The sequence below is a fragment of the Urtica dioica genome, chromosome 6 (genome assembly GCF_054948205.1).
Source record: "Urtica dioica subsp. dioica isolate 48M chromosome 6, U.dioica_male_clone48M_v1_H2, whole genome shotgun sequence".
NCBI lineage: Eukaryota > Viridiplantae > Streptophyta > Magnoliopsida > Rosales > Urticaceae > Urtica > Urtica dioica.
Genome location: NC_142761.1, coordinates 35,702,655 through 35,774,743, shown reverse-complemented (window position 1 = coordinate 35,774,743; position 72,089 = coordinate 35,702,655). Strand labels below are relative to the sequence as shown.

Below are 72,089 nucleotides of genomic sequence, written 5' to 3'. Positions count from 1 at the left end.
GAAATTAATTTAAGAAATAAGTTCTCAAGAATGAGAATTAATTCCGAGAAACCTTAAATATATTTTAATTAATCGAGAACGAATGAGAAAATTCTCGGTTCGAATCATATAATTATAAACCGTTCGGTTATGGATTTAATTGAATAATTATATGAAATGACGTGGTTGTAACAATTTTCAAGGGACCCAATTGAAAGAAAACAAGGAGAAGAGGTTGGATTGTAATTTATAGGATAAGGTTGAACTTGCCAACTCATCACTTATCCACCTTAGTTACTTTGCCATTAAGTCTTCATGGCCGAATAGAACTAAGTACACCAACTCAAAAGAAAAACAAACCCACGCGAGAAAAAAAAAAAAGAAAGGAAAAGAAGAGAAAAGAGAAAGAAAGGAAGAGGGTGATTTTGGTTTGTGCCCTTAAAAATTGCAACATTTTGTTTCATGCACTTAAAAGTTTCAACTTTAGGTGAGTACCTCTCTTAAATAAATAATACCTCATCAATATACCCTTCTCTTTTTTTTTTTTTTTTTTTTTTTTTTAAAAAAAACAAAACAACTACTCTTGAACGCATATTGAAAAAAAAAAAACAGTGTACGTGCTTGGCACAAGGTTCTCGCTTGCACACCACACCAATCATCGAGTGAAGCTTCATTCGGGCGGAAGACATCCGGTGACGAAGTCGAGTTCCGACAACGGCGACGATATTGACGAGCAAAAACTCAAGCCCTAAACAAATTAGGGCTTTGTGTTTAGGTAGTTTCATCAATGAATTTTTTTTTATTTCGAGTTTGATACTTATTTTGTTGTGTTAGATTGAAAACTTTGTTAGTTTTGAACCAGAAAAATATGTATCCAACTCAATGAAACTTTGATTGGAAAATATTTTCGAATGTTGAAGATGATCGTCGAACTCTACTGATACTAGTAATTTCCAGTAGATCAGTAGAGCAGTAGAGTTTCAGAGGTAGAGCAGTAGATCAGTAGATCAGTAGAGCAGTGGAGTTTGATTTAAGCAGTAGGGTTCCAGAGGTAGATCGGTAGAGCAGTAGAGTTTGATTTAAGCATTAGAGTTCGAGAGTTAGATCAGTAGAGCAGTAGAGTGATAGTTATATCAGTAGAACAAAGTAGATTTATATAGTAAATTTATTATTAGTGTTCTAATTTTTAATTTTCATATTGTATATTAAATTTATCATAAGTATTCTAATTTTTAATTATCATTTTTGTAGATAATGACGGAGACTACGATAACGGTTTATTACAATGGGAAGTGGAATAAGACAAAGAGAATTCCTTCAGTGGGAGAGAAGATGCGGAAGTATAGATGCTCAAAATGCAATCAATTTGGACATAACATATCAAGATGCCCTTTGAATGGAGGAGAAGCTAGGTCGACACCAAAAAAAAAATGCAAGAACTGATAAAAAAAAAAAGATGGTTATATGTATTTTTTGAATTGACTTATTTATCGTATGTCCATGGATGTTTGTTATCATGCATTATTGCTTTCATTATACAACTTTGTTATTATACATGAAACTAATTAATATTAATAACTTTGTTATAGATGAAGCTCATTAATTTTAAATTATTCATATAACTTTGTTATTATACATGAAACTAATTAATATTAATAAATTTGTCACTAATGTTATAGATGAATTTAATTCTAATTAATTGTTCACTAATTTTAATCAAATATACCATATGACACATATTATAGATGAAGCTCATTAATTTTAAATTATTCATATAACTTTGTTATTATACATGAAACTATCTAATATTAATAAATTTTGTCACTAATGTTATAGATGAATCTAGTTCTAATTAATTGTTCACTAATTTTAATCAAATATATCATAGGACACATATTATAGATGAAGCTCGTTAATTTTAAATTATTCATATAACTTTGTTATTATACATGAAACTAATTAATATTAATAAATTTGTCACTAATATTATAGATGAATCTAATTTTAATTAATTGATCTACTGACCAGTAGAGTAGCTCTAATGCTCGGTAGAGTCACTAGTAATATTGATCTACTGACCAGTAGAGTAGCTCTAATGTTCAGTAGAACCACTAGTAATATCGATCTACTGACCAGTAGAGTAGCTGTAATGCTCAGTAGAACCACTAAAACTACTGATCAGTAGAGTAGCTCTACCGCTCGATAGAACCTTGCATTTCTATATAAACGTTAATGCCTTCAAAATACCTTCTCAAGGACTTGTTCATCATATTAATTTCTAAAAACAATAAGTATCAAGACATGTAATATACTTAACTAGTACATATATTGAATATAAGTCAAGGTTCCCAATTGCCTTCAAAAATATCAACGGCCATCTTCTTCTTAAAGAGTGGAACGTTAGCATCGTTTATATCTTCAAAGCCTACTCCGGCGGAATCAAACTCGATATATTTTATTGCATATATTCCACAATCCGTTCCCCTGTTTACAAAAAAAAAAAAAAAAAAAAAAAGTTAAAAAATAACACAAAGTTGATTACCTAACAAATAGACATTGTAAATAGCATCTACACACTTACTTCTAATTTTGTGGCAAATTTTCACCCGCTTACACGGCCATGGACTTCTTAATTTTTTTCCAAGCTCATCAAACATACCACTTTGCTTAAGCATGATTGGCATCATTGTGCAAAGCGGTTCCATAAAAGCTCCAACATTAAATTCATCACACAATTTCATGTTGCAATAAAAAACAAATATCTCACACATTTGTAAATCTACTTTAACCCCCACCCAATGATTACCATTTACAAGATGAATAGTGTATAATGCTTTCATGTGTTTCCAAGATTTACCTAATTTAGGTGTTTGACCTACCCAATAAGATTGCAAACCTTCATCACATTTGTAATTCACATCTTGAGCTTTGTCCGTCATTGCAGGTACCATCTCATATATCCATATCTACAAAAAAAAAAGTGTATTTTAATACAACATTCAAAATAATTGATATTACTCTACTGACCAGTAGATCAGCTCTAATGGTCAGTAGAGCCACGATTAATTGATCTACTGACCAGTAGATCAGCTCTAATGGTCAGTAGAACAATTAATTATGGCCATTAGAGCTGAGCTACTGGTAAGTAGATCAATTGAATGTGGCTGTACTGGCCACGATTAATTGATCTACCGACTAGTAGATTATCTATAAAAGTTAAAACGCTTATTGGTAACAAATCCATCATATTCCAAAACCAACCAACCACTCAAATCACTTTGACGATCACACATGAGAAGAAGGAAAAAAAAATCATGCATGCTTTAACTTTAGTTTCTAAAGCTTAATCATTAGCGTGCTCTATTTCTCCTTCTCTCAATGCATTATCTGTAACACTTTATGCTTTCCTAGATATTAAGGGTAGGAAATAAAAGAGGCCCCAATCTTTAAGTAGAATCTTGCCACAGAATGCCTATACCACTATTTTATTCAGATAAATTTTAACAACTGAAATCAAAAGTCAGGGTTAGCATCGATCTTGCTGAAAAAGTCTCCACTAATGGGATATAGCGAACCAAGCAATTTGTTCAAGACGATGTCCGTATCCACATTGAAATATTCTGTGTATGATGAAATAATGAACAATTTCCGTCCAGACAGAGCATAAACAATTTCCGCTCAAGATAAGTTTACCTCGTCCTCCGCGCGCCGCCCTCGTCCTCCGCGCACCGCCAGTGTCTCACCTCGTCCTCCGCGCGCCGCCTTCGTCCTCCCGCGCAACCTTCATCCTCCGCGCGCGCCGGTGTCTCACCTCGTCCTCCGTGCGCCGCCAGTGTCTTCCGTCTCCCTTTAAATCTTCTCAACATCCTATCTCCCTCCGCTCACTCACCCCAAGCCTCTCTCTCTAACTTGGCCGGATTTTTTTTTTCTTGTGGTCGGGTACTCTCTGTGGTTTCTCCTCTTTCTCAAGTGAGAAACCTGCTCAAGTTCGCTAGGGTCACAGGTCTGAGCGGAAGGAGAGTTGGAATTTTCAAGTTTTCTATTTTATTTTTAATAAAAAAAATATGGACATATAAGTAATTTTGATGTTTTGGACTGAAAAAATAAATAGAAAAGAAAATAAAAATGAGATGAGGGTATAGAATTAAAACCAACTTTTTATAAATGCATTCAGTTAATTTTCTCAAAGGAAGAGAAAGAAAGAAAGAAAAGAGAAAAGAAGAAGAAGAGAACCGAGAGGGAGAGAAAGAGAGATCGAGCGAGAGAGAGGGGAAGAGAGCGAGAGAGCGAGAGAGTGAGACTGAGAAGCAAGAAAGAAGAGGGAGCTCGGCGGGAGAGCGAGGCGGAGAAACCGGGACCGAGCACCACATCGCGCGCGCGGCCGAGAAGGAGCGAGCGCCGCCGCGAGCACGCCGAGGGCACCGGCCGAGAGGAGATCGCCGGGAAAAGTGGGAGAGAAGGCCGGAGAAGACGTGAACCTCACCAAGGTAAGAGAAATTTTTACCTCTAGGGTTCGATTTCTAGGGTTTGAACTTTGGAAATTTGGGGGTTTCTGTTGGGTTGTCCTAGCTTGAGTCAGTGATGATTTCTCAAGCTTGAGCTGAACTCTGCTTCGGTGATTGCCTCTCATTCGTGTGGTTGTCCTGACTGTTATGGGTTGATTGTTTATGATGATGTTGTTGCCCGGCCGTGTGTTTGAGCTTGGCGTGGGTTTGCTATTGATTTTTGTGACGTGATTCTGAGGTTGTTTACTTGCCATTGAGTCTGGGTTTTGAGTAGATTGTGGTACCTTGTTTGGTTTTGGTGAAATTTGGATTAGCCGTGTGAGTGCTAGCCGTGTAACTTGTTGGCTGGAGGTTTTTTTTTTTATTTGGATTGATTTGGCCGTGAATATAAAACCCGGAATCTGAGAATTGTTAGTTTTGAGTTGTGATGTTAAAATTATAGATTTGGCTTTGTTCGGATTTGTAAATGGTCGTTAAGTTTGGTCTTGTTGTGAGTTGGTTGTCGAGAGTCTCAGCTTAGTTAGGAGGGCTGAACAGGGCGTGGGCCAGCGGCTCGGGACGGCGAGGAGGCTGTCCGAAGATTGGTGGAGGTGCTGCGCGAGCGACAACGACTCGGGGGCAACGAGACGGGCTGAATGCTAGAGTTAACGGCACGACGTGGTTGAGCGTTTGATACGTAAGGGGCAGCGATGCGAGCAGCCCTCGAGGGATGTTGTGAGGACCAAATAGAGTCCGTTAGAAGTTAGCGAGTCGAGAATTTTCCCGAGTCTCGACTCGAGCTAGGCGCGAGCCGTTAATTAAATTTTATAAGTCATTTGATATATTGTGAATTATAGTATTATTATGTTTTTATGGTTCACTAAGTACACTATTTTCCGAGATAAGTTTCGTTATAACTCGTTGAAAATTAATATGTGATATTATTAAACTCGTTGATTATTCAATTAATTATATAGTATCCTTATCTTAATTACGTATTAAAAATCGAGTTCGACTATAAGCTCGACTCCTTAGAAAAAAAAAAGAATATCAACGAGAAATATTTTATTTACGTAAGAAAATAGAAATAAAAGAAAGGTTCGACTACGAACCAAGGGTTCGATTATTTCGTAAATGTTTTATTAAATCGAACCCAAAATTATTTACGATATGGTTAGACATTTAAAATAAACGATTTAGTTTATTTTAAATGAAAAGGTTTTACGTATTTATTTAATATATGTTCTCAAATGTTATAACTTGTCAATAAAAAGAGACAAGTCAAAAATATTTTCTAAAATACACTTGAGAAATGTTGTTTTGAGTTATTTTCGTATAACTTACATACGCTATAGATTTTTAGTAGGAGTTTCTTTATACGTTCTTTTCTCTTGGGGTTCGACCATCGGGAACCTATTCTAAGCAGTGGGCTTTGCCCAGTCAGAAGAATAGGTGGTCGAATAATGTAGAACGTTCCTTAGCTTAGATTAGAAAAGCGATGTCAAGGCCTTATTTTTAGGCGTCGATTCTTTTCTGTATCTCTGTTTTATCTTCGTATATTCTTTGTTTCTTGTGTTTGAGACACTCTGAGTAGCGTGACTAGGAGTTCATTTTGGATACGTTCCTTGTGAGCTTTCTTTCCAGTAGAAGTATGTACGTTAATGTATCGAGGGATGAGATACTAAGTACGCTCGACGTTCGATCTTTCTCTTCCATACATAAGTCCAGATTGCTATAAGGATTAGCAACGAGCAGGAAGAGCTTACGTGGACTGGGTTATACGTGATGTTAAGAAGAACCCTTTTGTTTGGAAGAGAAGATTTCAGGATTCGAGAGAATCATATCCAGGTAAGTGGATTTTAGGCACCTACAATATCAAGAAATATTATACACACACATATATATATATATATATATATATATATATATATATATATATATATTATATACATATGTTGTACGTGCATTTTTTATATGCTTTCTAGTAAGCAAGAGTAAGATAAGCCAAAAGATAAGTCACTATCAAGATTAAGGGCTTTAAGCCACTAACGAAATGGAAAACGGAATTAGTCCGGCTAACAAAAATGGCTAGAGGTACTAGGAACCCGAGCCTTTTTTACGTGTTTAGTTAGTTCCCCCAAGAGATCTAGTCCTAGTAAACTGGGTTATGAGAGACTGTTATTAAGACTCGTATTCAAAAGCGATGATATTATGATAAGATCTTTAACTGTCACATTATGAGATCTTATAAGTCACGAATTAATAAGCGAAAAGAATATATGTAAGATCGGGATTGAACCCGAACTAAACAGTCTCTCATGTTAGGTTAATTAAAGAGAAAACATGGAATGGTACTGCCTCCGACATATACCCCATGTTAGCAGGTACCTGTTATCCTTCGTGGTGGTACCAAATGGGGATTAGGCAGGAGACTGTGCACCCTCCTGTCTGGCGCCAATAAGACATGTGTCATGCGGATATCATTAAGGGATCCCGAGCAGGAAATGTATTGTATGATAGGAATTGTCGGGACCTAAGCTGGCATATTCTCAAGTAGGTAGGAGTTACTGGGACCTAAGCTGGTAGTTTCTTAGATTATGATAAAAGTAAGTATGTTATGATGTGAATCGCCGGGACCTAAGCTGGTGAATTCTTAAGTAAGAGGAATCTCTCGGGACCTAAGCTGAGTGATTCCTAAGTAAGATGAATCTATCGGGACTTAAGCTGATTGATTCTTAGTTGTTTTTCTCGCAGTCTTGTTAGAGCCAAATTCAGATGTTGTGCGTGTTCTTCTTCGGTTTTCGAGGAAATCAGGATGTCGTCAATAAACACGATGACGAACTTGTCCAAGAAATCCTCGAACACTCGATTCATCAAGTTCATGAACGCTGCTTGTGCGTTAGTCAATTCAAACGACATCACTAAGAACTCGTAATGACCATAATGAGTCCGAAAAGCTGTTTTCGGGATGTCTTCGTCTCGAACTTTTAGCTGATGGTACCCAGAACGCAAGTCGATCTTAGAGAATACAGTTGCTCCAGCGAGCTGATCGAAGAGGTCATCAATGCGCGACAATGGATATCTGTTCTTGATCGTCACTTGGTTCAAACCACGGTAATCAATACAGAGCCGTAGTGAGCCATCTGCCTTCCTGACGAACAATACCGGCACTCCCCAGGGCGAATGACTCGGTCGAATGAATCATTTATCAAGCAAATCCTGAAGCTGTGTCTTGAGTTCTTTTAATTCTGCTGGAGCCATATGGTATGAGGTTTTAGATATTGGCGCTGTGTCTGGGATGAGTTCAATATTGAACTCCACCTCGCGATCCAGAGGTAGGTCGGGAAGATCTTCGGGAAAAACGTCAAGAAAATCTCTAACGATTGGAATGTCTTGTGGCTGTGACTTAACAGTCTTTGTGACATCTATCACACTTGCAAGATATCCCATGCATCCTTGATGCATCATCTTCACAGCCTTTAGCGCTAATATAACCGGGAAACTTGATTTTCTAGAAGAACCTTGGAATTGGAACGGTTCAAGTCCGGGGTTTTTGAACAAAACCGACTTTTTCCTGCAATCGATGAGTGCATGGAAGTTACTCAGCCAATCCATCCCAAGGATCACATCATAATCTACCGTTTCCAGTTCGATCAAGTTTGGCTTTAGTATCTGATCCTTGACATGAATCGGCACATTCTCATACCAGTACATCGACTGATATCTATCTCCGGAAGGCGTAACCGTTAAGAATGGATACAAAAACTTCTTCCTATTTCCACCTAGTTGATCAGACTTCCTAGATGCAACAAATGAATGTGTAGCTCCTGAGATAGAGTTGATATGAATCTGACCTGTGACGGCGGTGGACGATCCGGCTTGGACCTCATTCTCGCGGATAGAGAAGACTCGTGCATTGATCTTCGGTTGTTCTTTTGCTGCTGGAGGCTTCTCAACAGGACTACGACAGACTTTTGACAAATGACCCTCCCTACCACAACGGTAACATACCAAAGTGCGAGCATAACAGTCGCCCTCATGAACTCCGTCACACCTTCGACATTGGGCTGACTGATTGTTTCCAGAGGTTCTAGGCTTCTTATTGGATTGCCCAGATGGTTGGTTGTCTCCACGATACTTGTTCTGGTTTACCGTCTGTGCTCGGTTTCCAAAACTAGCCTGGGGGCGGTTACTCGATCCATGTTGGGACCTATTCCCACCTCCTTGCAACGACATGTTCCACCTCGATTGGAAGTTCGTTCTTTTTCGTGAATCGCCTTGACTCACTTCATTGGTATCAGAAGGTACTGCAGTCATCGGTTTCGGAGCAAGAGCTTGTTCACTGGCATGCCAACTAGCAACGCTCAAAGCTCTTTGTACGACATTAGCATAACTACCGGGTCCAGTATCACCGCTATCAACGTGACTCACAATATTCACGTTAAGTCCATGCATATATTTCATCTTGCGAGCCTGATCTGTGGGTACCAAGGAAGGAGTGAACCTTGCCAACGAATCAAACTTCGCAGTGTATTCTGAGACCGACATCGTACCTTGCTGAAGAGTCATGAACTCACGTACCTTGTTCGATAAGTTGGCTTCGCTTAGGTACTTCCCATGAAATAGATTAAGGAAGTGTACCCACGTCATTGCATGAACATCCTCGTATGACGCCACTATCTCCCACCAACTCCTGGCCTCATCCTCCAGCTGATTTACGACACACGCAATTTTCTTTGTGTCCGTCAGCTGCATGTAGCTACAGATCTGTTGGATCTTCTTCAGCCACTTCTCAGCTGCAGCCGGATCGACGTTGCCATCAAAGGTCGGAGGCTTCTGCTTTCGAAACCTCTCGTACACCGGCTCACCAATCGGAGGGACGACGTCTGGCAACTCAAAATCCAATTCTTCAGGAGGATTCACGGGCGCTGGCGGTGGATTCTCACGTCGTCCTTCTTGAGCTGGAGGTGCAGGGTTTGGCTAGGGTGGCGCGTTTAATCTTGTTAACAGCTCTGCAATCGTATGACTCTGTGCTTCTAGCTGCTGTGCAATCCCTTGATCGCGTCGAGTCTGCTCTTCCAGCTGTTGCGTGAGTCTTGCATTTTGGTTGTTTTGCGCTTCTAACTGTTGCGCAAACCTTTCCTCTCGAAGGGCCGCTTCTGTAGCCCGTCTCTCGAAAGTTCATCGAATCTCCTCGAGATTCGATGCAGGTGCATTTTCGAAACTAGACAGCCTTCGTTTAGGAGGCATTCTTTCTCAATCCTACAAATGAGAAAGAACAAAGGTTAACACACAATCCATCACGAAAATGCAAGAGACATATATAACCACCACACGATCAAGCATAAACGAGTTTTTATGTACATACATCCATATATACAACCAAAATGTTTCATACAGCATCATAGTTCCACTACATACACATACACACGGCATCTACATGGTCAAAAAGGTATAGACAATGACTAACTTTCCTAAAGCTTCGTCAAGCGGCCAAAAGTAGTACTCATCCCGCTTTACTCGTCTAACTCCAAACGATCTGCTCCAAAAGACAAGCACAAGACAGTTGAACAGCTGCTAACTAAGGTGACGATACTCACAAAGCTGGGATGATCGGAGACCACTGCTCGAAGAGCGCTTCGATCGGGTCCTCCTCTACCCCATCGGCGGCCCCGACCGGCTCCTCATCGTCATCGTCAGAAATGTCGATAACTAGTGGAGCTGGCGGCGGAACATCCGGAGGCGGACCTGCAGGTGGTGGATGAGGAACATGCGGAGCTGGAGGTCGACAACCAGCCACCGTCTGAATCAGGCACAACAGTCGCTCCCTCAACACCATCATCGAGGAACAATCTCCCACCAGTCGAGGGTCGGCGTACTCGGGGAGTAGACCACGAAAGAAGATCCGATGTTGCTCTCTATCCTCCAGAGCGAAAGGACAGGTGTCCACAACCTCTGTTCGAAAATGAGCATCATACTGCGGTATTGACTCAAATTCGAACTGGTGAAAGCGTCGTGCTCCCTCCTCCCAACTATCCACCGACCCTTCACACCCGAAAGATATGCCCATCACGTGCTGGAACACCCCCAAGATCGGTGGGCATTCCTAGCCACCATATAATCGGTCCATCGAGTAAGGGCAGGGCCCCAAAGCAAGGTGGCAGCGACGTTGGGGCGGTAGTGGTACGACATCCCGACCGCGTCCATCCAATCAATCGTGAGCCCGAGCCAGGTGACCCACGGAATCGTGCTCCGATGACCACTAAAGGTCGGAGCGCCCGGTGGAACGGCTGTCATCGCGTGGTGGCGACTGTAGATCCCTCCATGCGCCATCCCGTGTACCTATCAAACGATAGGCCAACGGTCAGCACATCATCGATCAATAACCCGTACCTGAACGCATATCTTAGGTACGGGTTATTGATCGATGATGTGCTGACCGTTTGGTATATCGTTTGATAGGTACCCGGGATGGCGCATGGAGGGATCTACAGTCGCCACCACGCGATGGCAGCCGTTCCACCGGGCGCTCCGACCTTTAGTGGTCATCGGAGCACGATTCCGTGGGTCACCTGGCTCGGGCTCACGATTGATTGGATGGACGCGGTCGAAATGTTGTACCACTACCGCCCCAACGTCGCTGCCACCTTGCTCCGGGGCCCTGCCCTTACTCGATGGACCGATTATATGGTGGCTGGGAATGCCCACCGATCTTGGGGGTGTTCCAACACGTGATGGGGCGTGTCTTTCGGGTATGAGGGGTCGGTGGATAGTTGGGTGGAGGGAGCACGACGATTTCACCAGTTCGAATTTGAGTCAATACCGCAGTATGATGTTCGTTTTCTAACAGAGGTTGTGGACACCTGTCCCTTCGCTCTGGAGGATAGAGAGCAACAGCGGATCTTCTTTCGTGGTCTACTCCTCGAGTACGCCGAGCCTCGACTGGTGGGAGATTGTTCCTCGATGATGGTGTTGAGGGAGCGACTGTTGTGCCTGATTCAGACGGTGGCTGGTTGTCGACCTCCAGCTCCGCCTATTCCTCATCCACCACCTGCAGGTCCGCCTCCGGATGTTCCGCCGCCAGCTCCACTAGTTATCGACATTTCTGACGATGAGGAGCCGGTCGGGGCCGCCGATGGGGTAGAGGAGGACCCGATTGAAGCGCTCTTCGAGCAGTGGTCTCCGATCATCCCAGCGTTGTGAGTATCGTCACCTTAGTTAGCAGCTGTTCAATTGTCTTTTGGAGTTAGACGAGTAAAGCAGGATGATAACTACTTTTGGCCGCTCGACGAAGCTTTAGGAAAGTTAGTCATTGTCTATACCTTTTTGACCATGTAGATGCCGTGTGTATGTAGTGGAACTATGATGCTGTATGAAACATTTTGGTTGTATATATGGATGTATGTACATAAAAACTCGTTTATACTTGATCGTGTGGTGGTTATATATGTCTCTTGCATTTTCGTGATGGGTTGTGTGTTAACCTTTGTTCTTTCTCATTTGTAGGATTGAGAAAGAAATGCCTCCTAAACGAAGGCTGTCTAGTTTCGAAAATGCACCTGCAGCGAATCTCGAGGAGATTCGATGAACTTTCGAGAGACAGGCTACAGAAGCGGCCTTCGAGAGGAAAGGTTTGCGCAACAGTTAGAAGCGCAAAACAACCAAAATGCAAGACTCACGCAACAGCTGGAAGAGCAGACTCGACGCGATCAAGGGATTGCACAGCAGCTAGAAGCACAGAGTCACACGATTGCAGAGCTGTTAACGAGATTAAACGCGCCACCCTAGCCAAACCCTGCACCTCCAGCTCAAGGACGACGTGAGAATCCACCGCCAGCGCCCGTGAATCCTCCTGAAGAATTGGATTTTGAGTTGCCAGACGTCGTCCCTCCGATTGGTGAGCCGGTGTACGAGAGGTTTCGAAAGCAGAAGCCTCCGACCTTTGATGGCAACGTCGATCCGACTACAGCTGAGAAGTGGCTGAAGAAGATCCAACAGATCTGTAGCTACATGCAGCTGACGGACACAGAGAAAGTGACGTGTGCCGTAAATCAGCTGGAGGATGAGGCCAGGAGATAGTGGCGTCATACGAGGATGTTCATGCAATGACGTGGGTACACTTCCTTAATCTGTTTCATGGGAAGTACCTAAGCGAAGCCAACTTATCGAACAAGGTACGTGAGTTCATGACTCTTCAGCAAGGTACGATATCGGTCTCAGAATACACTGCGAAGTTTTATTCTGGAAACAATCAGTCAGCCCAATGTCGAAGGTGTGGCAGAGTTCATGATGGCGATTGTTATGCTCGCACTTTGGTATGTTATCGTTGTGGTAGCAACTATGTTTTTGGACACTTTTACTAGTAATTGATGTCTATGGTTACTAGTAAAATTGTCCAAAAACATAGTTGTACTATTTTTTTCCAAATTATCAAAATTTCTACTACTTGAGGTCATTTCCCAAAAATATTTGACAACGTAACTTTGGCTACTTTGCTGAAGATTTGAGGCGATTTTACTATTAAATTAATTTTAAATGACTATTTTGTACAAATTTTCTATTTCAAAATAACTTTTTCTAATGTGTTTTTCTTAATTCAAGCTTAATAACGCCAGATTTAACCATACTTAATGTTTTCCTAATCTAATTAAAGAACCCATAACTCAATCTCTCCGAATCCGAAACCAAATATTCGATAATACGTGTCCAATATATTCTAAACTGAAAAACATGAAGTTTTCAGTCTTAGTTCACGCTAGAGAACAACGTAGAACAAGTGCAACATTGTTCATTGGCGGTTATAGTGCAACATTGTTTGCTATAATTAATAGTGTGACCATACTCATCGGTAGCGGTGGAGGGGCGTAGATCTTCACCGTTGGAGGTCAGGCACATGTTGTCCACGACGGATTGTGTTAAGATTGGCGGTGTGGGGGATCGGGACTCGTGGTGCGAGTTTTCTGTGTCTTCTTCGTCGGTGGCTACCTCAAGTCTGTGGGTCCATTAGGGCGTGCCTATACATGTGGCTCACGTAGAACCTTAGAGGACCTTGAATTTCGTGGTCATCGCACTCTCGTGGTCTCTATGTTCAATTACATTATTGTCTAGAATGCTCCTTTAACAAGATTTGATTTTGATTTTGTTTCTTTCATCGGTTTGGGTTGGATTGGAGACGGACTAGCCGTCATCCACTATCCTGGTGTGGATTTCTTTTTAGGTTTGTTTATCTATACAAGCTGAAGAATCATCTTCATCATGGTCATCAGATTACGATTGAGTGGATCTTTTCATCAATTATTTTGGGGTGTTTTAAAAGAGCCTTATGTGTGCTCGATTTTAATGTGCTCCTTTTTTTTGTCGGAAGTATACACAAGACGAACGATCACTCGTACTTAATGTTAGATTCACTTCAACCTAGGTATGTAGTGTGTTTCGTATTAAGGTATAATTCTCTTTTATTGATTTATATCCTAGCTAAAATAAAAGATCCGTGCACTTTAAAAACAAAAACCAAATTAAACAATTTATTATATTTTTTTTTCTTTCCAATTTATTACAACCACCATTTCTCATAATAAGAAACTGACCCAAATCACATAGAACTAGCCCCACCAGAATTGGTGGGTCCCACTTAGATTTGAGCGAAATAAACTACAACCTGCCCCTATAAAATGCCACGAACACCAAACACAAAAGACACGTAGTTCCCTTTAATTTCTTCTTTGTTGTTCTCGCACCCAAAAAAATGCTTCGCCATTTCTTACTCCTTGTCATTCTTACTGTACGCTAGTACAACAAGCGATGGAAAAGCAACAATATTTAGGAAAACAAGGGTCCAAGTCACAAACGACATGAACCCAGAAACCCACCTCACAATTCACTGCAAGTCCAAAGACAATACAATATCGACGTTCAGACCCTCACGTGGAAGGGAGAATCGTTCTCGTTCAAGTTCCGAACGAACTGGCCGGAGACCACGCTGTTCTTCTGCTCCTTCGAACGAAATTGCCCAAACGGAACGGCTGTGACTCATTACTTCAACATCTACGACATCGAGAATCACTACACGAGCGACTGTACGCAGTGTCTTTGGTTGGTCCACTGGGACGAAGTGTGTCGTACTCCGCCATTGAAAGGAATTTCTTGCTTCCCTTATGACCCAGACTGGAACACTTTAGGTCGTTTAGGGGATTAATTACAGTGTGTGTGTGTGTGTGTGGCGCACGCGTGCGTGTGCGTGCGTGCGTGTCTGTGTCTGTGTCTGTGTGTGTGTGTGTGCGTGTGTGTGTCTGTGTCTGTGTCTGTCGCTTTAATTTGTTTTGTAATGAAAGAATAAATTATAATGACGCTCTACTGGACTAATTGTTGGAATAAAGTTAATAAATTTTATTTATTAACATGTGGATGGCTGATTTTGTTTGCCAAAATCGGACCTAAGTTGAATGAGAAATTGACGAGCTAGGTCGAGCTGGACGAAGTGACGAAGTCATTCAGGTCGAGCTGGACGAAGTGACGAAGTCACTTCAGCTCGACCGGGCGAGGTCGAACTGAATCAACTCGACTGGACGAGGTCGAACTGGATCAGCTCGACTAGGCGAGGTCGAACTGGATCAGCTCGACTATGAGAGGTCGAACTGAACCAGCTCGACTGGACGAGGTCGAACTAGATCAGCTCGACTAGGCGAGGTCGATCTGGACGAATTGACGAAGTCATTCCAGTTCGACAGAGGGCGAGGCCAACGTACTTGAAGTAACGAAGTCATTCCAGCTCGACTGGCGAGCTCAACTTGGCGAGCTCGACCTGACGACCTAGACGGGACGAACTGGACATGACGAGCTCGACTTGATGAGCTCGACCAGACGAGCTCGACTTGATGAGCTCGACCAGACGAGCTCGACTTGACGAGCTCAACCACACGAGCTGGACTAGACGAGCTCGACTTGACGAGCTCGACCAGACGAAGTGGCGAGCTGTATGGTTGAGAATTAAAACCTATGGTTTTTAGCTTTAAATGCGTTTGCATTTTAATGCCATTAAGGCTGAACGTCTGGATGGTTGAGCTGGGTATATGGCCGAATGATAACAGCCTCATGATGAGGGTTAAATGCCTTTAATTCTGAGCGGTTTTGACTGGGTCAAATCCATAACCTCTAAGCCTTGGTCGCCTATATAAGTGAAGTTTAAGCTCTCATTCAGGATACCGAAATTTAGAGGAAAAATCCATTGATTCCCCACTGTTCCCGAATACTCTCTTTCCCCAGAAATTTCTTCTTGTCTTGGTGATAGTTTCTCACAGGTTCTAGTTCGCTGAGAGAGTCAAGGTTTTGGTGCTAAGCTTGTCTCTGCAAGTCGTTGTATCCTGGGAGGCTTTCGCTCACGTGTTCCAGCATCCGTGGGAGGGCGATAAAAAGCTTCAAGGAGACCGTCAAACGGGCCTCGGCTTTTTCCAAGTTTTTGTTTTCTCCGGTTCTAAGTTCAAAGGTGTAACCAGGTTTTTGTAATCTTTTTACGTATAACTTTTCTATGCAACTTGTCTTTTATTTATTTATTTACGTCAATATTATCTGTAATATTGCTAATTACGACATTAGCATTTTGAACAAGAGCTAATTACGACATAAATACTCAATGTTTATGTTTAATGTCACTTAAGTATTCAATTTTTTCGGCAAAAATACTCAGTGTTCGTTTTGAGTATCACCGTTTATACTTTGGGAGTTTATAGTGACAGAAGTCCCTAATTCCATGGAATCGGGGCTTTTTAAATTCAATTGTATTTAGTTTTATTTTTATTTTTATATTAATTAGCCTTTAAGTTTAAAACGTCCTATATTTTATGTTTCCTCGATTCGACAATGCCACGTGGGCCTTATGTTCGTATAAACTCTTAAGGTAATAACGGTGACACTAAACACGAACATTAAATACTTGCTGTGAAAAAAAAATTGAGCATTTAAGTGACACAAAACACAAATATAGAACATTTATGCCTTCATTAACTCTTTAAACAAAGAGGCAATAAATATTACCTTCTATAATACATTAAAATTTATAATTAGCTGCGAGAAGTCCCATATAAATGCTTTTTTTTTCATAAAACAAATGCAACTTCTCGCACCTATATTGAAATAAAATAGCACTTGAAAAAGATATGAAATTATACGTGATTTCTCGCGTGTGATTTTTTTAAATACCCGCGTTTATTGCGTCTATATGAATCAAAATTAAAGAACACGAAAAAATAACATCGCTCAACCATTTGAGAAATTTTGAAAAGGACGCGACTTCGCACGTTTGGATCGTGAAATATCGCGTTTAAGTAGAGCGACTTCTCGCGTTTATTTTGTTCTTATTCAAAGGTACATATTATAGCAGTGCCGGAAGTTATTGGATATGGCAAAAATTTCAGATTTGTCAAGGATGATAGCTTTGCCCGACGCTATTCTAGAATTTGAGAGGCATCTCACCGTTGTGCTGCTTCGCCTATAAGAAAGTGAAGCCATCGTCAGAGGCTTTTTTGTAAATACGGCATAAAACGCATTACAAATATTAAGACAGGAAAAGACGTGTCCGACTGGTTGAACAACGCAGTTGAAATTTTGTGGAGGGATCCGAAACTAAATTGCATGTAAAATTGCCGGGAATTTTTTTTTTTTTTTTTCGTTTTTGTTTTTTTAAGTGCTTATCCGGAAAAAGGTATTACAAAGTCAAGGTCTCCTATATAATTAATGCCATTTAGTACACACTAATTTGCAAAAGAACAAAAACGTTAACTCTAGACCCAAGATAACCATGCCACTGACTTCATTGAGAACGCAAACAAATAAAAACAATAAATAAATGTTTTTAAGTAACTAGTCGGTTTAGACGTTTGAGGTTGTTATATAATCAACGTTTGATAAATATTTGATAAATAGTTACAAACATGATGTGATATTTTTGGTTTGTTTTTTTTATTGAAATAAAATGGTGGAGTATTTACGTTAATTTAAGTATATAAATACGTGAATATGACTATTTAACAAATATTTACCAAATGTTGGCTAAATAGCAATATCAAAGTGTAAATATGACTACGACAACAACATAATGACCCTAAGTAAAACAAACATGTAGTGCTGCTTACTTTAACACAAAAATAAACCATTCTTCATAGCAATAATATTGAGACTTAGTTTCCAAAAAATTAGATACAGACGATTGAGACCAAAGATACAATCATATATCTATTAGTGTTAGCAATATTACATATAATATTGACGTAAATAAATAAATAAAAGACAAGTTGCATAGAAAAGTTATACGTAAAAAGATTACAAAAACCCGGTTACACCTTTGAACTTAGAACCGGAGAAAACAAAAACTTGGAAAAAGCCGAGGCCCGTTTGACGGTCTCCTTGAAGCTTTTTATCGCCCTCCCACGGATGCTGGAACACGTGAGCGAAAGCCTCCCAGGATACAACGACTTGCAGAGACAAGCTTAGCACCAAAACCTTGACTCTCTCAGCGAACTAGAACCTGTGAGAAACTATCACCAAGACAAGAGGAAATTTCTGGGGAAAGAGAGTATTCGGGAACAGTGGGGAATCAATGGATTTTTCCTCTAAATTTCAGTATCCTGAATGAGAGCTTAAACTTCACTTATATGAGCTAATTATCTGTAACTTGTCTTTTACTTACATTAGCATTTTGAACAAGAGTATTTATGTCGTAATTAACTCTTGTTCAAAATATCTGTGACTTTGGGACAAGGCTCGATGGCGGCTACGGCCGGGAACGGACCCGCGGGTCTCGTTCAACCTATGGCTGGTTTGGGCCTAGATGGTCCAAACATGGGTGTGGCTCGAGGGCCTCCCACGGTGATGCCGGCCGAGAGGTCTGGGAAGTTTGACGGGCTCAACTTCAAACGTTGGCAACAAAAGATGGTTTTCTTTTTGACCACCATCGGACTTGCACGGTTTTTGACCGAAGATCCTCCGGCCACTCCTCAAGAGGGTGAAGCCGACCCACAAGTGCTTCGGGCCTATGTAGGGTGGAACGAATCCGACTATCTTTGTCGAAACCACGTGTTAAATTGTCTCGCCGACTCTTTATACAACGTGTATAGCTCTAAAGTCTCTTCTAAAGAGCTATGGGATTCGTTGGATCGCAAGTACAAAACCGAGGATGCGGGCTCTAAGAAGTATATTGTGGGTCGCTTCCTTGAGTACAAGATGGTGGACACAAAGACCGTTGTGAGTCAAGTCCAAGAGCTTCAACTCATTTTTCATGAGGTTCAAGCCGAGGGAATGACCATTAGCGAGTCTTTCCAAGTTGCCTCCGTGATAGAGAAGTTACCACCGGGGTGGAAGGAGTTCAAGAACTACCTCAAGCACAAGCGAAAGGAGATGAGTCTTGAGGACTTGGTTGTTCGCCTCCGAATCGAGGAAGACAACCGAGGATCCGATAGAAGACTAAGAACTGTCTCCGAGCGAGCTAACGTCGTCGAACATGGCGAGAACTCGAAGGAGAAGAAGCACGCCCACAAGCTTGGAGTCAAGAGTGAGACGTTCAAGAAGAAGGGCCAACAAAAGATTGTTGGTAAATGCTATAATTGCAACAAGGTCGGTCACCGAGCTATCGATTGTAGAAAGCCGAAGAAGAACAAGGAGACCAATGTTGTGGAGGATGATAATGACCTCCTCGTTGCTGTGGTCTCCGAGGTTAACATGGTTGACTCTAACCCGAAGGAGTGGTGGCTGGATACTGGAGCAACCCGCCACATCTGCGCTGACAAGAACTCATTCTCCACCCTTGGGCTGCTAGGAGATGGAGAGAAGTTGTTCATGGGCAACTCTGCCACCTCTGAAGTCAAGGGGGAAGGTGAAGTCTTCTTGAAGATGACCTCTGGGAAGGAATTGAAGCTCACCAAAGTGCTCTACGTGCCTGATATGCGGAAGAATCTTATTTTTGGGACTGTACTGGATAACCATGGGTTTAGGATGGTTTTAGAGTCTCAAAAGCTTGTATTGTCTAAGAATGGCATGTATGTGGGCAAGGGCTATGTCAAGAATGGCATGGTCAAAATGAATGTAATGGCCATCAAGGCAAAAGATATTAATAAAGCTTCTTCTTCCGCGTATATGATTGAGTCGTCTAATTTATGGCATGGTAGACTAGGTCATGTAAATTATGACACACTGAGAAAGTTGATTAATTTGGAATGTATTCCAAAGTTTAATATTGACTCAAATCATAAATGTGAAATTTGTGTTGAAGAAAAACTCACGAGAACATCATTTCATAGTGTTGAAAGAAGTAATGAATCTCTCGACTTAATCCATACCGATTTATGTGATTTAAAGTTCATGCCCACGAGAGGTGGTAATAAATATTTTGTGACTTTTATTGATGATTGTACAAAATATTGTTACGTATATTTGCTTAAAAGCAAAGATGAAGCAATTGAGAAATTTGTTATATACAAATTGGAAGTTGAGAATCAACTTAATAAGAAGATTAAGAAAGTGCGAAGTGATAGAGGAGGTGAATATGTTTAACCTTTTGGTGCCTTTTGTGCACAACATGGTATTATTCACGAAGTCACTCCACCTTATTCTCCTCAATCGAACGGCGTGGCCGAACGTAAGAATCGCACTCTCAAGGAGATGATGAATGCGATGTTATTAAGTTCTGGGTTACCCCAAGAAATGTGGGGGGAAGCGATCTTGTCTACAAATTATCTTCTGAATAAGATACCCCTAAAGAAGGAGGATAAGTCTCCATCTGAGCTATTTATAGGAAAGAAACCTTCCTATAAATACTTGCGAATGTGGGGGTGCTTGGCCAAAGTAATGGCTCCCGGCCCTAAGAAAATGAAGATATGACCAAAAACTGTAGATTGTATCTTCATTGGGTATGCACACCATAGTAATGCATATAGATTCCTTGTGTATGACTTGAAAAACCCCGATATACACAACGATTCGATTATGGAATCGAAAAATGCTTCGTTCTTTGAACATGTATTTCCTTATAAGTCTAAGGAAGATTAACCGAGTTCATCAAACCATTCTCTTGAGGATATTGAGGAAATAACTCAAGATAATGATGAAGAGTTCGACGAAGAGATAGAGTCTGAGGGACTTAGACGAAGCAAGCGAGCGAGGGTAGAAAAATCATTTGGTTCTGATTTTTTCACCTATATGCTGGAGGCTCCACCTCTAAATTATAAAGAGGCCGTGAACTCTGTTGAGGGTCACTTATGGAAAGAAGCCATAAGAAGTGAAATAGACTCTATCATGCAAAACCACACTTGGGAGTTGGTTGATCTTCCTCCTGGAAGTAAAACGCTTGGATCTAGGTGGATCTTTACGAGGAAGATGAAAGTCGATGGCTCAATTGATAAGTATAAAGCTCGACTGGTAATCAAAGGGTATAAACAACAAGAGGGTGTTGATTACTTTGATACGTATTCTCCCGTGACGAGAATAACTTCTATTAGATTGATAATTGCCGTTGCTGCATTACGCAATCTTGAAATTCATCAAATGGATGTAAAAACAGCCTTTCTTAATGGAGATCTCGAAGAAGAGATCTATATGAATCAACCTGAGGGTTGTATCGCACCTGGACAAGAAAAGAAAGTCTGTAAACTAGTCAAGTCGCTTTATGGCCTTAAACAAGCCCCAAAGCAATGTCATGAGAAATTTGACAACGTCATGATGTCAAATGGATTTAAGATCAACGAGTGTGACAAATGTGTGTACATTAAAACCACTGAACATGGATATGTGATTCTGTGTTTATATGTAGATGACATGCTCATAGTGGGGAGTAATGATCGTATGGTCCAACCCACAAAAGATATATTGAACTCAAGGTTTGATATGAAAGATCTGGGAATTGCTGATGTAATTCTGGGGATCAAGATTACCCGAACACCCAATGGGATTGTACTGGATCAAACACACTACGTTGATAAAATTCTAGACAAGTTTGGAAAGGGCGATTCTGGAGTCTCGAGAACTCCTATAGACATTAGTCAACACTTGTCTAAGAATAAAGGTGAAAGCATCTCTCAAATTGAATATGCTAGACTGATAGGCAGCCTCATGTACTTGATGAGTTGCACGAGACCGGATTCAGCCTACACCGTGAGTAGACTAGCTCGATATACGAGTAATCTAAGTGCTGAACACTGGAAAGCAATCGTAAGAGTATTGAGATATCTACGATTCACTCGTGACTATGGTCTACACTACACGAGATATCCTGAAGTAATTGAAGGTTACATTGATGCAAGTTAGATATTTGATATTCAAGATTCAAAAGCCACGAGTGGTTATGTATTCACTCTGGGAGGTGCAGCCATATCTTGGAAATCCTCCAAACAAACTGTGATAACGAGATCCACGATGGAATCTGAGTTTGTTGCATTGGATAAATGTGGGGAAGAAGCCGAATGGCTAAGGAACTTTGTGGAGGATATTCCTAATTGGACAAAACCGATGCCTGCAATATGTGTATATTGTGATAACCAATCTGCTATTGGTAGGGCACATAATACCATTAGACAACTTCTCTCATCTGGAGTCATTAGTATTGACTATGTTAGGTCCAAAGAGAATATTGCGGATCCGCTAACCAAAGGGTTAAATAGGGACCAAGTAGAGAAGACAACCAAAGGAATGGGGCTAAAGCCCATGGAAAATAAAGCCAAGGCAAAGGAACCCAACCATGATGACTGGAGATCCCAAGATCTTGGTTCAAAGGGACAACCTAATTGTCAATGGCTTTGTGAGGTCACTGTGGGGGAAAACCCCTAGTCCTATTCCTATATATTAAACAGTGACTCCTGTACGAGGTTTAGCTTAGAGCTTTTAATGATTCTAGTAATGCGGGATTACTCTTGACAAAAGAATCACCTATGTGAGAGAGAAGTGGGTCCGCTTCGAAGGAGAATTAATTGGGCTTAATTATTTAGAAACTCTTGCAGAACCAGGCTGATGTTCAGGGCCAAAATGAACATAACCATAAGAACAGAACTTGTGTCAGGGAGATCAGTGGGGGATATGTTTATCGTTTATACAAAAACGGCTAACAGTTCAAGGACAACGTGTCTACTAAGTAGTCAGTAAAGATGGCATATCTTTCCGAGGGAAGGTTCAAAGGCTTTGCCTACCTATCCTATACTGGTATTGACCGTAGAATCTATCACCACATCGAGTCGTGTCTTTATAATTGTCGTCTCAATTTCATTCATGTGGGGGATTGTTGGAATAAAGTTAATAAAATTTTATTTATTAACATGTGGATGGCTGATTTTGTTTGCCAAAATCGGACCTAAGTTGAATGAGAAATTGACGAGCTAGGTCGAGCTGGACGAAGTGACGAAGTCATTTAGCTCGATTAGATAGGTCGAGCTGGACGAAGTGACGAAGTCACTTCAGCTCGACCGGGCGAGCTCGACTAGGCGAGGTCGAACTGAACCAGCTCGACTGGACGAGGTCAAACTGGATCAGCTCGACTAGGCGAGGTCGAACTGGATCAGCTCGACTAGGAGAGGTCGAACTGAACCAGCTCGACTGGAGGAGGTCGAACTGGATCAGCTCGACTAGGCGAGGTCGAACTGGATCAGCTCGACTAGGCGAGGTCGATCTGGACGAATTGATGAAGTCATTCCAGTTCGACAGAGGGCGAGGCCAACGTACTTGAAGTAACGAAGTCATTCCAGCTCGACTGGCGAGCTCAACTTGGCGAGCTCGACCTGACGACCTGGACGGGACGAACTGGACAGGACGAGCTCGACTTGATGAGCTCGACCAGACGAGCTCGATCAGACGAGCTCGACCAGACGAGCTGGACTGGACAAGCTCGACTTGACGAGCTCGACTAGACGAAGTGGCGAGCTGTATGGTTGAGAATTAAAACCTACGGTTTTTAGCTTTAAATGCGTTTGCATTTTAATGCCATTAAGGCTGAACGTCTGGACGGTTGAGCTGGGTATATGGCCGAATGATAGCAGCCTCATGATGAGGATTAAATGCGTTTAATTCTGAGCGGTTTTGACTGGTTCAAATCCATAACCTCTAAGTCTTGGTCGCCTATATAAGTGAAGTTTAAGCTCTCATTCAGGATACCGAAATTTAGAGGAAAAATCCATTGATTCCCCACTGTTCCCGAATACTCTCTTTCCCCAGAAATTTCCTCTTGTCTTGGTGATAGTTTCTCACAGGTTCTAGTTCGCTGAGAGAGTCAAGGTTTTGGTGCTAAGCTTGTCTCTGCAAGTCGTTGTATCCTGGGAGGCTTTCGCTCACGTGTTCCAGCATCCGTGGGAGGGCGATAAAAAGCTTCAAGGAGACCGTCAAACGGGCCTCGGCTTTTTCCAAGTTTTTGTTTTCTCCGGTTCTAAGTTCAAAGGTGTAACCGGGTTTTTGTAATCTTTTTACGTATAACTTTTCTATGCAACTTGTCTTTTATTTATTTATTTACGTCAATATTATATGTAATATTGCTAACACTAATAGATATATGATTGTATCTTTGGTCTCAATCGTCTGTATCTAATTTTTTGGAAACTAAGTCTCAATATTATTGCTATGAAGAATGGTTTATTTTTGTGTTAAAGTAAGCAGCACTACATGTTTGTTTTACTTAGGGTCATTATGTTGTTGTCGTAGTCATATTTACACTTTGATATTGCTATTTAGCCAACATTTGGTAAATATTTGTTAAATAGTCATATTCACGTATTTATATACTTAAATTAACGTAAATACTCCACCATTTTATTTCAATAAAAAAAACAAACCAAAAATATCACATCATGTTTGTAACTATTTATCAAATATTTATCAAACGTTGATTATATAACAACCTCAAACGTCTAAACCGACTAGTTACTTAAAAACATTTATTTATTGTTTTTATTTGTTTGCGTTCTCAATGAAGTCAGTGGCATGGTTATCTTGGGTCTAGAGTTAACGTTTTTGTTCTTTTGCAAATTAGTGTGTACTAAATGGCATTAATTATATAGGAGACCTTGACTTTGTAATACCTTTTTCCGGATAAGCACTTAAAAAAACAAAAACGAAAAAAAAAAAAAAAATTCCCGGCAATTTTACATGCAATTTAGTTTCGGATCCCTCCACAAAATTTCAACTGCGTTGTTCAACCAGTCGGACACGTCTTTTCCTGTCTTAATATTTGTAATGCGTTTTATGCCGTATTTACAAAAAAGCCTCTGACGATGGCTTCACTTTCTTATAGGCGAAGCAGCACAACGGTGAGATGCCTCTCAAATTCTAGAATAGCGTCGGGCAAAGCTATCATCCTTGACAAATCTGAAATTTTTGCCATATCCAATAACTTCCGGCACTGCTATAATATGTACCTTTGAATAAGAACAAAATAAACGCGAGAAGTCGCTCTACTTAAACGCGATATTTCACGATCCAAACGTGCGAAGTCGCGTCCTTTTCAAAATTTCTCAAATGGTTGAGCGATGTTATTTTTTCGTGTTCTTTAATTTTGATTCATATAGACGCAATAAACGCGGGTATTTAAAAAAATCACACGCGAGAAATCACGTATAATTTCATATCTTTTTCAAGTGCTATTTTATTTCAATATAGGTGCGAGAAGTTGCATTTGTTTTATGAAAAAAAAAGCATTTATATGGGACTTCTCGCAGCTAATTATAAATTTTAATGTATTATAGAAGGTAATATTTATTGCCTCTTTGTTTAAAGAGTTAATGAAGGCATAAATGTTCTATATTTGTGTTTTGTGTCACTTAAATGCTCAATTTTTTTTTCACAGCAAGTATTTAATGTTCGTGTTTAGTGTCACCGTTATTACCTTAAGAGTTTATACGAACATAAGGCCCACGTGGCATTGTCGAATCGAGGAAACATAAAATATAGGACGTTTTAAACTTAAAGGCTAATTAATATAAAAATAAAAATAAAACTAAATACAATTGAATTTAAAAAGCCCCGATTCCATGGAATTAGGGACTTCTGTCACTATAAACTCCCAAAGTATAAACGGTGATACTCAAAACGAACACTGAGTATTTTTGCCGAAAAAATTGAATACTTAAGTGACATTAAACATAAACATTGAGTATTTATGTCGTAATTAACTCTTGTTCAAAATGTTAATGTAAGAAACACGGCAAGTTGCGCCTATTTAATTCAAAACTTAAAAATGCATTTATCACATCTAAATATTATAGGTCAAAATCCAAACTCATTATTCTTTTGAATTATGTTTCATTTAAATCCAAATCAATACTCTCTCTCTCTCTCTCTCTCTCTCTCTCTCTCTCTCTCTCTCTCTCATTGAAGCTCATGTTTTTGTGTATCATCATCTCATTTTCTATATCTTTCAAATCTTTGTTTTGTTGATAAGTTGTCGCCATAGCAACACACTCCCTACTACCTAACACACTTTGGTTAATTAGCAGGCTCTTTTTTAAACTGTCGTCTCATCTAATTCTCTGTTGAACTGCAATCTAAACTAGTCTTAGATCAGAGTGCTTTCGATTACACAAACACACATTATTCACCAAGCCTATACAAATAAAGCACAACAGTCACAACAAATTCCTTGAAAAATGTTGATGAAGAGACATGTTTTGGAATAAGTTGGCGTGTGGGACTAAAAATCTAATTGCTTCACCGAACAAAAACAATAGGAAAGTTTTATTTAGGTTAACTACAAAATCTTTTGCAAATTTGTTTGATTAAGAAACTAAAATCGATCTATCTTTCTAAAGATATAAAAAGCATAATATTTCTAGTTCTTTTCCCGCAGAAGCACATGTGACTTCGAGTGACCCAAATGTCTTAATAAATTTGTTGCAAAAAGTCTCGTGCAATAACTTATAATATTTTGCCAAGCTAAATCATGTCATAGAGGATCCAACAAATTACCTCGACAATATCTTTGATTAACGTACAATTTTTTTCAAACAAAAAAAAATACACTAGGCCATAAATTATAAGCATCCCATGAAAATTAGAAGGAAAATGTAGACTGGTAGGTGGCATTTCTTTTTTAGATAATAGCACGAAACTTCATTAGAATAAGTGTAAAATAATATTCGTAGGTATAAGAGAATAACATTTTAGTCCAAGACACATCATATCTTTAAATAGGAATAAATCTACCATTAAGTATAAATAAATGCGCCCAAAAAATGATAGTGGAAGACGGCTATAATCCGTCTCCACTCCAAAACAAAAAAAAAAAACCCACAACAATAAGAAAAAATGTTCACGAACACCATAAAATCGAAAAAAAAAATTCAAAATGGTGTGGTATCCTTGATTTGCTCTTTCATTAAAATACAATGGTATGGTATTTAAGTCAATTTACGCATGTAAATACACAGACGTGACTATTTGCCTAAGATTTATGAAATGTTGGTCGTATAGAAATGAGAAACTATAAATATAGATATATACCTAATGGACCCTAAAATTAAATATCACATGAGTGGTGCAAAAGAATACCCATCGCACCACGTCATCCAAGACTCGCGCCGCAACACCTATGGAAAATGCAACACCAGTACATCACACCACTGCATGCGATGAGCCGACGACAAATAGTGTTGCACGTTTGTCGTTTGTCGATGAACAAGGCCAAACCGCAGCCGTGGACGAGAAAACCCACACCACCGTCACATACAAACAACGATACACCAATGTCGAGAAGACCCGCCACATTGTCACTTGCAAGTCATGTTGCACCGCTGCTTCTGAGAAGGAGCAACACACCGACGAAAGACGCCACACCCACACCACACCGCTATATTTCACAAGACCATCGCACCACCATTGCAGATGTACAACAATACACCACCGCCGCCAATGAGACCCGCTGTTGATACGATGGTTGTCTTTCTTTAAAAAGAAAACCTACTTGTTGTTAGTAGGAGAGCTGTATTTGACCTTTCGTTTTTCTCTGTTTGACATACAAATAATAAGCATGTTATCATTAAAGCAATGAAATTTGTGAAATTCTTTTTATAATCTTACTCATGCAAATACAATTATTATTATTATTATTATTATTATTAAAATGAGTATTGTCTGAAGAAATTCAAAGTATAAGAAAAAGGTTCAAAGTACGACACTTGTAAAGAAACTGGTATTAGAGTTGGAAGTTAGAAGTAGAATCACATTATTTTCGATAATTTAAGCAAATCATAAGTAATAATCTAGAAAGAAATCACTACAAACGGATATTCAGATTTTCAAGTCGAATATTCCGTTGTTCAATGAATAAGTTTCATGAACTTAAATTACACCATTGACTGATCATCAATAAATTTTCGAGGAAAAGAAAAACCTTTAGGCCAAATTTAGCAAACAGACATTCAAACCAATATTTTTTATATTTGTTCGATAAGAATCATTTCCCATTATAAATACACTCACAAAAGCCATTTGCAATACACACAATTCACTCTAAAAATAAACCCACCATGACTCTCCGTTCTCTAGTCATTGTTGCTGTCTTACTGTACGCAACTGGAAGCGATGCCCTAATTTTTGAAAAAGTTAGGGTTGAGATAATAAACGACATGAATCCAAGCGCCGAGCTCTCAGTCCACTGCAAGTCTGGGGACGACGATCTGGGGCCTCATGTCCTCCAAAACGGCGATTCGTATTCGTTCAAGTTCAGAGTCAACTTTATTCAGTCAACGCAGTTCTACTGCAACTTCCAGTGGACGTCAAACGGCGCCGTTCAGAGCCATTGGTTCGACATCTACGACGCTCTAAACCTCAAGACGAGTGGCTGTAATAAGTGTATTTGGAAGATACGCCAAAACAATTTGTGTCGTATTATCGCTGGAAAGAGTGAAGACTCTTGTTGCTTTCCGTGGAAACGTAACTTGTTACGGAATTAACAACAAGTGTGGGTGTCTTTTTTTTTTTTCTTTTTTTATTCAAAGAGATATCATATTTTATGTCTTGGGTTGGGTCTAGTCTCTATATCATCCTATGTTTCCTTTTGTTGCAAATTAGCGTCATATTTATAGCAGTTTCTCTTAAAGTAATGAATGGTTTATTTTTGTGTCAATCTAAGTATTTCTTTTATGCATGGTACTGTAGACAGCAAAATACCTGGCCAATGCATTTCCAGTTGAGGGAGAAACAAGAAAATAATATATATATATATATATATATATATATATATATATATATATATATATATATATACATACAAATTTAATTTTCCCTAGTTTTAGTGTTTATAAAGTATAAACTATTTTAGGTAATGATCTCTACTATTTTTTTTTATTTAAACGTTTTATTTCCAATACGGTGTTATGGAGTTTTTGAAATGGACAATTTGACCGGTAATATAATAAATTACCCTCTTTTAAAAAATAGCCAAAATTTTATTTTATTAAAAAAATAACTCATCAGGTCAAAGTAAATTAAATTAATTATTTTAGTTAATTCAACTTATTTCGTCTTGAAGCGTTATTTTCTTAATAAAATGAAGTTTTAGCGAAAATCTTAAAAGAAGTTAGAACATTGATTAGTTGTAGCAAATTCTTCGGTTTTTTAAAATATACTTATTTTAAACAGGTATGGTCCAAATATCATTTATTGAAGTTCCTGTAGTACTGGATTTTCCAAAACAATATTTGTGGAATTACCATAAACAAGGCAAATTGATTCCAAAAGTAATTAAACATTGATTATATATTCGTATAACAAATTTTTTTTATTAAAAATAACTTTAATATTATAATCAAGCAATAATGATATTATTTAAAACATTTTTAATATTAACATAATTAATTAAGCATTTTTTATAATAAAGAATAAAATTCATGCTTGATTCATTTAAATAAATAAAAAAAATACGTTTTTAATATTAACATAATTATAATTAAGCATTTTTTATAATAAAGAATATTATTCATGCTTGATTCATTTAAATAAATAAATATGAAATAATTTTCATAATATAATTAATGCCTAATTATAATATAAAAGTCATTTATAATTAAATTTTTAATTATTAAAATGATATTATTAATTTTTAGTTAATTTTATGAAAAAAAATGTTAAATCATGTTTAATCTGAGGATGCCACATGGATTATCGTCAAATTTAACTGACTTGGTTTGACTGTGCAACTGAAATTTAACATTAGGTATTTTTTCCACGAAAAAAAAAGAATAAGTATTTGAGTGTATGTTTCCGAAAATATTAGGTATTTATGCCGCCATTTAGTAACTTTAGAATATCACTAAGATTTAAATGGGCTTGTAAAATAGTACATTTAAATCTACCCAAAAGAGCTTGTGATGTATGTACAATGAGGTACATGGACATTGGATTTGTCTGATCAAAGCTTAATAAATTGAGGTTTTTCTCAAATATGAAATAAATATTATATATTAAATATGATTCGATTTGGTGAGTATTTAATATAGTAATTAATTATGAGAGTATCATGGAGACAATCTCTACTATTCTATTTATAGAATCGTATATCTTATAGTGAGAAACAAATAATGTATTAATTATGTTATTTATTGAGAATATCATGGAGATAATTTATATTATTCAGTTACCTTAATAATATATTCTAATATGTGAGAAGTAAATAAATATCAAATATGATCTGAATATGTTATTTATTAAAGTATCGATCTTGGGGATATTTGATTTGTTCTATTCATAGAACAAATATATCATAATATATAGAAAAAGATCAAATTAAATAAAGTAAGTGCATATTCTATTTTGGGTAAGCTAGAAAGTTACAAATAGGGGGTTTGGGGTAGTACAAAAGCGCCCATTACAATTCAATTCCACACTTGAAATTCGTGCTTCTCCTTTTCCCTTGTGTGGACGATTTTTCCTCGCTCCTGGAGTTAAGAAATTCGTTCATACCACTTCCCAAAGAAAGAAAGAATTATTTTGGCACCTTGTTGGAATAATTAGTGAGTAAAGAGTTGGATCACACCTTGGTCTCTATCCTTTCGGAGATTACAACTTGGAAGATTATGGTTTCGATCAGCTCGAGAAACTGAAGAATCGACGATCCAATAATGAGGAGCAGTCGAGGAATCTGAGAGCAAGGAGATCCAAAAAGCTAGGAACGTGTGGGATCTGTAGTTGAGCCGAAAACTATGTATAACCAAATCCTCTTATGGTATTGTATTGATTGTGTTTGCCCATATTTTAAAGAAAAATTACACGGACTAAGCTACTTGAAATGTTGATATTGCAATCTAGCCAACGTTTCATTTAAGTCTCAAATGTAGCAACAAATGATGATGTGGCTTTATTCACTACTAGAAATATGACATTTAGCGACGGAAGTATTAGCGACGACTTTATCGTCGCTAATTTGTCGTCGCTAATCACCCTTTTAGCGACGATAAAGCCGTCGCTAATTATTTGGTGCCAAAACTTCTAAAGTTTGGCGGCAAAAATAATTAGCGACGAATTAATCGTCGCTAATTATTTATATTCGTCGCTAAGTTCGCGGGGAAACAATTAGCGACGGTATTATCGTCGCTAATAGTTTCGAATTAATATCGAATTTTAACGAAATTCAAAGAGGGAAAAATCCCCCCAAAATAATTTAAATGAAATGATTTAGCAACGATTTTATCGTCGCTAAATGTGTAAAAATCAATTAGCGACGAGAAAATCGTCGCTAAATTCCTGGTTTATGAACTGAAAATTTAAGTTGATTTAGCTACGAAATTTAAAGACATTTAGCGACGATTAAATCGTCGTTAAATGTCTTTAAATACCAGATCGCGACCGAGACCCCTCATTCGCTCCCAAACCCTAAAATCCTCACTTCTCTCTCTCTCTCTCTCCTCCGCCGTGCGCCTCCTCCGCCGTGTGCCGCCCCGACGCAGTCGACGCCCCGGTAAGTCTCTCTCTCCTCACATCTCTCTCTCTCCTCACAGTTTCTCCTGTCTGCAGCTCCGCCGCCGCTCCGCCGCCGACGTCGTCGCCGCTCCACCACCGACGCCGTCCTCGTCCTCGTCCGCCCCGGTCCGGCAGCTAGCGCTGCTCTTCCTCGTCCTCGTCCACCGTCCTCGTCGTCCACACGATCCCCGCCGGTAAGTTTTTTTTTTTATAACTTTATATATATATATATATATATATATTTATTAGTTATTTATATAATTAATATATTAGTTATATATATTAGTTATTTATATATATATATATATATAACTTTATATAAATAAATGGAATTGTATTAATTAGTATATAGTTATTTATATTAGGTAATTTAAATTAGTTATAAATAAATGGAATTGTATGAAATTTAGGTAATTTAAATTATGTATAAAAATTAGTTATAAAAATTAGTTATATTAGGTAATATAAATTATTTAAATTAGTTATAAAAATTGTGATATTATGCTTATTTTGGTGTTATAAATATTTATATATATATATATAAGTTATATTTTATATTACTACATAATTTAGGATTTAATTACGATATAATTTAGGATGTTTGATAATTTAAAATTGTAAATTAGGATTAGAGATTAATTATGTATACAAGTATAGTAGATTAGAGATTAATAAATTAGGAAATGTAATTTTGTTAATTACGATTAGAAAATTTAAAATGGTTTAAGTTTGTGTAGTTTATGTATGAATTAATGAATTAAAGGTAATTTAACGAATTAGTTTAAAGGTAATTACTAACCGATTCTCTAAAGGTAACAAACTTAAATTAATGAATTAGTTTAACGAAAATTAGGTAGTTGATGTGAAATTAATTATTGAAATTGAAATTGGATTTAATTTTTGTTAGAGATGACTAAAAATGTGAAATTAATTAGTTGTTTATAGATTTAAAAATGATCGAACCACTGAGGTTGAATTTATTGTTAGTTTTAGGATGTTTCTATGCAGGTTTTAAAGTTAAAGGCTGATGCCGGGTTGTTAAGTTTATAGGGGAGGTTCTGCCGAAATTTCGGTAGGATCGTATTTTGTTTTGAATTTCAGATGGCTGCGGCTACAGGAGCTGGAGGCAGCGGAGGCGGGGATGACTTCTTAGCCCGTCTCCCGAATTATTGCCAGTCGGCGCCCGTACGTGATGGCGTCGAAGAAGAAGACGAGCATATCGAACCGGCCGTGCGTGGGCCGACGGTCGGCCTTCGATCTGAGCGTGCACGGCGCCCCGGGGTGAAGGAAGTCGTCGTTTATAACGAGGAGTTTCAGTCGTTCTTGCAGCCAGAGCGCGAGATGGATCCGGATCTCGCGACGTTCGCGAACACGCTCGGGTTGGTCGTCGGAGACAAGATCTCGCCTACGGTCCCAAGGTGGACGAATGCGAACGTGGGGCCGGCGAAGGAGGCCGAGATCCGAGCAGCGATTCGAGACAATTGTCGATGGTGATGCAACCGGGAAGAAGAAGGCGATTCGAGACAAGTACGACATTCGAGTCGATGGTGATGCAACCGGGAAGAAGAAGGCGATTGTCGATGCGGCAATCATTCGAGACGCGAAGACTCGTCTTCGCGATTGGAGGCATACCTTGCGGTCATGGTTCGACATCGACTGCAAGAGCAGCGTACAGGTGGCGCGGTCGCTGAAACCGAGGACCGTTAAGCTCGACACCGAATGGGAGACGCTGATACAACGATATACGAGCGATGAATTTAAGGTAATCAAATCATTTACGTTAAATATGTGTTTACCCTTTTATTAAACGATTTGTTCTTTACGTGTACGGTTACTTATATTATAGGCCATTCAAGCGAAGAACAAGGCGAATCGCGCGAAGAAGAAGATGAAGACTCGACAGGGGACGATTGGGTTCTCGACCCACCGCATGAAGAATGTAAGTTTTATGTTTATATGATACACCAAATCGTTAAAATTATCTTACACTTGAAGTTTTGTTTACATGCAGAAGAGCGCCGAGACAGGCGCTTTCGAGAGCTTGTTTGCGAACTACAAGCGCCTACATCAGTCTGACAAGTCCGAGTGGCTGACTCCTGAAGCCTCCGCACGTTATGTAAGTTTACATTTATTTTTCTTATTTTTCGATTAATAGATACTAACTAGTTATTTTATATCAGGATCGACTGGTCGCTAGGTTCAACACGTTGCGAGCGGAGGCTGAGCAACAAGGAGCGGATGTCGATATTTTCGTCCTAGAGCAGCAGGCGATCCGCGATATTATGGGTTCGCGGGCTGATCACTTGACCGGCGTCGGACGTTTGGTGCCACAGGGAGCACGGATGGCGGCTGAAGTCGCCGAAGTCTACGGTTCGGAGGCTGGGACGTCGCAACCCGGATATGTCTCGCAAGAGGTGTTGACATCGACCCTCGCCGCGTTCGCCGAGACAATACAGAGTCAGGTGCCCGGCCTCAACCTTAGCTCGTTCATGTCCCAATTTTCGCAGAGTTCGCAGCAGGCTCCGTCATCCCACAGCTAGCAGACTCCGACGGCCGGCGTCCACACTCCGACGGGCGGCCAGCAGAGGACTCCCGACGCCAGCCAGCAGACTCCGACGGGCGACGTCCACACTCCGACGGGCGGCCATCAGAGGACTCCCGACGCCAGCCAGCAGACGACGCCCGGCGGACCAAGTCAGTCTACTCCGACGCCGCAGCCCGCAGAACTTCAGCGCCAGCAAAAGAACGTTTCACGTCGAGGAGGAGGAAAACGAGCGGCGGGACGACAAAACAAACGTCGCGAGTAGTTTTTATTTCTTGATTTGGATAATATAATTTAGTTTTTATTTCTTGATTTGGATAATATAATTTAGTTTTTATTTGATTTTTCATTTTAGAATTTCATAAAAAAAAAATAATTAACGACGAAAAAAAAAAAATATTAGGGACGAAATTAGCGACGATTTTGTCGTCGCTAATTCACGCGGGAAATTTTCGCGCGTGAATTAGCGACGACAAAGTCGTCGCTAATTTCCTGTTTCAAAATGGAAAAAAACTTCTCGTCACGACATTTAGGGACGAGTTTCTCGTCGCTAATATCGTCGGTAATTATTTAGCGACGAATAAATCGTCGCTAAATATATTTAGGCACGCACATTTAGCGACGATTATTATCGTCGCTAACATCGTCGCTAAAGAGATTTAGCGACGATTATGGGGTTTTTAGCGACGAAAAAAATCGTCGGTAAATGTTGTATTTGTTGTAGTGATTAGTCATGTAACAAATTACTATATTAAACTTTATTAAAATCAGTTGGACATAAATGTAGCCAACATTTTGATCGTAGCCAAATTATGCAGCTTTTAATACACGTTAACTTGATTTATTCCATAATATTTTCTTTCCTTTTTTGTAGTCCAATTAGTTGCGATATTAAGTTTTTTTTTTTGTTAATTTTCGTTTATTTGGTTTCTACGATTTATGTTACAAAATACTATTTCCGATATTTTCTAATTGTTTATTTCTGTAAATGGCTAGATTATAAAATTTACAAAACGTTGGCTACATCCTTAAAAGTGTTGTTATTGAATGATTTTGAGTATCCTGGTAATTATTGTTTACCTAAATATTAGCGATTGTTCGTGTTTTCTTCTATTCTGCATTTGTAAATATATAGTAGGGTTAAGAGATTTGTTACCCAATAAGAAGTATTGAAACAATCGTTCGTGTTCAATACATGAGAACTGTAACTAACCATTTATGAAAGTAATTTACCCATCAACTCGTATCAGAGCGATTGTTCGTGTCTAATACCAACCTTAATCCCAATAGCTTTACCAACATTGCTTGGTTAAAAAGTATTAGGTCCTTGAAACCGAGTCCACCGTGAGCCTTTGGTAGGCAAAGTTTCTCCCATTTCTCCGATGCATCTTCAGAGTAGATATGTCTACACCCCACCAAAGCCTTGGCGTGATTTTCTCCATCTAATTACGAAGAGCCATTGGAATTTGAAACACGTTCATAGAGTAGGTGGGGAGAGCAAGGGCGACTGCTTTAATCAAAGTCTCGAGACCCACTTGTGATAAAAAAATGACCATTCCATTGCGAGAGTCGACTACGAACCTTCTTGCAGACAACATGAAAGGTTTGGATGTGGTGTCGACCTACAAAATAAGGTAGGCCAAGATATTCGCCGAAGCCTTTATCCACATGGATCCCAATCAAATCGGCCAACTCTTTTCGGGTGCTGATGTCTACATTCGGGCTAAATTTGAGCGCTGATTTCTAGAAGTTTATTATTTGACCCGACACTACCTCATATAAGTCAAACACATGCTTAAAAGCTCCGATGTCTCCTCTATTAGCTCTACAAAAGAGTAACGAGTCGTCCGCGAAAAACAAGTGGTTGACCTGCAGTCCTTATTTATTACATGCGAAGCCCTTCTTGAGAATAAGAGAAGACAATCCCTTGGAAAAAAATGAGAATAAAATACGGTGAAAGGCGACACCCTTGCTGTAGACCTCGCTGCGGAATAATATTCCCTTTAATCAAACCATTAATATTCCCTCCATAAGCACAGCATGCCACCGATATGAAAAATCCATCTCCTTCATAACCAAGTCTGAAAAAACTCACTCGACGCTATAATATGTCATAATCATGTCGAGTTTAAGGCTAACACAACCATTAATTATTTTCTTTATTTTGGCGACCGAGTGAAGCAATTCAAAAGAGACGGTAACATTATACGTAATAAACAAACCCAGTACGAATGCACTTTAGTTTTGGGATATGATAGAATCAAGGATGAGCTTTATTTTGTCAGCGAGAGTCTTTGTGATGATCTTGTGCATAACATTGCAGATGTTAATTAATTGGCATGTAATCACCCATTTTCTTTGGTATCTTTATCTTATGGATAAGAGTGATCGTAGTACGGTTGAGCTATCAGTGCAACTCATGCTCACATCAGCCCCGATAATGTGCCACATTCGATGGAAGAAGACGCATTGATAACCGCCCGGACCTGGTGCTTTCTCCTATCCCATCTTAAACACCGCTTATCATATATCGTCAGTGGTAAAAGGCTCATCGAGAGTGGCCTGATCTGCCTCTCTAAGTCTGGAGACGAGAGCCTCTGTAAAAATCCTCAGAACATCAGGATTCGGCGAGATAGAGGTAAAAATACCTTGGAAATAATTCTCAGCGACCGAGAAGATATTATTCTGGTCTTCCCTCCATCGCCCGGTCTCGTACCTATTATCAGCTTCTTTTTCCCTCTCTGTTTGGCCTTTGAGTGAAAGTATATTGTGTTAGTGTCCCCTTATTGAAGCCAGTCGATCCTTGACCGTCGACGCCAACAACCTTCTTCCAGAGCGAGGAAACGGGACAACGAGGACTCTTCTTCCTTGATACGAGTTACATTCTCCACAGAACAATTGTCAATTGACCCATATAATGAACTAAAAAACAGAAATTTATAAGCAACGCATCAAACTTAGTATTTACTAAATAATCAATATTTGATTAATTATAAGTAATTATTCACTGACTCTATTAACAACAATTATTTAATAATTTTTCCTTTAATTATCAATAAGCAAAGTTTATTTAGGCAAATTTATCAATTGATTATTGTTAATAGAATTGCTGGCTAATTAATTATAATTAGAATAAAAGATATTTATTGTCCCCTGTAATATGGCAGTAGTGTCACATCGGTCCCTGAACCTTGAAATTTGTTTGAGTGGTGTTTGAATTTTAATTTTTTATTCGTTTTGGTCATTCCGTCTAAATTTTTTCCAATCCGTCAGTTAAGTTTTACGTGTGCGTGTCACGTGTCTCCTAAACAAGGAAAAATTTGTAATTTTACAAAACAAATTAAAAAATTGATAAAAATATAATAAATAGAAATTAAACCAAGTCAATGGAGCGTAACCCCACTCACTGGACAAAATAAAACCAGAGCATCACTGATCAACATGATCAATAGAAACCAGAAATTGTGTTAACGATCACCCAAACGAGAACACTCCCCATGAGAAAGAGACAAGTTTTGTTCGTAGAGGAGAGAAGCAAAAATTCCGATCACAAAAGGGCGGCGAAGGATAAATGACGACCACGGCTAGGATTCACTCAGTATTTTTTTCCATCTCCTATACTCCAAGGCCAGAATCCATCTCCTCAAGCGATCTCCGCTGGATTGAGCTCATCCGCCGGAGATGTGGCCGGAATCTTGGCGGACCAGCTGGCGGCGGTGGACGCGCTGCAGAGGAGAATGGCGCAAGAGGAGAAGGATATATGTATATATGTGTATGTGTATACATATATATATATATATATATATATATAGATAGGTCCATTAGGAAAATAGGTAATTTAAATGTTTGATATTGCTAAATAGCTAACGTTTAGTAAATTTTAAGTAAATAATCATTTTCATGTATTTATAACAAAAAATTGGCTGTATAAGCCACTGAAACTCGTCCAATTTAAAAGTAGCCAACGTTTCGTTAATAATCCGTAAATAGCCTAGATGATTACGTGGCAACTCATTTAAGAAGATTTTTTTACTCATTTGCCCTTGATTGACCGATTACGTTATTCTTTTTTAGGCAGTTTTTTAGTTTGAATTTTGAAAAAAACTTCGGCAACTTTTAATTATTCAATAATCAGAATCCCGAATTTATGGAAAACGTGGATGCAGTTATTATGATCTTGGATGCAGTTACTGAAAACGTGGAAGCAGTTTTTCTGATCGCATAATTTTGATTACGTGGATGCAGTTAATATGAACGCATCATATTAGGCGATTAGTTTCCAATTTTGATACAAAAAATATCCTGGATATCTGTTAATAATTATTCTTTTTATTGAAAATATAATCAGTTGTTATTTGTGAACGCTTATTCAATTTAATTTGGCCGCCAATAGACGTTCAACTTTTATTTTCCAGGTTTCAACGTTTGAAAAAAAATTTAGTCCCTGAAAATAAATCGCCAAAAGCATGGATGAATGGTCGTCGTTTTCTTTAATCGATTCAGGTATGGGTTTTTTTTATATATTTATGCAGTTTTGATAACTGATTTCTCATGCACGTTTACCCTGTTTTCAGTGAACTTATTTGAGCATCAGTGCAATGAATCGTCGAAAGCAGTTGTCGCAGCTAGTCATGAAGAACCTCCGGCAGATATTGTTTTGTATGATGAACCGGATTTGAGGAATTTTCCTATGAATTTTGATATTAATGTTAATAACATATTTAGACGCAAAGATGTTCTTCAAATGGCTATTGGCATGATTGCAGTTCGCAACAATTTTGAATTCAAGGTGTTGAGATCCAGTAAAACGCGTTATAGTATTGGTTGTTCGGATATGCAGTGTGGCTGGAAGTTAAATGCGTCGGTATGCAAGAATTCTGGATTATGGGTCATAAGGTCATATGTTAAAGAACATACTTGTTATGGTAAATCTGTTGTGCACAAGAATAAACATGCATCGTCTGTACTTATTAGCAAATGTGTCAAAGATGATTTTCGTGGCCCATTGGCAAATCAAATTACGCCTTCTGGAGTGGCTGAAATTATGAGGACTCGATTTAATGTGGAGGTAACATATTTTCGTGCATGGAAGGGTCGTAAAGAAGCTTTGAGGGATCTTCGTGGTGATTTTGAGGAGTCATATAGTCATTTACCAATAGTTGGTGAAATGATCAAAGAGAAGAATCCAGGTTTTTATTTACAGCTTATGTACTATTAATGTTGTCTGTAAATACTATATACGTTTACAATATGGATACGTCTTTGTCTGGTTATTTACTGAACTTGTTGTTAATAAATGACTTATTTACATACTTTTTTTGTTATGTTTTGCAGGGTCTTATACTGTGACCGAGATTGAATCTGATGGGACATTTAGGTATTTCTTTTTGGCATTTGGAGCTTCTGTTCACGGATTTCAATTTTGCCGCCCAGTAATATCTGTTGATGGTACTTTCCTGAAAGGCAAATCTTATGGTACATTACTTTTGGCCACTGCTCTAGATGGTGATAATCACTTGTTTCCATTAGCCTTTAGTATTGTGGATTCCGAGAATGACAAATCTTGGTCTTGGTTTATGAATCATCTTCGAATTGTTTATGGTGTTCGAAAAGACTTGGTATTTGTTTCGGATAGGCACAAGTCAATTCACAAGGCAGTTGGCAATGTATTCCCGGAGGCGAAATTTGCTATATGCATGCAACATCTTTGGTGTAATGTGAAGGCAAAATTTGGTAAAACATACATTCAGCCACTTTTCTATAGATGTGGAAAAGCCTATTCTGTAAGAGAGTTTGAATATTGGCTCAATATACTCTCCAACAACAAAGTAAAAATCAAAAAGTATCTTCTCAAAGCCGATCCAGAGCTGTGGGCTAGGAGCAAGTTTCCGGGGAAGAGGTTCGATGTTATGACCACAAACATCTCTGAGTGTTTGAATGCTGTTTTGCGAGAAGCAAGAGGCTGGCCGGTTGCATGTCTTGTTTTGAGTTATAGAAGTCTAATTCAAAATTGGATCCACAAGAAGAGGGAGCTAATTCCAAAGATGCAATCAGGACTAACAGGAACTGGGTTCAAGATACTATTTGATTCGCAGGAGTCTGCTCGATCTATGAACGTGAGTTACATATTTTTGAGATTCTGTTAATTGTATTATTATTTACAGCTTATTAACAGAATATACTTATTTACAAGCTATTAACACATTAACAGTTTTAAACCTACAAATGTTGACAATAATTATTTACACGCAACTGCAGGTTAATGCCATTAACGACAACGAATTTGAAGTTGTTGATGGGGCAATTCGTAGAGTTGTTGATGTTTCTCTTAGAACTTGCACATGTTGTTATTGGCAGCTTGAAGACTTTCCTTGTTCTCATGCTTGTGCGGCTTTATATAGGAAAAATTTACGTCCTATTGATTTTGTGCCAGCATATTATAGTCAAGAATACTTCGCTGCCACGTATGAGAAAGATGTTTTCCCTATTTCTCATGAAGGCGATTGGGAGCTCCCTATTGATGCTCAAGTTATAAAGCCTCCCATTCATAAACGTCAAGCCGGGCGACCAAAAGAGAAGAGGTATCGGTCGAAGCATGAAAAATTCCACCCGTACAATCAAAGATGTGGCAAATGTGGCCAGAATGGTCATAACAAAAGGGGCTGCCTAAGATAGTTGGTTAATGAGTTGTCTTTAATAAAGTCTATTTTTCGCTGTTGATGTTTTTATTTTGAATAATTTTATGTTTATTTATTGAAAATTTGATGTTTTATGCATATTGTTAATCTTAAGAACATGAGAATTATTTTCTATTCATGTAACAAAGCCACACACGCACATGTATGTTTTGAATTAGTTGTTATGACTTTATTCTGTAATACCTTATTTCTGTACTTCTTATAATCAAATAGACTTAACTTTTAAGTTGTAAATTTATGGTAAATTTATGGTAAATAAGATGTACATTAACAGAACTTCACACGTTCTACTACTGTAAATTGCTTGTAAATAATATTCCTATTAACATATTGAAAGGCTAAAATATGGCCGCATTGTAGTCAATACTCAAAATATTCCAATTTAATTTGTAAAAGAGGTTATATCAACGACCTTAACACCAAAATTAGCGTCATGTGCTAATTAACATTCATGCAGTAGCCAAAAGTGACATAGTTGCTATGTTTTAAAAAAAAACTTATGTGCAATTCGACTAGAGTTTAGTAAATAACAGATCTCAAATTCCAATATCAAAAGATGGTTGGTTGCTTTCTTCATCTCCCATTTTAGTCGTGTCCTGGCCATCTGGTTTATTGTTAGGACCTCCTTCTTCAGTCTTCTTAGCCCTAGATTCGGTGACGTATGGCGAGGTAGTGAACACTGATTTCCTACATGTGCGCTTTGGACGTTGTGTGACAGGCTGTGGATTTGGCAACGTCCTTCCTATCTTTTTTTGCTTTTCATCATCGGTGACCTTGTTAACTACCTGTTAATTTACAAATAATCACAATATGATAAATTAACAACTATTAATTTCCCAATTTTTAACATTTTGTTTGAACATTATAAGTTACCTGCGGTTTGTGTGCAACATTTTGGGTTTGGATATTTTCGGTCACCATTGGAGGTGGATGATTTGTCGTTGGCATTATATGCTTTGGAATTGGTTGGCCATTCTTTCTCAAGCGCTTGTAAACTTGCTTGTTTACAACTTCTTGCTTGGCCACACTCTCTTGAACAACCTGTGGATGGTGTTCAAATTCGTACTTGTTAGGAATGCTATTCAACACATCATTTACGGTAAAAACCCAATCATCTTGTAGCTTCTGCAAATCATCCTGTTCGAAGTCATTGTTAGTCTTAATCTAATTGCAACATATTACAAAGTTATATTTATTTGCCGTACCGGACTATAACGTGCTACCTTTTCCATTCCAAGTAGTGGTGAAATATCCTACCATAAAATATTAGTAAACAACCTGTAAGTAAATTACAGGACATTTTTGTAAGTTCAATTAAATTAATTTTGTACCATAGTCACAGTATCAGGAATTGTTGGCTGCACTTTTGAAGCTTTTTTTCGTAGCACATGTAAATAAGATGTAAATAAGTATACCATTAACAATTTATTATGGCAAAAAAAATGTATATATACTATGTAAATAACATGCACACTAACAAATGTTTTATGTCAATAATATGCTCAGTGACTACCATGTTCGTTAGCGTCACTTGAGTTGGCTTTGGTTTTGCTACATTCCTAACATCCGGTACCTGTAAATTGATAAATACATATGATATTATACTATATGTTAACATATGTAAATAGTATAGAGTACCTCTGTTGTTGTTGGGATTTCCACAGGTGTGGTCACTTTGGGTTGATTGGTAGGTGGTGTATCCTGTTATACATAATGGTAGAGACGGTTAAACACATATTTCAGTGTTATGTTGTTACTTATTTACACGCAATGGCTATACCGTACCTGAACATTAATAGGAGTTTGATTTGGAGTTTCAGTTGTCTTAGTAGGTGGTGCTCCACTTGAGACCTGTAATATGATTGTTATTATTTGTTATTTGGAAAAATAAATCAAATTTACTACCTGTTCTTGTCTGGGTTGTTGTCGTGTTGTTTCATTGTAATCTTTCCGGATGTACACTTGAAATACATCCAATAAGGCGTCGTACTTTTCATGCGCTTCTTCGACACGTTTCTTCAGCATTTCTATTGTTTCGAGAGCGTATTCCAACTTCATATGAACATCATCTGAGGAGTTCATTGTTGTATCACTTTCCAAACCCTTAGAAATGCTAGCCACTCCTTTTCCTTTTTCAACAGATTTTGGGGAAGTCTCGGGACTAACAGCGTCTACTCGTTCTATGTACCCAGCTGCGTGTTCTTCTTCAGTAGCATCTACTAGATTAATGCGCAGCTACAACAAAGACAACAATTATTTACAAGCAATTATTAACATATTCATAGAAGAACTTAGAGATTAGTAATATGATTTCAAATACCGATTCATTGTCGAAGATATATTGTTGAAGTTCGTCGTACTCTGGGCTGTAATTGAAATTCCATTTGAGGAGGCGAGGTATGGACATTTCTTTTGTACGAGTGGCATATCCTTGGGCTTCAAACTCTGGAATTACCTCATATGCCCAAGCAATTAACGGATGTAGGAAGCCTTCTATATTGAATCCTGTTTTCTCAGCTACATAGTTTTTGGATTTCTTTAGGGAATGGCATAGAGCGTTGAAGCTAATTGTGCCCCACGGATAACTTTTGAATAATTCCGTGTCAATGGCCATTTTTAAGTGGTCATCGGGAATTTTAGCTTGCCGTTCCCTAGGCAGAATCATTGTCTCTAGAATGGCCAGGTTAATAAGTGCCACTCATTCTTCGTCTGTACCTCCAAATTTCCCGCTGAGAATTCCAAGTAAGAATTGTGCACGCTGCGTTCCTGTCACCTTGAAGTACTCATCCTTCAAAGGATTATCGGAGCGTAGCTTGTCGTGTATACGTGGCACGCGTTCGCAATTCAGTCCTGTAAATCACATTCCTTAAACTGTAAATAACTCGGCAATTTACAAATAATTTTTGATATTCTCAGCAAGTACGTAAGTTTGACATTTACCTGATATTAACTCAAAGTCATAGATATTGAAAACCAATATGTTTCCACATACATTGAAATGTAGTTCATCAACATTCCTGGACTCTACTTGACTGAGCACGACTAAATGAGCCAGATTTTTGGGATATACATGGCCTTTAAGGTGTTGAAGATGAGCAAATGGCCCACGACTGAACAGCTCATGTTGATATTCTGTTTCTAGGAGTGGCATGAGGGTTTCAATGATGTTGAAAGATGAATGAACTATGATTCGTTGTTTTAAATCCCAGTTCTTCCTTTCTACTATCATGTCCCCAATCTGCACACAAATAGAATTAACAAACTTATTTACACAACGCTGTTATTTACAACCTTAATATCTTTCCCATCTTTAACAATTTTTTACACTAATTCATAGTATATATCTGCTATACATAATTATTTACATATTAATAGATCATTATATGTATTTCGAACAACCACAAATTAGTAACCATTTACATTCAGCCCAATATCATTTCGTTTTATTTTTCAAATTATAATCAAGCGGTCAGTACTCTAAATACATTTATTATGAATTTAAACTTATGTTTTGAGTTATTTAAGTTTATTAACATTATGGACAATGAAAATAAAAGTTCGGCCAAAAAAACTTACCCTTGTTGCATTTGTTTTTCCCCGACTTGATTTATTCCCCTTTTCTTGGCTCTCTGCAGGTTGTTTTTTTTTCTTTGAGGGGGATTTCTTCGCCATTGTTCTATATCATAGCGATTTTGTGTGAAACCAAAGAAAAAAGGGAAAACACAATTATCAGTCCTAGCGATTTTGAAAAATCTGTCGATTTCATATACATGCAACGCCACTTATATAAAAAAAATCGAAACAAATCGTATTTTCCTTTATTTACTAACCTCTGTTCGTTCTTCTTCGTCATCGATGTTTTCCTCTTCTGGTTACGATTTCGATTTTGTAAATAAGTGTGTCGACTCTTATTTCCGGTTCAAATTCGTGCGGTTTCTTCGTCGCGATATTTGGGGTTTTTTTTTTCTTTTTGAAAAAATATTTTGAGCAGTTGCGTGTGGAGATTTAGACGCATCTGTTTCTCTTAAATGCTCCTCGATTTTCGCATGCATTAATATCCGAATATTAGAGCTGATTCTGATTAATGACCCGTATATTAGTGGGCGGGAAAATGTGAGGGTATAATCGGTCAACATTAGTTGTAAATAATGCCTTCTGGCTATTTATCACCTATTTACAAAACGTTGGCTAAAAATAAATTGCCCATTTTCGTGAGGCTATTTGGCTTAATTACCCTATTTATAAACATAAATCTTAGATAAATAGTCAATATATATATATATATATATATATATATATATATGAGTGTGTTTTTTTAGTGTAATCTGTAATGTGTTTGTGTCATTGTATGTATATATATAGTAATTGTGCATGATTAGAGAGATTTTAGTGCTATGGTTTGCCGGTTAGTGTGGTGGATACTTTATTATTTGTAGTAGTCCATTCTTTTATCTCTGTGTTATGGCGATGTTTTTGGAAATATCAAGCTTCATAATTTTTTTTTTTTTTTTTGCTTGTATGAAATTGTTCATCCACAGATCTTCATTGTTTTTGAATATTTTTTGTGTAGAAATTCAATGTTTGAACTTATGTGGAAGTAGCAAAACTCTTATTGATTGGGTAGCTTGAAGATGGACACAAATAATACCATCTCAATGTCACTTACCATATTTAGCCCAAAATAAAAAAATTGACAAAACTAGTACTTTTGGTAGGTGAGAGAAATTAAATTTTCCCCAACTACCCTCAACATTTTTTAACCTCTCAAAACACATCTAACTTTCATTTCTCTCATCTGAAACTTCTTTCACGTTTTTTTTTTTCAACTTTTTCTTCCTTTTGAACTCAGTTGGAGAATGACGGAGTGAAGCTTCTTGGGTCGCCGGAATCTTCATCTCTTGGGTCGCCGGAATCTTCTTGCTCGCCGAGGGTAAGTTTCTTAAACCCATTTTGCAATAATGCTAAACCCATCTAAAACCATTTTGCAATCCAAGGTTGCTCATCAAAACTTCAAGATTCAAGTTTGCTTTCTGCAAATTGTTCATAATTCAAGATCCAAGCTTCTTCTTCCTGCAAATCCTAGATCCAAAATTTCTTCAAACATATTTTGGTAAGTTCTTCTTATCTTTAACATACAAGAACATGTTTAATTATTTTGATTCGTGTTGAAATAGGTTCCATTGTGTTTGAGTGTGATTTGTTTGTCAAAATGGTGTTTTTTGTTGAATTCCCGATTTTTCCAGGGTGTCACAAACTGAATCCAGTTCGTGACACTAGTGTCACGAAGTGGATCCAGTTCGTGACACTTCCCGATTTTTCCAGGGTGTCACGAAGTGAATCCAGTTCGTGACACTTCCCGATTTTTCCAGGGTGTCACGAAGTGAATCCAGTTCGTGACACTAGTGTCACGAACTGGAAATAACAATTTTACCATGTTGTTGATGTTTTTTATTCTATTCTTTCATAATTAAATAACAATTAATGTTGATACAATCATGATGGAGTTGAGTGATTGCAGTTCGTCAACACGTCGGAAGCCGCGCGTTTTAGGAAATATAGGAGGTGGTACCGAGCGTCGACGACCTCCTCCTTCATGTTCGTGTGGTCTAAATGGAGTTGAACAAACTTCCTGGATTGCTGATAACCCTGGAAGACGATTCTATGGATGCCCCGAGTATAAGGTTTGAATATGTTTCTCGTTATCCTAGAAACAGTCTAGAAATCTTATAAATAAGGAAATGTTTCTATTCTTTTTAAGATTTTGTAAATAAATATTCTTTGGTTTATGGTTGTGACAGATAAAGAAATTCAATGGATGCGGGTTTTTAGAACGGATGGACCCATCTATGTGCCCAAGATCGATTCAAATCATTCCAGGGCTGCTAAGGAAGATAAATTCATTGGAAAACCAGATACCATCTTTTGTCGATGAAGACTTTAAACACGAAGAACCAACTGAAGCCAATGAATTGGAACAACTGATTGTATCTGAATTATTCAAGATTAAAATGCTGGTTGTTGTTGTTTTATTCATAGGTATTGTGTTATTGTTCAAATGCGTCGAAGATGTATTGAATGGTTTAAAAAATGAAATTACATTTGATTTGGTTTGACTTTTGTTGGACTCGCCTGTGTAATGTGATATTGGAATTGTGATATTTCACCTCATGTGTTACGAAGTGATCTCAGTTCGTGATATTGAGTTTATTGTTAAGAATGGTTTATAAAACACAACTGTCACGAAATGAGGTCACTTTGTGACACATAAATTAATTTCAAAACAATACATAAAATTCTAAACTAAGAAATTGATGTCAAGACAATACATAAAGTTCTAAACACACATATATACAGTTATAAACACATACGTACAATCATAAACACATAATTTTAAGTAGCCTCAACATTGACATTTCCACGCGTGTGTAGTTTTAGCGCTCTGTGTCGGTATAATTCGGTGGTCATCTTCTGTCGATACACGAGCATGTCCTCCTGTTTCAAATCAGACAATGGAAGGTCGTGCGCCAAAAACTCGGCAGTCTTGATCATAAACATGCCACAATCATTTCTGAACGAACAAAAAACGCATGCTTTAATTAAAATGTGTCATTAAGAATTAAAATATTTACCCATGAGCAAAATAACAAAGTAAGCCGGCTGACGAATGAATACACTCTGTGACACATCTGTCACGGAGTGAATCACTTCGTGACACATTTGTCACGGAGTGGATTCACTCCGTGACACATCTGTCACGGACAATGGTTGAGTTCGTGACCGATGTATCACGAACTCGCTGACTCCGTGACAGATGTGTCACGAAGTCACCCACTTCGTGATAGAAGTGTCACGAAATGGGTCAGTCCGTGACACATATGTCACGAAGTCAGCGAGCTCGTGACACATCGGTCACGAACTCAACCAGTTCGTTACCAATATGTCACAAACCAGGATCCAAATGGGTTTGTAGACTAAGTGACGATAAAACCTACCGAGATTCAATCAAACACACACAAACATGCAACAAACACAAAAACCCTACCGAGATTCAATCAAACACACACAAACATGCAAACAAACACAAAAACCTACCTAAATTCAATCAAACACATGCAAGAATAATTCATGCAATAACACACAAACATTGTTCAACCAAATACAAAAGACCCCGAAACACACACTCTCCCAAACACAAACATTGTTCAACCAAATATACAAACGAGCCCGAAACACAAACAAATGCACACAAACACACACTCGCCCAAACACAAATACACACAAACACATACTCGTCCAAACACATACTCGGCCAAACACTACACAGTGACACAAACACATACTCGGCCAAACACAACACATACTCGGCCAAACACTACAGAGTGACGTGGTATAGATAGCTGAAAAAATATAGATAAATAAACAGAAAATGTCAAATTCTGTTCCAATGAACTTGAGATTATTATGAAGATCTAGATACGTACTCGGAGTTGAAAAGATCAATTCTGGCAGAAACCCCCTGCAAGACCTCTTCTGTGAGATCAAAATAACAGAAAATTACTATCGAATTCATCATAAATTATTTCGAGAAAAACACATAACATCGCTGTGATAGACCCGTTTTAAAGATTCCAAACAACATGGCACGCAGATAAATCACATTCTTTAACAAAATGCACCGAGTCAATATAATATCTGAAAAATTGTAATAAATCGGGTACCTGGAAGTCCAAGCCCACAGACAAGGCGTGGTTTTTCGTCGCTTAGGACATCCTGAGAACATTATTGTCAGTGTTTATCAAACAAAATTAGACACCGAACCTTAAAAGAAATCTTACAGTTACGGCATCGAGAAGAGCAGGACGATCCTCCATGCTCTCTCCAAGTCCAAAATCTCCAATCCAATATCCTACAAAAAAGTCATTTAAGTATATATACGTAATAACAACATACAAGAATCAACATCGTTAGAGATGATGAAAGCAACGTATATCGCGAAATTATTCAAAAAAATCATACCAGAGACACTTCTCTGTTTAACCTCGCAAACACCTCTCACGTTCTTCAACATCGGAGACTCCGACTACGGACTCGAAAACTCCTCCATCTCCCTAAACTTTTCACAAAGATCATTATGTGTCCCATCAAACAATATTAGTGATGAAAAGAAACTGAATTGATTTCTTTCTACCGAGTTTAAATCGATGCATTGATCGAGCCACGTGAGAGTGCGATCAACGGAGGTCTTATTCCTATTCTCAGAGACCCAGGCGGGGACTTCATCTGCCAAAGAGGCCCATATGTTAGGCCTCATTGAATTAATCATCTCTACATACTCTACAGGCTTAATTTGTTACAAGATCAATACTCAATCAAACCATCACAATCGAATAGATAAAAATAACAAGCTTGATCAGGCATTTACCAAAAGCCAACCGCAGCGAGTTTCGAAAGAAGCTCCGATTTTGTTGTCAGCACCGTGCTCGGGAATGCTGTGCAGAGAGTCTCTCGCCACGGCGGCGAAGCCATACCCAGGCAAACCCACAACCTTGCTAAGCCCTCCGAGGCTCGCCATCTTCTTCGCCGACAGGCCCTCGAAGTTGCGCCGAGAAACATAGAAATATTTCTCAGGGGCGTTTCGACAAACAGTTGGTGTGCGGGGATGGGAAAAGGGAACGTGCGAGAGAGAATGGGCGATAGGTGGTCGCGGCTGATTTTTTTGAGCGAGAAACAAAGATGTGCGAACTGGAAGAGAACGTGCGAGAGAGGGTCTGAGATCGAGTGAGAATAGAGGGATAGTTCGTGTGCGATTTTTTTGAGCGAGAAACAATGGGGGATCGTGAGAGAGAGAGAGAGAGAGAGAGAGAAGATGAGAGGTTTTTTTTTTGGAAAAAGATGGAGAATAACCAGGAAGATGAGTTTGCATACATTTAAAAGAATTATGAGGGTATAATAGTTTTTACATAATGGTCTAGGTACTACATGTGTCAATTTTTTGGTTTTGGGCTAAATTTGGTAAGTGGCATTGAGATAGTATTATTAGTGTCAATTCCCCTGGCCTGAACTCCAATTACGAAGATGTCAAATTATTGCACAAATATGTCATATATCACATGTGTATGATCCTATTCCTTTTTTTTTTTAATTTTTTTAAGTTGAGCTCTATGCCCTCTAAAAGATGATGACAAATACTCAAATCCGTTGACATATGTGTTATCAAATAGACAATTTGTTATTAACTCTATTAATGACATTAATGTTTACAAACTCGTGTTATAAATCTTGCTCACTAAAGTGTATTGTAGTAATTTTCATTAAGAGATACTATTGTAATTATATTAGATTGTCAGCGAATGGGATAAAGATATAATCAAGAATCAATAATAGAATATATGAGTTAGAATTCTAGTAGTATTTATTGTAATATTTATGTGAATTTAGTTTTCAATAGAGGTAATTTAAAAAAAAAATAGTTCAAAAAGTTCAGGTATGTTTTTTAGTTCAAGTCTCGTAATATTACTTAACATAACCACATTAAAAAAATTATAAATAACAAAAATATTCAATATGAAACAAATGCCAAAAAAAAAAATCTTTTCTGAAATAGACAACAGTGTCACGAATATTCTTTTTATTGACGTTTCATTGACGTTGACTATAATATTTATATATAAACACCAATTATCTTTATTCATTCGCGCCATATATGTAATTTATTTAAAAAATAAAAAATAAAAAACAGTCTTTTAATTGTGAAGAACACAGAAAGAGGCAAATGGGTAAACATCGATAGTTGATAGTCATCAAAATCGCATATTCGAACAGAGAATCCAGGATTTAGAGTTACAATTCGAACACGGAATGAAGTCATTTCTTAGGAGGTATGACTTTTATTATTTAATTTCAATTTAAGGCTATTTTTATTTCAAAATTGAGAATTTGGAAGTTAGGGTACTGATTTAGATTTGATTTGGTTTTTCTTATATAAGAGTTAATATCAATGAAAGGAAGATTTGTGACGCTGTTATTCATTTCACGGTATAATTTCGTTATTTTAGTTAAACAGAGGGTATAATTTCGTTATTTTAGTTAAACAGAGGGTATGAACTCGACATTTTTGAAAACCGAGGGTTAAACTCGACATTTCACTAAAACACAGGGTATAAATGTGTTATTTTCCCATTTATAATTAAGACTTAGCAAATAGCAAAACTTTTTCAAGTTAGCCAAAATTTTTAAAAATCACTAAAATACTCTTTCACTCACCCTCCAATACCAATCTCATTATTGCACTCTCCATTGAAACGCCAAACACGCTTAAAAACGCGAAGCTCAAAACTCTAGCCCAAACGTTGTCACATTCATCGTCTCTGTCGTAATTGAACCTGTCGTCGTCGTGGATCTCCGTCGCCACCACTGTCGATCTCCGACAACATCGCCTTCGGTCTTCGGCGCCATCTCTATCACAATCGCCATCGATCTCTAATGCCATCATCGTCAATCTCTGTCTCCATCGTCGTCGAGTTAGGTTAGTCAAGGTAAATTTCAATTAGTCGAATTAGATCTCTTCTCATCCCAAGATTTCAAAATAATTAATTCAGTTATCCAAAATTTTAATCCACTGTTTTTGTGTGTATTTGACTTGTTTGAGGCCTTCGGTTCTTTCCACTCGTTAGAGTTCTATTCAATGTAGGCTAACCTCCTACCATCAAGGCCCTTCTCGGAAGACTTATGAAGAAGAAGATCGGTTTTGCGAGCGAAGTATAACACAAAAAGAAGACTTGTTCCACTCGTGAGAGTTTTCACACTGACTTGTTTGATGTGTACTAATAATCAAAGATGATTGTGGCTTGTCTTAAAGGAAATTAATTAATTCAATTTCATCTACAAGTTTTTCTTGTTTTAAATCCAAATCCACATTCATATATACTGTATAATGATGCATAGTTATCCACATAACCGAAGGCTCCAAACAACTCAACTTCACAAAAAAAAAAGGATTAAAATTTTGGACACATGGATTAATTACTTTGAGATACTGAAAAAAACAAAACTGGTTCACAAATATGAACAAGAACATAAAGACCATAAATCTAAAAATTAAGAAATTTTAATTAAAATTAATACAGACAATTTCGAAATCGATTGATGGACCGAAAGAAATTGATCAAAATCACGTAAAATTCATTTTTCAAAATAAAATCATTCAAACAACTCAAATACACAAAAATAATAAAAATAATGGAATAAAATTTTGGACAATTGGATTAGTTATTTGAAATCCTGGGAAAACTGATTCATGAGCGTGAATACGAACATAAATACCATAAATCTAAAAATTAAGAAATTCGGATGAAAATCAAAACAGACAATTTTGAAAATGATTGATTGACCGAAATTGAGTATGTGAGTTAAAGAAATTGATCAAAATCATGTACGATTTTTTTTTTTTTTAATAATATGTAACTAAACATGAAGAGGTATATACCCAAAGGAAAATTTAATTTTCTATACTTAAAAACATTCAAAATATCTTAGTTGGACTTCTTATGTTCATAATATCTGAATTTGGACTTTTGTTCATTTTTCAGATAAAAATACCTTTGAATGAAGTTTAAATCTCAGATTCTCTCTAAAATCTTGGATTTCGTGGATTGAAGTTCAAAAAAATGGGTAAGTTCTCTTGTTTCACATTTCAAATTAGTTTAGATTAAGTTGGATTGATATTTTGAGGTTTAATTTAATGTTAAATAGTCTGAAAATTTTCGGAACGTTTAGACGATTTGCAATGGTTAGAGATGAAAATTTTGATTTTTTGCGACAGTGTGAGATAGACCTTGTGACATGTAGGGATGGATAGAGACAATTTGCTATAAAATGTTAAAAAAACAATAAGTAAGATGGATTGCGACGGATAAAGATGCTTAAAGATGGGGAAAAACAATGTTTTAATTGCATTAAAATTGTGAAAAAATGAGCCAAAACTTCAATTTCAGAAATTATAAACATAAGAGAACTAAATAATATATTTTTGAAGATTTTTAAGTAAAAAAATAAAAAATTTCGACTCAAACATGAATTAATTTAAGTTGTCTACCTACAAAAAAAAAACTCATTTATTAATGAATCGTGAGAGCTGCATCACCTCCTTTTGCACATTCCACGGTTGTCAATCAAAGGAGAGAGAGCGAGAGTCATTGACGGTGAATATATTCCCAAGTCCCAACAAACCTGCCTCTTAAATAAAAATAATTATACATAAAAAATAAATTGCATACAAAATTGAATAACCAAGACCATTGCTCCAAACGAAGCCACGTGTCATATCACCCGCCAGGTCTCAACGACCACGCATTTTAATTTCGCGAGTCTTTTTTCCCTCTTTATTACACACTTCACAAACCGAATCAGAAGTATCACTCTCTCTCTCTCTAACGCCCTCCGCTTTCTCACTCTCTCTCTCTAGAACCGACCGCAATCGCCGGAGTCCGCCATGGACGCGGCGTCATCCCAGCTCAACTGCTGCCGGATCGAGCATCTCCGCCGGACTTTCCCCAGCCGTAAGTCGACTCCGCTCGCCGGAATCCGCTTTCCCAGGCGGACCGGTAGGGTTTTCGCGGTCGCCACCGAGCCTAAGCCGTCTAAGACCGGTTCGGAGAAGAAGCCGGCAACGAATGGCGGCGTCAATGGATCGCCGAGGTCTTCGTCGCCGTCGAGGCCTGTTAATGGAGTTTCAACGGTGAGTTGATCGAAGAAGAATTGAGATTTTTAAGTTAAGATGTGATAAACGCTGCTTGAAGTGGAAAGCTTTAGTTCTGTTTATTGGAAATTCATAAAGTTTGAAGTTTAAGCTTGTAGATTAAGAAAGGCCTAAGTTTGATATGAGTTACGGTTTTTAAATTCATTTTTGGCTGTAAAAGAAGAGTTGTGAGTTGTGACAATCTATTAGTGTTACTTAATCTAGATTTTGTGTTTGGAACAAAAACTGTTTTTGAGCAAAATTTATCAGCATATGTTTCTTGAAAGCGCAAGCTTTCATTCAGAATCAATGACAACTGGTCTTTATTGTTTATTGGAAAATTTTCTCTAAATTTAGCTGTACTAGGTGGCCGTCCAAGCTTATTGAGTTTCTTGATGGGTTTTGAAAATGGCAGAGAATTGGAGACGTGTCACAGGAAATAAAAAGAGTAAGAGCACAGATGGAGGAAAATGAAGATTTGGCGATACTCATGAGAGGTCTTCGAGGACAGAATTTAAAAGACTCGCAGTTCGCCGAGGATGATGTTCAGCTCCGCCTTGTTGAGGTATGTTTTGAAAATGGCGTTGAACGATTTTTCTCTAAACATCTGTCTGATGGGTCATTGAAGCTGATGATTGTTTCACTCTTGCCAAGCTTGATACCTTGGGCTCGTTACTCAACACTTGTTTTTGTGATGCTTATGTTTTCTTAGACAGATGAAAGCAGTGAGTTTCTTCCTTTGGTGTATGAGCCTTCGAGTATCGCTGCTTATTGGGGAAAACGTCCACGTGCTGTAGCCACACGTATCCTCCAATTAATGTCTGTTGCAGGAGGTTTTCTCTCACGCATTGCTCTGGATATCATAAATAAGAAGGTTAAAGAGGTAAAAAGAAGTCCCTCCTTTTTATGCTTTTTTGGTTTTGCCTGCATAATTATATGAGACAATCAGCTAATTCAGAAACCCACTGGATCACTACTGCTATGGAAAAAAAAAAAAAAAAAAAAAAGTCGGGGGTTCTAAGGCCATTCGGTTCCTTGTCCCCTTGTCAAGAAATTAATCTATTTAAAATTTTTTGACTAAGGCTGTCATAAATGGCTCTTTATCCAGGGGTAAGGAAGAGAAGTTTGTGACTTTGACTGAGGCATAGGTCGCAAGTTTAATCCCGGAGATAAACAAGAATTCTAAGTTGTCTTCTAAGTTATCTCCTGAACCTGGGGTTCAGGGATTGGGGCACCAGGAATTGTAAAAATATATAATTAAAAAAAGGCAGAAAAAAATTTAAGGAAACAAAACAAAAATGAAAAATAAATTATACTCAACCTTACTTGATTATGATTGAGAAGCAAAACAGAATGAGTCTTGGCGTGAACTTCCAATCTCATGACCTTGTTACTTTTCAATACACAGAATGAAGTTGCTAGAGCTATTGAATTAAGGGAGATAGTTACCTCTCTGGGACCTGCGTACATAAAACTTGGACAAGCATTGAGCATTCGACCAGATATACTGTCACCGAGTGCAATGACTGAGCTGCAAAAGCTTTGTGATAAGGTACATATATATCAGGTTGAAATGGAATTAGAATCTGATTACCTACACAGTTCAAAAAAGTCTTTTAATCCAACACAAAAGTCATTCGACAGATATATGTTAAATGGGTCTATACGTGTTCTTTTATTCTTTTTGCTCTGCATCACAACATAGAACCAACTACGTTTAATTAGAAAGAAGCACCAGTTTTTTTTTTTTTTTTTTGGCTGATTTTCTTTGTTTGAATCACGTGCGAAGGTACCTTCCTTCCCAGATGATGTGGCTATGGCTCTCATCAATGAGGAGTTTGGTGAACCGTGGCAAAATGTCTACTCAGAACTGTCATCTTCCCCCATTGCTGCCGGTAAGGCATATAATACGATCTGAAAGTAGATTATTGTTGTTAACTTGCGATCAGAAAGGTTACAAGCCAGCCTTCCGTAGTTCATAGCTAAAATAATTAATTAATTTTCCTTGGAAAAATATACGCAGCATCCCTTGGACAAGTATATAAGGGGCGCTTGAAAGAAAATGGTGATTTGGTGGCTGTTAAAGTACAAAGGCCTTACGTTCTTGAGACTGTGACAGTCGACTTATTCATCATCCGGAATTTGGGTTTGGCTCTACGAAAATTTCCTCAGGTAGTTGTTCCTCATAACTTGGATGCCTCCTATTCATTTACTTTTTCTAGCTAAGATAAATAATGATCTATTATTGATTTTCTCATCCCCACGTTAATTCATCCCAGATCTCTGTTGATGTGGTTGGACTTGTTGATGAATGGGCAGCCCGATTCTTTGAAGAGCTAGATTATGTTAATGAGGGTGAGAACGGATTGATTTTCTCTGAAATGATGAGGAAGGATCTTCCACAGGTGACTCCTTTGCCTTAGAACCAAAATGCATGCATTCTACGGTAGTTAAAAAAACACTTATTCATTAAAAGTACATATTCGTACGTTGAAACTTGCTTAAGGGTCACTTCTTGAAAAAAAAAACTTGTTGCAAGTGTAAAAGGATTTGTCTTTACATATTTTCTGGTTTTTATGTTTGGAAAATGGTGGGTATTACTTCCATCTCTCTGGCATTGGTAAGTCCATTGAGTACTTCCTTATCTAGTTGATCTGATGTATTTATATCCTTTAAGATATATCGCATTAAAACGTGTATTTTTCCCTTTCTCTAGGTGGTTGTCCCAGAAACTTATAAGAAGTACACAACAAGAAAGGTTCTTACCACGAAATGGATAGACGGGGAAAAGCTTTCACAAAGTAAAGAAAGCGATGTCGGGGAACTGGTTAATGTTGGAGTCATCTGCTATCTAAAGCAGGTAATTTGTTATGCCAATAATATGGTTGTCCTGGTAATTTTTTACTGCTTTTCCCATAGACTAGTGACCTTGTTTTTTTCCCCGAAACTGAAACAAAATAAATGATCCCTAGGAAAGTTCTTTGAACGGTTATTTAGTTTCAGTTACGTTTCTGGATCCAACTGTTATAACTCACAAATATCGAGTGGAAATATATGTTGTTTGTGGCCCCAATTCAAGTCATTGTCTACGCATAGTGGGGGATATTCTATGCATTTAACGTTATTTTAAAAGTTGCATAATTTGCTGATGCCATTCAACATGGTTCATGCATATTCTTATTCACTGTGTATTAGACCATGATCTATTTAGTAATTCCTTTTTGAATTCCCAGGTGGTATTTACCCTCCTTGCATTTAGATTTACGGGAATATAAATATTGCTTACTCAAATCATGTAAAAAACACGACATTTTCTCTTTACAGCTTCTGGACACTGGATTTTTTCACGCTGATCCTCATCCTGGAAATTTGATCCGGACTCCTGATGGGAAGCTTGCTATACTTGATTTTGGTAACAATCTACTTCATAGTTTATAGTCAAGCTCATCTTTCAACATATTCACTGCTAGCTTTCAACAATCGATTTTTGACATATATTGGGGTTATTATAATGCCAAGTCCTGAAATTAGCACATGTAATTTCAAGAGAGAAAATAAGGACAGACTTCCTTGGGAGAAACTCAAACTAGACTTCTTTTATTTGAGAATTTTCCAATGTCCTTTCACTGAACACATTATCCACAAAAGATAAAACAGAGTAACGCTTCCACTAAAGAATATACCAGTTTTAAAAATTGTTCAAGTATGTCAAACCCAGACATCTGAGGTTTTTCGTTACCAAATGAAAAGTCACATTGAGGCTTAAGGTGAAAACTAGTGAGCGTTAAAGGCTTCCATGAATACATCCCGCTTCAAAGATGTCTATTCATGGAAGCCTTTGTAACATAATAGACATTGCAATAAGATGCCCCGACCGTACAACCTTCTGTTAGATTACATGTACACCTTGACTTACAAAGGGTTGTGTTCAGTGCTTGATATTATATTTTCTCTGATACTCTTGGAATTCTGTACCAAGCTGTTTTAAATTCATTTGAACTTATCACAAACTTCACATTGATGCTAAAGGTGAAAACTAGTGAGTGTTAAAGGCTTCCATAATATATCCCGCTTCAAAGGTGTCTATTCATGGAAGCATTTGCAACACAATAGACATTTTGCAATAAGATACCCCCACCGTACAACCTTCTGTTAGATTACATACGTGTCTTGAGTGCTTGATAGTTGGTATTATATTTTCTCTGATACTCTTGGAATGCCTGCACGGAGCTGTTTTCAATTCATTTGAACCTATCACAAACTTATTCATGTTTCTGCAATAGGCCTTGTAACAAAGCTGACGGATGATCAGAAGTACGGGATGATTGAAGCAATTGCTCACCTTATACATCGTGATTATGGAGCTATAGTAAAAGACTTTGTCAAACTCGGGTTCATTCCAGAAGGTGTTAACTTAGATCCCATTTTGCCCGTTCTGGCCAAGGTGTTTGACCAAGCCCTTGAAGGCGGAGGAGCCAAAAATATCAATTTCCAGGAGCTGGCATCAGACCTGGCTCAGATAACCTTTGACTATCCATTCAGAATACCACCTTATTTTGCGCTCATAATCAGAGCGATCGGGGTGCTCGAAGGAATAGCTTTAGTTGGAAATCCCGATTTTGCAATCGTCGACGAGGCTTATCCTTATATTGCGCAGGTAAAATCAATGGTTCTTGTGCAAGGATTAATAGCCACCCGGGCAGAGATTTACTGTTCTGATCTTTCTAATCTTGCTTTCATCTCCAGAGACTTCTGACTGATGAGTCCCCGCGGTTAAGGAGTGCTCTGCGCTACACGATATATGGGAAATCTGGTGTTTTCAATGCGGAAAGATTCATCGATGTCATGCAAGCCTTCGAGACTTTCATAACGGCTGCTAAAAGTGGCGGCGGAGAGAGTCTGAATGGAGATATGGCTGAGCTTGGCCTTATGCAACGCGGAACAGGAAATTCTTTTCCGGTACTCCCTCCGATGCTGTCGTCCCAACAAGAACCGGTCCAAACAAGGGCAGCTTTGGCATTTTTGTTATCGGATAAAGGAAACTTTTTCCGAGAATTCCTTCTCGATGAGGTACGTCAACACGTTCTTGGGAATCTTTATAAACTTCTCTTTTATTATATTCTTCCTGGATAATGGTATGTAGAGGCTGATCCTCCTCTCTTTTTTTTCATGAAAATTAGATCGTGAAAGGCATCGATGCTGTCACAAGGGAACAGTTGGTCCGTGTAATGGCGCTTATCGGACTCAGAAATCCCACTCCGATCTTCAGTATGGTTCCCAGTCTCGGACCCTTCAAGCCAGCGGGGCTTCTTCCCACAATCAACGAGGAGGACAAAGTCATACTCAACAACGTTCAAACAATTGTCGAGTTCTTGACCGCCGGAAGTTCAATGTCAAGCACGCCTTCTAAGGTATATTTATAACTTCGAAGCTCGTTTTTTTTTCATTCATTTTCTCATGTTCTCTCTTCATCATGTATTGATTCCGGTCCCACTTCGCGTGGAAAATCAACAGGATATGAATATCGCGCAGGTTGTTCGAGAGCTTCTTCCGGTTCTTCCGGGCATATCTTCGACAGTACTTCCTGAAGTGGCTAATCGCTTAACATCTCGAATATTAGCTCGTGTTATCCGAGATACATTTTTGTAAAGGAAAAGATAACGCTTAAGCTTGGCGGCCAAGTCATCGAATCCGGGTAATATCGGAGAACCATATTTTTACGATACCATTATTTATAGTGTCCAACCCTTACTACACGCATAGGTCCTTTTCTGATCATCACAACCAGGTATCAAAATGGGTTGTGCAAATGATGTATATAATCATTGAACTGAATCACTGAACTCTATATGAGTAAAGATATATTTTTCGCGCAGAAGCAATAATCCTAACTGTTTTTTGTTTCCCAACAAAAGAAAGTTGAAATAGATTTACACTTATCAGCGACCCATAATGCGTTGAAATGGATTTATATTTTGTCGTCTTTGTAATACATTTCTGTCATTTATGTTTAGTGGCAAAATTTTGTTTTCACGCGGAGACATATCTTGACCTTATCTTTACTCTGGCTGATTGGTATTTGAAGTGGCAATATCAAATCTAAGCTTGCGAATTCCAAGAGCTTTGGACCCCACACATAAAAAAGTTGTCCGTCGTTTTGTCTCGGTTATTGCATCTATTCGTTAATATGTATCATCACACAATCAATAATTTATTTACTGCTATTTTTTTTTACACAGCTAGCAATACTTGCTTGTCTTCATCCCAAATCCAAATAGCGCAATTTTAAGTTTCCCAGATCACTTCCAACTCATTCTGCTAGAAAATTTCATGGATTAGCTTTATTAATGTACCAAAAAAAAAGTGTTAATAATTCCCGGTCCTGTGAAAAATGGTTCTTGGATTCTAGTACCGTTTTTCACAGTTCGGCGAGTTCCATTTCCTGCAAACTTATGGGACTAGGGAGTTCCCAGAGTCCTTTGATCAGATTTAACGACAATACTATCATGGATAATGGAATAAATCTTCGCTCTTAACTTTTTTTTTTTAATAGAAATATGAGAAAAATAAATGTAGCTTGTTGCGGGCACATACGAATCCTACGACAACCAGCGGCACCAAACAAAATGGAATGACGTAACATCAAACGACACTTGATGGCATAAACAACCGGTCAGATTAAACAACAATAGACGACGCTAAACTATTTGGTGAAGAAAATAGGAGAATATTGCGTAATGTGAGCTGTATTTTTGTGAAAAACATGTCTATTTTTGTAATTATTGAGATTAATGTCTATCTTTTATTTTTAATATAGTACATCTATTCCATAAATTTTCTCTTCTAGTTGGAGTCGACTTTGTCGAATCAGTCATGATATTTTCATCACTAGTTTAAACAAATGCGTATAAATATAAGGACGGAACCAGAGAAGCTCACCGGGGAGGCTAATTTGAAAAAAATGTTTTAGGATAAGCTAATTTGTAAATTTTCAAGGTAAACAATATAATTAATTTTTTAAATGGGTCAAAAGTGTGAAAAAAAAATTAGGGGTAGCTCCACTAAACATACAATTTTCCGCCGTGACTATTATTGTACATCCACAATGGCCATTTCTTAGGGCTCGTGCAATCTAAAAGCAAAACATAATTAGTCTTAAATAATATAAACTAATAATAAAAAATCAAATGCGCATTTGAGAGTACTTCTCCACACCATGAATCAAACAATGAGTAGAACTGAGAATACATTCTTTAAAATTTCCCTTATTTCACCCAATTACACCACTTCAACAATGACCGCTTCGCCTAAAAAAAATATAATAATACAAAATATATATATATATATATATATATATATATACATACATACATAAAACAGCACAACACAAGTTAAGCCACCATTAGTGGAGGAAGCACGAAAACTAATGGGACAACCTAAACACCAAACTACCAAATGCTTGACATTATATGATCTATAATATCTCCGAGTTTTTGTCATGCTATATAATTTATTGGCACAAACTTGAAAAGCCATAGCTACACATAATAAACACATTATTATTTTGACACAAATTTTGTGGTGCTTTAGAAGCAGAACTCCTGGCGAAGAACAAGTGCACTTCATTAGTGTGGTCTTGCTATGAACCATCAAAACGGTTCAACAAAAGTCCCAATATCAATACCAACAAGTTATCTTCTTCCCAGCTTGCTTCTTACACCAGCAAAAATGCTTCCAATAATAATAATAATAATGATCCCTCAAATAATCTCAAGAGCAATCTCAAGAAAACAGTGGTGAGGGACAACGAATCGAGCACCCAGAAGAGGAAAGTTAGTTGGACCGACTCTCATGGAAAAGATATCGCACATGTTCACGAGTTTGAGTCAAGGTAACCAAACTCTAGACCCTTGTCAAACAACATGTTTTAAATTATTTTTCAGGGCAAATTTTGTATAGTAACTAATTTTTTTTTTTTTGGGAGTTTGAAATGATGCTACATGTGTAGCATATGGGAAGATGGCAAGCTGGAGGGAGTATGGAATTCTTGTATTTGTGTAATCCAATGAGAAATGTAAGAGGCAATACAATATATATATATATATATATATATATATATATATATATATATATATATATATATATATATATATATATATTGGGTAATCACAGTGATTCTCAATACACAAGCTTCACTAGTTTTAAAGTGTAAATTAGGTTCTTCATTTGAATTTTACTCGACTCATTTTGTTGTGATGAAATTGTAAATTTGTTGCGGCATTGAAAAGTCATTGTGACATGTTATTTCTGATAATTTTTTTAGATTGATCTACTACTTTCTGTGTCATATCTACAACATGTTATGCTTAGCAGATATTCAGATAAAAACCTAACTCCTCTTGGCTTATTTTGATTCGATTCACACGTGCGGCGAGTTTGACACCGGACTAACTCACTTGTGCGATGCCATAACACCGCCAGTCAATCTAAACCCACCTATTATTATTCACACAAAAAAAAAATAAAAACCTATTTTTAATTTGGGTTATGCTTCGATAAGCAGTAACTAATCCCAAAAGGGTCTTCCTCAACGCTACTTTGGCTGCTTCACTGGGTCGAGGCTTCTCGTTCGATTAAATGAGCAGAAGAGCTGCAAAATTCCAAATATATTATTGATTCAGGGTCTTTATCAGTGGCATTGCAGTGCATGTGAAGTTTTTCTGCAGCAATAATAGTATTTTCTTTTTTTTGGAATACTTACAGTGCAAGTGACGCGGGACCTGGTTGTGTACGCTAAAAGCCCTTGCCTATACTCCAACATTCTGAGTAGCTTGATTTTCAAACGAGACACACAACTTACAATCCAAACCCCTATCCTTTTTCGATCATGACATGTTTACCCTTGTAATCAGACTCCTCGCCAGTTTTCAGAACCAAAAGAGGAAAATCCATACCGTATGAGGCAAATTTTTCGGCGGAATTTCTGAATCTTAAACCCAATATTTATGCGGCCCAATGGAGAGAGGAAAGAAAAGGTACAAATTTTTAGCGCTAACGGTTCAGATCCTTTTGCAAGTTCGACTTGTCAAAACTGTAAACCAAAATCGGGTCTGGAAACATCCCTGGCTGATGTTCCAGAGACTCTCGGTCCAAACATAAACACGTGAAAGAACAAGGCATTCTATAACGTTTTCAATCAAGCTGTAACAAGACGATAGGCTTGCAAATCAGAACAGTTATATACATAGAAAATTTCAGATATGTCCCGAGACAGAGAGCTTAGTTACCTTGAAGGTGCAGCGATTTACTGACCACCTCAGTAATCAGATTCCTTGCACATTCCAAAGAGATTGACAAGAATGGTTAGAATAACAAACCCAGCACCGCTGACAACAAAAAAAACCCTCGATATCATCCTTCTTTTTACTTTCAAAATCATGTTCGGTAAAACAAATGTTAGTTTTTTTGCGCGTACCTGAGAGAGAGACAACACATCATCTTGATTGACACACAACCCTTGGAAGTCCATCGAACTCAGGAAGATCAGAACTGTCCATGATCGAAATCAGTGGAGTCCAAGATAGTATTTTATTGGTCTATCTAGAACCGTTCGAGGTAATGTTTGGGAAGAGCCGGGTGATAGTTATAAAGGCGGCGAATGAACTTGTTTTCGTTGGCATGAACCGTGTACGGAATCGATATATATTTGGCGCCTAAACCCATCTGTCTAAGCCAAATAACAACTCTGACTCTGCGTTTGACCCGGGTTTCTAAGCAGTACTGCAAAAGCTTCGGCCAGGCAACGAGTATCCGCATAGGCAATCCCGTATCTTGGTACAAAAACTTCACTTTCTCTTCCAAACTGTCCTTGCCTTGAGAGATAAACTCAGGCACTCTCTGTATCATCAGACAGATATCCGAGTGCTTGAAACCCATACCAACGAGGCAGTCGAACCGTTCTTGCAAGCTGTCACCGGGCCCGCGGATCCGTTTCAACACCTTCATGGCCTTTACATTCTCGCCGAACCCGAACCTCCTCAGAAACTCGAATTTCCGCTTCTTCTGAAGTGTGCACTGTTTCCAAGCCTCCATGAACGCTATATCAACGTCCTCGTCGGGGCAATTTAGGGAACATGTCTCCAATAATTGTATACCATCTGATCTCTTGATCCTTTCGAAACACCATTCGTGAAGATCAACCGCCTTCATTATATTCGGTAAATTAGCCATTCTGTTCCGGCCCAAAACGTGTCCGTACTTTCGAGCAACAGACTGTATTTTGGGTTTTTCCAATCCGAAATGCTCTAACACACCGAGCACCGATACAACCGGAGTGTCCATATCGAGACCCAAAATCTCAGGCCTTTGAAGAATGAACATCACGATATCTTCTCCGTCTCTGACTCCGAAACCAGTAAAGAACTTGAACTTTCGCAACAGGTCTTTAACGGAACAATTTAGGAAAATACGGATATCATCACTCATCAAATCCACAACCATTCTCTTATCGCAACCGAAATCCCAAAAGAACCTAACTTTACAACAAAGCTCGTACCAAACATCCACATTTCCTTCAGCAAAGCCCTCCACACCCAAACCCACGAAAACCATCTTCAAGCATTCAAAGATCTCATCGATCTCCCCGCATAACTCGCTCTCTAAGACTAAGAGACGAGGAAACGCTAAGACTATTCCAACCATGGCGAGATTTTCGAGACCGTACCTCTCTCTCATACCACAAAGCCTCTCCGAGAGTTCAGCCGGAGACTTTTGCAGCACTGATGTCTCGCCGGAGAAAAGCTTACCAATCATCTTCCATGGAAACCCGAAGCGATAGAGCTCCGCAGCAGCGTCTAGGGCTGACCTCTCCTGAGAAAAGAAAAACATATTCGGCGCCAAAAACCGGTGAACCTCGGCTTTTTCGACGCCGATGCTCTCGAAGAAGAATTCCAACTCGTCGATCGGCTCGTAGCTGAGAATCTGCCGGAATCTGGTCGGGAAAGTGGTGGAGGAGTACCGGAGCTTGGGGAAGAGAGCGGCGAGAGAGAAGGGTGAGTTTTCTGCGATGAGCTCAGCGAAGACGAAAGGAAGGGACTTTGTGGCGTGGAGGTACTCTCTCAGGGCTTTCTGAGCTTCGGCGATGGCCGTGGCTTTGTATTCGCTGTGGATTCTGTTCATGCATCGGAACTTGGGGAGATTCTTGGAGGTAGTGGCTATGGCGGATGGCGAAGAGAAGGCGCGGCGAGAGAAGGAGGACCTTGTTGTTGTTGCTCTGAAAAAGAAGGACAATAAGAAGGGCTTGGCCTTCAAGGGTGGCATTTGAGTTATGATGGTGTGAAGATTTAGGGTTTTAAGGTGGTTTAAGGAAGAAGAAGAAGAAGGAGAAGGAGAAGCAGAGATTTTCTTTGCTCATCGTCTGGTTTTTTTCTTTTTCTTTTTTTTTTAATAAAAATGTTTTTTTTAAACATAAAATTTTATATATTAAGTTTGTATTTTCATTTTTTTTTATATAATTAAGTATGAAAAAAATTATATATTTAAGTTTGTATTCTAATATTTTTTTATATAATTAAGTTTATAATAAATTTATTTTTTATATAGTTAAGTTTATAAAAATTTTACTATATACTTAAGTCATACAAATATATATTATAATTTTAATTATAGTTTATAAAGTTTATAATGTCTCGTCGAGTTCACGTGAACTGTGTAGAAGTTTTAGTCGCACTATCACGCCGTCGCAATCACAACAACAAGATGAGCGACACGAAGAAGTTAAACAACCTTCTCCACCAAACCAATTTCTAAAAAACTGGCTAAACCTTTCTCAAAATCTCAATTACATCGAATTCCAACGACCATAATGGCATCCTCCAAATGTCTCTCAAGAATTAGCTCGATTTGCCCCGATCTCCCATTATCAACCATAAATATGTACCACAATTTCTTTCACAACAACTTCCACATCCTCCTCGTCCAATTCACGAACAATATCATACACAACATCCTCATTCTCAAGACCAACCTTCTAGCTTCCACCAACATCCACCTGAAGACCCTTACCTCGTATATTAAGAACAACTTCGTAGATTTCAAGACCAACCACACGAGTCACCTCCTCCTGTTAGGAATTTTTGCCCACGAGAGATAATGAATAAATCATAAATGATTACTAAATAGAATAATGGTTTACTTTATTAGCATCATATGATTAGTGGGTTGAACTCTGAATATCAGAATCAATAGCAACTATCATCCGTAGTATCGGTATTAAACTGAGTCACTTGATGGGCACCTGAGTTCGGATGGTGAGCTAAAACATGGTCGATGACTGATACACGCATGAATAAATATATCTAAAGCCATATATGTGGAATACTAGTGAAGGTTGATCACGACGTGCGAGCATTCTGTACTTATGGTAAGTGCACAATCCGGACAGGCTTTGGTTGTAGATGTGTCGTTTAAGAACCGTTACGACACACTAACCGAGGTCGCTATGATGGTCACAGTGAGACTTGATCTAAATTCTGAAGTGATCATGGACAGTGGATCATATTACAACGCTCTTTGACTCATTCGTTAAAAGGCTACTATCATGCTAATCACAGCTTATGTCTTGGGAGTTTTGAAACATGATTCGAGTAGGAAGTGGTTGACAGATACAGAATCCACCCTTCTTGAAAGAAGGTCAATGTTCACTCACCTAAGGGTTGATTCCAGGACTGATAGAGTCGACACTTTCGAAGTATGTACATTCGGAAGAATCTTTCGCTGGTGAAGCAACGGTGCTTAAGGTATATATGTATTAAGAAAGTTATAATATAATAATTGACATTTCTCGATACGGGTTGAACCTGGAAGATCTTGATCAGTGGACACAACTCACGATGAGTAACTATAATTCTAGTATAAAGGAGTGTTCAATTTTGGCTTACATAGTGGAGTATTTGACCAAGATTAGACAAATCTAAACCTGGCCTAGCGGTGATAACCGCTACTCCCGTCTCGCCCGAGCCCGGACCCCCGTTATTTGGCCAAACGGGAGTCCCGTCCCGTTAACTAACGGGACGGTAGCGGGCTCTCGCCTAACGGGATTCAGACCCCCGTTAGGCGTAAAAAAAAAGAAAAAAAAATTAAAAAAAATGTTTTAAATGAAAGTAATAAAGCACTAATTTGAAAAGATTTTAAAGTAAATGGGTAGAAAAAAATAATAAAGAAGAATGTGAATTTAAAAATGGGCCTCCTAAAAAACCTCACTGCCCCTAAAAAGGTGCGACGGCGAGGAAAAAGAGCACCCCTTTCCTCGTTAATTATTTGAAAAATTATCCCGGACAAGGGCCGGGATATCCCTTAGTTATACAAGTTAGTCTAACAATTGATGTTTACGTTTGCGAAATCAACTTCAAAATCGTCAAGAATATCGAAGCACATGAATGTTTCTTGTGCTCGATTTCTATGTTGAATCCAATCCTTACCACACGCCAATGCTTCGACCATCTCCGGTTTCAAGCTACATCTTCTATCGCCGATGATGAGGCCCGCGCTACTAAAAGTCGCCTCAGATGACACGGTTGAAACAGGGATGGTGAGTATGTCTTGTGCCATAGATGACAAGACCGGGAACCTCCTCGCATTTTGTCTCCACCAAGCCAATAGGTCGATGGCTTCGTCATCCGATTTGACCCACTCATTTCGATCATACTCTTGGATCTCCGGATGGGACCGTGCGTCGGTTGGGCTCGACCTCGTCTGACTTGTCACAGCTTCTTGTTGTTGAGGCGATGGGCTGTAAGCAGGGCGCTGACGAAGACATTCGTGTATTGGTGTCTTCTATTGGATACTGCGTCTGTGATTGAGATGCTTGTGTTCAATATTGCGGTAGGAGTTTCGCCTCGTATACCCTGAAAAGATCATAAAAAGCTTGCACGATCCTCGCGAGATCAAGTGCAACGTAATCTTGTTCCTCGAAATGGTTTCTAATGTACTTAAGAAATTTTTTTAAATCACCAATTTTACATCGGCAGTCTAGAATGGCTCCAAAACCGTATAATAATGGAACATTTCCAACCCCCCAATATTTTAAAAACTTGGCTTTCATTGCTTGAATACAATCTTCAAAAATTGTTTCGTTTTTATATTTATCAAAATGCACAGCAATTGCGGTCATAGTATGAAGACCGAGAAAAGAAGTAGGAGTGTAAACAGCAGAGAGATAACAAGTTTCTTTGTAAAAAATATCGAGAAAATAAACAAATGATTCAGCCATCCTAATATCATATTCTGTGATAACGCCATCGCCATGTTCACTGTTAATGTAAGAAACAATAACATTAACATAATGCTCGGATAAAAAGTTGGTCAACATGAGAAAGGTAGAATTCCACCTAATTTTGTTATCGAGGTGAAAGGTGTGCTCTTGGAGACCGTTGTGTCTAAGGCGTCTCTTAAGCTCGTCTACTCTAGAGGTTGAATTATTTATCCAGCTAATGTAATTCCTAATCTTGTTGATCGAAGGGTCATAACTAGCGGCTCTAGCTTGAACTATAAGGTTTATGATATGGTTAGCACATCGTTGGTGCAAAAGGGTATCGTCACAATGAAGTTTCTCCTTTAACTCTCTAATCATGGCGTTGTTGCTTGTGGCATTATCTAAGGTTACAGATATAATCATATCGGTCAAACCCCACTCAGCTATAACACTAACTATGATGTCTAAGATGTTTTGACTAGTGTGAGAACCTTCTATCCTCCTAAAGGCTATGATACGTTTGTTGAGGTTCCAATCGTCGTCTATATTATGTACTACAACACTCATGAAATCCATCTTTGATTGACCAGTCCAGATATCCGAGGTTAAGGCTACGCTATACCTACCAGATGATATTGTATCTTTCATTTGTTACTTTTCTCCTAAAAACCATTTTAGGATACCGGATCTCAAGGCTTTCCTAGACATTATTTGAACGTTTGGAATTATAGAACTCATGAACCTAACAAAGCCTTTAGATTTGATATGACTAAAAGATTGATCGGTGGAAACAAAATATTCTACTAAATTACGTCTAAAGCTTACAGGATCGATGTGACTTACAGCACTTGTCAAGGCTCCATATTGCGTCCCCTGGCAGTGCCTGTGATGACTCCACAATAGCGACGTCCCGACTCTTGTGTTGTGAGCGCTGAAGATTTTGCCACAACTGTGACATTTTCTGGCTTTTTCGCCGTTCGCCATCACCTCTTCAAAGAAAGCCCACACAATGGACCCAGCACGAAGTCGTGGTGGTTGTTGTTGTTGAGGTGGGTGTTGTTGTTGTTGAGCACCTTCATGTTGTTATTGTTGTTCTTGTCGTGCTCGTCGTTGTCGTCGTTGTTGTGTCTCCTCTTGTTGTTCATGTTGTCAAGGTCGTGGAACTTGACTTTGACGTTGAGGTGGTGGTGGTATGTATTCTTCTTCTTCCTCCTCCTCTTCTTCATTTGGATTTTGGGTTTCATCGTCATCTTCTTCTTCATTTGGATTTTGGGATTCACGCATATGTTGCTCAAATTCTTGAAATGCTTCATAAACCACTTCGGATGGTGGAATTTGAGCTTGATAGGCTTGCTCGGGATCCATTTGAGGGTAGTATGGCACTTGGGTGTTTGGAATTTCGGTGAATTCCGAATGGCCGAAAGTAAGAGCAACATAATTTGGATCGAAAGAGTATTGGGTGTTTAGGTCGGGGGCGTTTTGAGACAAGTGCAACCAATTTTCTTCAAAACGGTGCATTCGTTCACCTCGGGAAGCTCTTCCCCTTCTATCTCCTCGGTTGTGGGATGAGGATGCCATGAAAAATTGAAAACGGTAAAAAGTATCAGAGATTAAAATCGAGAGAGTTTGAGAGTATTTGAGATTGAGATTGAGAGAATTTGAGAGAGTTTGAGAGAGTTTGAAGGAAATGTGTGAAGAAAATGAATGAAATAGGGGGTATTTATAGATTTTAGAAATAAATGGGTAAACGAAAAAATTAAAAAAGTGGCCGAAATGGGTATAACGGCTCTATTTAAAAACGGCTATATTATTAACGGCTATTTTTTTTGGGTCTTTGATCCAACGGCCAAATTTTTTTAAAAAAATTACCGGGACTAACGGGATCACCGTATCCCGTTAGTCCCATTAACGGGACTCTCGTCCCGTCCAAGTCTCAGTAACGGGAGTCCCGCTCCCGTTACTGTTCCTAACGGTAGCGGGGATTCCGTCCCGTCCCGCTACCGTTAGGCCACGTTTAGACGAATCGATGAAAAAAGAGAAATGACTTTTTCATCTTTTTCATCGGATTTGTTATAAGTTTCTATTACTAGATCCATGCATAGTCCCCAATTCGGCTCTGATAAAGACGAAGAAGAACTCACTGGTAATAATGAATATTATTATTGTTTGTGATTAATTCACCTTAATAACCGTGCGGAAAAAATAATTACGCTACTCGAAAACTAATTAAGGTGGTTATTAAACAAGAATCTAGATTTACTTGTGTAGACTATAAAAGTATGAGAGCGAGCAAGCAACCGATAAAAAAATTAGATTAAGTTCTAGTGACACTTATTCGTTGGGCTCACGAGATGAATCTTCAAGCGTTGACAAATCCGTCTCAGTCTTTATAAGACTACTCCTTCATGTTGTTTCTGAAACTTCGGGATCAGCTTCAGGCCGTCGTTGATGACACCGCAGTCTTCCGAAACGTAATCTCCGAGACGAATAAGAAATATGAGTAGGCACAATCTTTATCTCACTACAACCTCGAACAATTAATTCAGGTCGCACCGTGTTTATGGGATTGGAATCACGGAGTTCCGAGGGCAAGGGAGAGAGAGAAATTTGCGTCCACCACATAGAGGGAATGGACGAAAATTCTAGAGCAATTAGGTACATGTTTTTTTTCTCTTCCCTTGAACCCCTATTTATAATAGTGGAATGAAGAGGTTTTAAGAAACCCTAGTCTCCAATTAAATATCAACCGTTAGATCTTTATTTAAATTCATACTTTCTCTCTTAACCCTTAGATCATAATCTAGGATATATTATTCCATAATATCTTCCTTTAAATAAGGAATCTATTAAAAAAAAGGCAATATCTTATTCCCTTTTAAATAGTGAGATAATATCAAATCTAATATTATCTCCTAGATATTAGGAATTTAAATATAGAGAGAATAAAGGCAAATATCTTATTTCATTTTAAATATTATTCTCTCTTTATTTAAATCATGAAAGAGAAAAGTTGGGCAGTTTCCCAATATACCCACTATGGGTATTTCGAATTTCATGTGCCCATGAGCAAATGATTTCGTTTTTGGGCGTTTTCCCAATATACCAACTGTGGGTATGGACAAACTAATTACTTCTCCATGGGCCAAGGAATTTCGAATTTTGCAATGCCCATAAGGCCCAATTCAAAATTCAATTAATTATTTACTTGATCCAACAACAAATAATTAATTCCACTATAAATAGTTAATTCGACAAATAAACAAATTTTTGAATGTTTGCTGCTAATCATATTACAACAAGTGAGATTATAATAAAAACATTATTATTATAAAGTTCCTATTCATCTTTATGGAAGCCGAATCAGGGACTATGGACCCAATAGTTTAAGCTTAACGAATCCGATCAAAAAGACGAAATAGTCATTTCTCTTTTTCAATCGATTCGTCTAATCTTAGTCAATACTCCACCGTGTAAGCTAAGACTGAACTCTCCTTTAATACTGGAATTATATTTACTATCGTGAGGAGTGTCCACTGATATAGTCAGTACGTGATCAAGATCCTCCAGGTTCAACTCGTATCGAGAAGAGGTCAATTATTCTGTTATACATTTCTCATACATATGAGCCCTAAGCATTGTCACGTCCCCAGCGAAAGATTCTCTCGAACGTTACTTACTTCGAGAGTGCGCATAATCTATCGGCTCTGGAATCAACCCTTAGGTGAGTGAACGTTTACCTTCTTTCAGGAAGGCTGGATTCCGTATCTGTGAAACACTTCCCTTCTCTGATCAAGTCCCGAGTTCCCAAAACATCTGTTTATGCAACCTCAATTGACCTTTAACGTGATGAATCAAAGAACTAAGTAACAAGATCTAGAAGTCCATACACTTAATGACTTAGATCAAGTCTCACTGTGACCATCATAGTGACCCTGGTTGACGCGTCGTAATGGTCCTTACACGACACATCCATAACTAAAGTCTGTCCGGATCGTACACTTACCACAAATGTAGAATGCTCCAATTAAGTGATCAACATTCACTTGTGTTCCACATATGTGACTTCGGATACAGCTACCAGGCTTGTATCAGTCACCGACCTTGTTTTAGTTCACCGCCCGAACTCAGGTGCATAGCACGTGACTCAGTTTAATACGGAGACTAAGGATTGATGAACGTTTGTTGTAACTATTTGCAATAGTAGATAACGCTTTCAATTCAAACAGATTATAAATGTAGAAACTTTATTTTATTAATATTTCAGCGAAAATTACAAATAAATCTTCTCGTGGGCAAGAATTCCTAACAATAATAATGGTAGAGATATTCCTCTCTAATAAATAAGGAAATAAGATATTGTCATTTATTCTCTCTCATAATTAATTTCCTAATATCTAGGAGAATAATAATGGTAGAGATATTCTATCCATTAAATAAGGAAATAAGATATTGTCCTCATTATTTTCAAATATCTAGATTTCTTAAATAT

The 72,089-nt window shown here is 38.2% G+C and overlaps 4 protein-coding genes, 2 long non-coding RNA genes and 2 pseudogenes across 6 annotated transcripts; 4 read left to right on the top strand and 4 right to left on the bottom strand.

Annotated features, from left to right (window-relative positions):
• The first annotated feature begins 325 nt into the window (after positions 1-325).
• On the top strand, positions 326-4,302 carry LOC149393819 (uncharacterized). Its single transcript, XR_016299803.1, has 2 exons — positions 326-398; positions 4,173-4,302. It is a non-coding gene; the product is annotated as an uncharacterized LOC149393819 (long non-coding RNA).
• A 23,641-nt stretch (positions 4,303-27,943) lies between these two features.
• LOC149393818 (S-protein homolog 2-like) lies at positions 27,944-28,369 on the top strand. Its single transcript, XM_089618170.1, has one exon. It carries the CDS (start codon positions 27,944-27,946, stop codon positions 28,367-28,369), a length of 426 nt encoding a protein of 141 aa, XP_089474296.1.
• A 13,510-nt stretch (positions 28,370-41,879) lies between these two features.
• LOC149393817 (uncharacterized) lies at positions 41,880-43,278 on the bottom strand. Its single transcript, XM_089618169.1, has 6 exons — positions 42,934-43,278; positions 42,519-42,848; positions 42,399-42,464; positions 42,252-42,314; positions 42,127-42,186; positions 41,880-41,891 (listed from the first exon to the last, which is right to left on the bottom strand). The coding sequence occupies exons 1-6, from the start codon at positions 43,276-43,278 to the stop codon at positions 41,880-41,882; spliced, it is 876 nt and encodes a 291-aa protein (XP_089474295.1).
• A 10-nt stretch (positions 43,279-43,288) lies between these two features.
• LOC149393816 (uncharacterized) lies at positions 43,289-46,726 on the top strand. The gene is made up of 5 exons (XM_089618168.1): positions 43,289-43,465; positions 45,463-45,543; positions 45,608-45,723; positions 46,132-46,294; positions 46,412-46,726. The coding sequence occupies exons 1-5, from the start codon at positions 43,289-43,291 to the stop codon at positions 46,724-46,726; spliced, it is 852 nt and encodes a 283-aa protein (XP_089474294.1).
• A 1,259-nt stretch (positions 46,727-47,985) lies between these two features.
• LOC149393815 (uncharacterized) lies at positions 47,986-51,102 on the bottom strand (annotated as a pseudogene).
• A 1,902-nt stretch (positions 51,103-53,004) lies between these two features.
• On the top strand, positions 53,005-59,341 carry LOC149393814 (Protein kinase superfamily protein). Its single transcript, XM_089617550.1, has 13 exons — positions 53,005-53,349; positions 53,765-53,914; positions 54,062-54,232; positions 54,758-54,901; positions 55,139-55,244; positions 55,373-55,521; positions 55,629-55,754; positions 56,066-56,209; positions 56,674-56,761; positions 57,633-58,006; positions 58,096-58,419; positions 58,530-58,760; positions 58,864-59,341. The coding sequence occupies exons 1-13, from the start codon at positions 53,104-53,106 to the stop codon at positions 58,996-58,998; spliced, it is 2,388 nt and encodes a 795-aa protein (XP_089473676.1). The 5' UTR covers positions 53,005-53,103; the 3' UTR covers positions 58,999-59,341.
• A 2,384-nt stretch (positions 59,342-61,725) lies between these two features.
• On the bottom strand, positions 61,726-62,733 carry LOC149393813 (uncharacterized). Its single transcript, XR_016299847.1, has 2 exons — positions 62,111-62,733; positions 61,726-61,999 (listed from the first exon to the last, which is right to left on the bottom strand). It is a non-coding gene; the product is annotated as an uncharacterized LOC149393813 (long non-coding RNA).
• A 120-nt stretch (positions 62,734-62,853) lies between these two features.
• Positions 62,854-64,790, bottom strand: LOC149393812 (transcription termination factor MTEF18, mitochondrial pseudogene; annotated as a pseudogene).
• Between the last annotated feature and the right edge of the window lie 7,299 nt (positions 64,791-72,089).

Coding starts and splice junctions, on each gene's coding strand:
- LOC149393818 (XM_089618170.1), top strand. CDS start 27,944: ATGACTCTCCGTTCTCTAGTCATTGTTGCTGTCTTACTGTACGCAACT.
- LOC149393814 (XM_089617550.1), top strand. CDS start 53,104: ATGGACGCGGCGTCATCCCAGCTCAACTGCTGCCGGATCGAGCATCTC. Junction 56,210..56,673: donor TCATCTGCTATCTAAAGCAG/GTAATTTGTTAT, acceptor TTCTCTTTACAG/CTTCTGGACACTGGATTTTT. Junction 58,420..58,529: donor GAGAATTCCTTCTCGATGAG/GTACGTCAACAC, acceptor CATGAAAATTAG/ATCGTGAAAGGCATCGATGC.
- LOC149393817 (XM_089618169.1), bottom strand. CDS start 43,278: ATGATTCTGCCTAGGGAACGGCAAGCTAAAATTCCCGATGACCACTTA. Junction 42,315..42,398: donor AAACTCCTATTAATGTTCAG/GTACGGTATAGC, acceptor TATGTATAACAG/GATACACCACCTACCAATCA. Junction 42,187..42,251: donor AAATCCCAACAACAACAGAG/GTACTCTATACT, acceptor ATCAATTTACAG/GTACCGGATGTTAGGAATGT.
- LOC149393816 (XM_089618168.1), top strand. CDS start 43,289: ATGGCCAGGTTAATAAGTGCCACTCATTCTTCGTCTGTACCTCCAAAT. Junction 45,724..46,131: donor ATTTCTTCAAACATATTTTG/GTAAGTTCTTCT, acceptor GAGTGATTGCAG/TTCGTCAACACGTCGGAAGC. Junction 46,295..46,411: donor ATGGATGCCCCGAGTATAAG/GTTTGAATATGT, acceptor TGGTTGTGACAG/ATAAAGAAATTCAATGGATG.